Below are 56,697 nucleotides of genomic sequence, written 5' to 3' on the forward strand. Positions count from 1 at the left end.
CTGGCCAGGCATGGTGGCTCACGCCTGTAATCCCAGCACTTTGGGAGGCCAAGGCAGGCGGATCACGAGGTCAGGAGATCGAGACCATCCTGGCTAACACGGTAAAACCCCATCTCTACTAAAAAAATACAAAAAATTAGCCGGGCATGGTGGCGGGCGCCTGTAGTCCCAGCTACTCAGGAGGCTGAGGCAGGAGAATGGCGTGAACCCGGGAGGTGGAGATTGCAGTGAGCCGAGATTGGCCACTGCACTCCAGCCTGGGTGACAGAGCAAGACTCTGTCTCAAAAAAAAAAAAAAAAAAAGAATGATCCTGTCTCTTGTGAGACAGCCCCTGGCAGTTATGAAAGCACGTGTGGTTTTATCAAAGGCATTTGAACCACAGTGACTCCAGCTTGAATAGGGGCTGGGTAGAATGAGGCTGAGACCTACTAGGCTGCATTCCCAGATGGCTAAGGCATTCTAAGATTCTAAGTCACAGGATGAGATAGGAGGTTGGCACAAGATGTGGGTCACAAAGACCTTGCTGGCTGGGCACGTTGGTTCATGCCTGTAATCCCAGCACTTTGGGAGGCCAAGGCAGGCAGATCACCTGAGGTCAGGAGTTTGAGACCAGCTTGGCCAACATGGTGAAACCCTGTCTCTACTGAAAATACAAAAAGTAGCCAGGCGTGGTGGCACACACCTGTAATCCCAGCTACTTGGGAGGCAGGAGAATCGCTTGAACCCAGTAGGCAGAGGTTGCAGTGAGCCGAGATGGCACCACTGCACTCCAGCCTGGGCGACAGAGCGGGACTCCATCTCAGAAAAAAAAAAAAAAGACCTTGCTGATAAAACAGGTTGCGGTAAAGAAGCCCGCCAAAACCCACCAAAACCAAGATGGCCACGAGAGTGACCTCTGGTGGTCCTCACTGCTATACTCCCACCAGCGCCATGACAGTTTACAAATACCACGGCAACGTCAGGAAGTTACCCTATATGGTCTAAACAGGGGAGGCACGAATAATCTACCCCTTGTTTAGCATAGCATCAAGAAATAACGATAAAAATGGGCAACCAGCAGTGCTCGGGGCTGCTCTGTCTATAGAGTAGCTATTCTTTTATTTCTTTATTTTCCTAATAAACTTGCTTTCACTTTGCAGACTCGCCCCGAATTCCTTCTTACACGAGATCCAAGAATACTCTCTTGAGGTTTGGATCAAGACCCCTTTCTGGTAACAGTTTGACCCAGGAGCATGGAACCACCTGAAGGACCCTTGGAAATGTAGCCCTGATGGGTGACCCACAGGACTGAGTCTCACTGGAGAAAACAAAACTGTGTAGAGACCACAAGAGCCACCCAAGCGCCTGCAGTAAACCAATTTTAGAAACAGACATAGAGAAGGGCCCAAGAGAAGTGGGATCAAACCAGGTCTCTGGGCATTTCTGCCCCTTCCAGATGCCATAGAAAAAAATGCCATTGTCTGTATGTGTGTGGGGAGTGTGGGTGGAGTGAAGTCTGGAGCTGCCAGGCGGCCAATGTCTGGCAAGGTTGTACAGGTGATTTGTGGAGCCAGTGGGTGGGAGCCCAACACTCTGGGCCCGTGGAGAGCAGCTTTTATTAGAAATCTTCCATTTTTCTGGCATTTCCCTAATGTAGCCAAGCCACTCTTGGCACACACACACACACTTCTAGATGTCCCCAGAGTGGATTTGATTTGAGGTAGGATAGTGGAGTGTTGGAGAAAGGGCACAGGGCTGGTAGACACAAACGTGGGCTCGAATAAGTCAGCCCCCGTCTCTGGGCCTCGGTTTCCTCATCAGCAAAGCACAGAGGGTGACTCATGAGCTCTTAGACCCCGCTGAGCCACAGGATCTCAGATCCTATGATTCTCCGATTGGCTCTTAAGGGGCAAGGGAACTGTCAGCCCTGGAAGGAGGAGTCGCTCTCAGACCCCAGCTGAGGCAGCTGAGGGGACGCCCAGCTGAAGCTGTCGGAGCCCCATCCGCTTCTGGGGCCCCCAAGTTGCCGACTCTCAGGTGCCCGCGCCCCAGTGAGCGAGTGTCGGGAGCCGACGCAGAAGGCGCCCTCCTACGGCGAGCGGCGGGCAGGGGCCGGCGGGGCACAGTGCTCGGGGCGCCCGGGGACTGGACGTGGCGCCTAACGAGGCGTGGCCGGGGTTGGGCGGGGGCTGCCGCCGGGCGCCGGGTCCCCGCCGTGGGGCGACTCGTCCTTCCTGAACGTGCCACGCTCCGCGGTCGCTCGGCCACAAACAAGGAAGCTTGAGGGACGCCCGGCGGGCACCGGGGCCCGTGCGAGGCCGGGGCTCCGCGGGGAGGGCGGCCGAGGCAGCCTCGTGGGCCGGGAGGGGACGCGAGGGCGGTATTATTGCTCTGCTCGCTCAGCGGCCCGGCCCCCGCCCCCGACGTCTGAATAGCTGCTGTGTCTCGGCGGATCCGATTGTTTCACTCTGAGACTGGCTGGCTCTGTGGAATTTCCAGACGCCCCTGTGGGACAGGTCCCGGGGGCGGGGGAGGAATCTGTTTTCAGGAAAAGCCAGGCACCAATCCTCGTTGCCTCTCTTCCTTTGATCCTCTTAGGCCGTCCTGGCCTGCGGGTTTGGCAGAGACAATGCCCCATCTTACAGATAGCGAAACTGAGGGGAGATACGTCCAGCAGAAAGGAGAGGAGAATTCCCATCTGCTCGCAGTCCGGGCCTGGAAAGCCCTCCGTTGCTGGGCTCAGAATGTGACGGGCCTGTCGCCCTCTTTCTCTGGCTGCAGCCTCTGCTAAGGGGATGGCAGGTGTCAAGGATCTCCAGACCACGGGGGAGGGAGACCCTGGATCCTGTTCTGGGCTCCCCTGGCTTCCTTTTGCGAGGTGACTCCACCCTCCCCTTCCTGCCTTTTTCCCCTACCCCTCAGGGCACAGGCCTGGGTGAAAAAATAAAAATAAAAAAAAAAAAAAACGAGGGCTCTAGTCCTGGCAGGGCCACAGCTTCCAGTGAGATCTCCATTTCCTCGCTGCACCCCATCGGGACTGGAGGCTAAGGACCAGCACTCCTGTTTACTCATTAATAAAGCTAACTAAGGCCGGACGCAGTGGCCCGCGCCTATAATCCCAGCACTTTGGGAAACTGAGGTGGGTGGATCACCTGAGGTCAGGAGTTCAAGACCAGCCTGGCCAACATGGTGAACCCCGTCTTTACTGAAAATACAAAAATTAGCTGGGCATGGTGGCGCACGCCTGTAGTTACCACTACTTGGGAGGCTGAGGCAGGAGGATCGCTTGAACCTGGGAGGCAAAAGTTGCAGTGAGCCAAGAAGGCCACTGCCTCCAGCCTGGGTGATAGAGCGAAACTCCCTCTCAAAAAAATAAATAAATAATAAAGAAATCTAACTAAAGGCCACTGAGTGTTCCAATTTGTGTACCTTGGGCAAGCCCCTTCCCCATTCTGGGCCTCAGTTTCCTCATCTATATCACGAATATTCTGGGATTCTCATTCAAATACATCCTCTGCAGGCAACAGCCTCCCATAGGGAGTTAACTTTTTTCTTTTGCTGTATTACTCACCTCCCCAGCACCTGTGTACATAGTAGGTACACAATAAAAGGTTAACAAAGTATAATAGGGCCCGGCACGGTGGCTCACACTTGTAATCCCAGCACTTTGGGAGGCCGAGGTGGGTGGATCACCTGAGGTAAGGAGTTCAAGACCAGCTTGGCCAACACAGTCAAACCCCATCTCTACTAAAAATAAAAAAAAATTAGCCAGGCATGGTGGCATGTGCCTCTACAGTCCCAGCTACTTAGGAGGCTGAGGCAGGAGAATTGCTTGAACCCAGAGGGCGGAGGTTGCAGTGAGATGAGATCACACCACTGCATTCCAGCCTGGGTGACAGAATGAGACTCTGTCTCAAAATAATAATAATAATAAGTAATGGTATCTTTGCCTGTCCCCTCTCTGTCAACAAATTCCTAATGATGACCAAAAACAAGGAGAGAAAAATAAGGGGTTTATCAGCCGTATTATCTCTGCATCACCACAGTGACTAGAGTTGACTCCCACTTCCTGAAGCTGGTGGGGCAGCAGAAATTTTTCCACTCCGAAGCTAGTTTTGGGCCCGGCGCAGTGGCTTATGCCTATAATCCTGGTACTTTGAGAATCCAAGGCAGGAGCATTGTTTGAATCCAGGAATTTGAGACCAGCCTGGGCAACATAGTGAGACCTGTCTCTAAGAAATAAAAATAAAAAATTAGCTGGGCACGGTGGTGCCTGCCTGTGGTACCAGCTACTGGGGAGGCTGAGGTGGAAGAATCGCTTGAGCCTGCGAGATCAAGGCTGCAGTGAGTTGTGATCATGCCATCGCACTTAGCCTGGGTGACAAGAGTGAGACCCTGACTCAGAAAAAAAGTCCGGGCGTGGTGGCTCATGCCTGTAATCCCAGCACTTTGGGAGGCCGAGGTGGGTGGATCACCTGAGGTCAGGAGTTTGAGACCAGCCTGGCCAACATGGTGAAACCCCATCTCTGCTAAAAATACAAAAATCAGCTGGGTGTGGTGGCACACGCCTGTAATCCCAGCTACTCAGGAGGCTGAGGCAGGAGAATCACTTGAACCCGGGAAGCAGAGGTTGCAGTGAGCCAAGATTGTGCCACTACAGTCCAGCCTGGGTGACAGAGCAAGACTCCATCTCAAAAAAAAAAAAAAAAAAAAGAAAGGAAAGATGCTAGGTTTGAATTTGATCTCTGCTCCTTCTTTACAGCTTCTGGCCTCATAGCCACTTTGACCCCTTGATTCTGACATGTCCTGTGGCTCATGGGTATGTCAGAAATAATGGCACCCATTTTACAGGTGCAAAACCAAAGGAATAAAGTGAAGTGGCCAACGGCACACCACAAAATACAAGATGGTAAGATGGTAGACACAGACTGCTTTCTTCATTGGTTCAATGAAGATGGTGATAATAGCAATAGAGCCTGTTTTACAGGATTGCAGGAGGCTCAGCTGCAACAGAGGGAACGCTGTTTAGACGCTGGGAACTGCTAGTTATTGGTGGAGCAGAAGCCGCAGTAACACAGATGCCTGGCGAGCGGCTGGGAGTAGCCTTCCTTCCAAAGGTGTTTGCCTCCAGTTCATAAACAGGGCTGGGCTTAGGCACTGGACGCACAAGGATGAACAAGACACGGTCCCTGCCTTGGAGGAATTGACACTGTGGGGGTAGGGCACAGACGAATACACAAGTAGCACAACACATCCAAGCAGTTTTTATAAGATATACAGCCAGTGTTGTGGGAGCTCAGGCGGCCTCCTGGGTGTATTGGGTTGGTTTGTTTGTGTTTTGTTTTAACATCTCTGCCATCTTTGGCAGCTCCCGTAAGAGAAACATAGACAGTTTGGGACCTGCCACACTTTAGCCAGCTTGGATGCCACACCTGAGGGAGAGACTGATTGGGTGACGCCTCCCCTTTTTCCTTGAGTCTCTGGGTGACCCTGTGTGACTAGAGCTGGGCAGCAGTGCATGCAATTCCCAAAGGCCTCAGAAACAAGCCTGCTGGCTTTCCTGTGGGTCAATCAGTCCAGGGAGATCACGGCAGGTGGTCATGTTTGTGGTGTTTGTTTTTTTGTTGTTGTTGTTGTTTGTTTTTTGTGGGTTTTGTTTTTTTTTTTTTTTTTTTTTGAGATGGAGTTTCACTCTTGTTGCCCAGGCTGGAGGGCAATGGTGCGATCTCGGCTCACTGCAACGTCTGCCTCCCAGGTTCAAATTATTCTCCTGCCTCAGCCTCCCGAGTAGCTGGGATTACAGGTGCCTGCCACCACACCCGGCTAATTTTTTTGTATTTTTAGTAGAGATTGGGTTTCACCATGTTGGCCAGGCTGGTCTCAAACTCCAGACCTCAGGTGATCCACCCGCCTCAGCCTCCCAAAGTGCAAGGATTACAGGAGTGAGCCACCATGCCCTGTGGTGTTTTTTTACACCTTGGATTTGAATAATGTGCTAAATGTTTTTAGTTTTTTTTTTTTTCAAGTAAATTTTTTTTTTTTTTTTTTTTTTTGAGACAGAGTCTTGCTCTGTTGCTCAGGCTGGAATGCAGTGGTGTGATCTTGGCTCACTGCAACCTCTGCCTCCCAGGTTCAAACAGTTCTCCTGCCTCAGCCTCCTGAGTATCTGGGATTATAGGCGCCTGCCACCATGCCTGGCTAATTATTTTCTTTTTCTCACTCTGTTGCCCAGGCTGGAGTGCAATGGCGCGATCTCAGCTCACTGCAACCTCTGCCTCCCGGGTTCAAGCGATTCTCCTGCCTCAGCCTCCCAAGTAGCTGGGATTACAGGTGCCTGCCACCACATCTGGCTAATTTTTGTGTTTTAGTAGAGCGAGGTTTCACCATGTTGGCCAGGCTAGTCACTAACTCCTGACCTCAGGTGATCCACCCACCTCGTCCTCCCAAAGTGCTGGGATTACAGGCATGAGCCACCATGCCCGGCCAAATAAATGTGCCTTTATTTATAATTGCAAATGGGTCAAAGATTCAGCATGTCGTACAAAATTCAAAAGGTACAAAAAAGAACACAGTAAAAAGTAAGTCTTCCTCCCTCTTCTGCTCTCAGCTTCCCAATTCTCCTCCTCAGAGGTAAACACTCTTATTAGTTTCTTCTCTATCCTTCCAGAAATCAAATATTCTCTTTCAGGAATTTTTTAAAAAGCATTGTTTATCAAGATGTGGTCTACAGACCCCCTCAGTCAGAATCGCCCACATCACAAACATTCAAGTTGGAGAACACTGCTTTGAAGAATTTGCCAGCTATCATCCTGTGATGGGAAGGATATTTCCAGATGGCCTTATTTCCTCGCATGATCTCGGCTCACTGCAATCTCTGCCTCCCAGGTTCCAGTGATTCTCCTGCCTCACCCTCCAGAGTAGCTGGGATTACAGGCACGTGCCACCACACCTGGCCAATTTTTGTATTTTTAGTAGAGACGGGGTTTCACCATGTTGGTCAGGCTGGTCTTGAGGTCCTGATCTCGTGATCCACCCACCTTGGCCTCTCAAAGTGCTGGGATTACAGGCTTGAGCCACCGCGCCTGGCCCAGATGACCTTATTTCTAAGAGAGGAGACTAAGGCTGAACCTGGTCAAATTCATGCCAGGTCTAGAAATAGTTTTCAACACTTTCTGCCACACTAGTGTTTTGCAGACCCTGTGTGTACGTGTGCATGTGTGTGTGCGTGTGTGTGCGTCCTTAGGAGCAAATCCTTTCTCCAAATAAAATAATACCTAGAAACACACACACACACACACATCCACACACACACAGGCAAAATAAAAGCAGAACTCCTCGTGTTGAAGTGGGGGTGGGGTGAACAGGGACCTCACTGAGCCTTCCTTGCCTTATTGTAGGCCCTGTGGCACCTCCTTGGGACCCAAGAGTGGAAAGACCACAGTCTCATCTTAGGTGACATCCTAGAAGTGACAGGAATTTGGTATTCAGATGGTCAAATCCAAGGCAGGAGAAGAGGAATTGGAAATCCCACCTCAACTCCATTGCTGGGAACCGTGGATGTCCCCATTGTCCCCAGTGCCTGCTCCTCTCAGTCAGCCCCCCTCTGCATTCCTCAAGCTCATGCTAAGCTGATGAATGGAGAAAGCTGGAGCCCAAGTGTCCCCAAGAAAAGAGGTGGCCTCAGCCAGGCGTGGTGGCTCACACCTGTAATCCCAGCACTTTGGGAGGCCGAGGTGGGCAGATCACTTGAGGTCAGGAGTTCAAGACCGGCCTGGCTAACGTGGTGAAACCCCGTCTCTACTAAAAATATATATATTTAAAAAAAAAATTAGCATGGTGGCGCACACCTGTAATCCCAGCTACTCAGGAGGCTGAGGCAGGAGAATCACTTGAACCTGGGAGATGGAGGTTGCAGTGAGCCGAGATCGCGCTAGTGCACTCCAGCCTGGGTGATACGGCAAGACTCTGTCAAAAAAAAAAAAAAAAAAAAAGAGCTGGCCTCGTTTGATCATTCACATTCCTGACCACTTTAAGTGTATTTATCAAGACTTCTAATGTGCCCAGCACTATAAACTCCAAGAAATCTAAAACTATTCCTCACTCACCAGTTACTCTCAGTTTAGCTGGAGAGAGAAGATATAAAAAGAAGTGATAATGGCCAGGCGCGGTGGCTCACGCCTGTAATCCCAGCACTTTGAGAGGCCAAGGCAGGAGGATCTCTTGAGCCCAGAAGTTTGAGACCAGCTCTGGCAACCTAGTGAGACCCCATCTCTGAAAAAAGTAAAAGAATTAGCCTGGTATGGTAGTGCATGCCCGTGGTTCCAGCTACTTGGAAGGCTGAGATGGGAAGACTGCTGCAGCCCAGGCGGTCGAGGCTGCAGTGAGCTGAGATGGCGCCATTGCACTCCAGCCTGGGCAACAAGAGAAAACTCCATCTCAAAAATAAATAAATAAATGAAAAGAAAGTGAAGTGATAGCGACATTAAGCAGGGCTGTGCTGACTGCCAAGTGAGGGGCACAGGCAAGTGGTCAGATGGGCAGGCAGGTGTCTCCAGGGATGTGAGGAAGTGGGAGATCAGTTTAGGGGGAAAGGCCAGAGCTAGGCAGAAAGAAATTGCAGGCAACACTGCCTTCCAGGGGAAGCCTGGCCACTTTGAGATGCAGTCAGAGCTGAAGAAGCAGCAAATTGGGCCCTGAAGCCCTGAACTTTTTTTTTTTTTTTTTTAAGACAGGGTCTTACTCTGTTGTGTAGTGACAGGATCACAGCTCACTGCAACCTCAAATGGATGGACTCAAGTGATCTTTCTACCTTAGCCTCCTGAGTAGCTGGGATTACAAGTGCATGCCACCACGCCTGACTAATTTTTGTATTTTTTTGTAGAAATGGGGTATTGCTGTATTGCCCAGGCTGGTCTTGAACTCTTGGGCTCAAGTAATTCACCTGCCTTGGCCTCCCAAAGTGCTAGGATTACAGGCATGAGCCACCACACCCAGTCGGGCCCTGAACTCTAATCCTAGCTTAACTGGCTTGAGGGACTTGGGTTGGAGTTGAGAAAGGTTTTTTTTTTGAGACTGAGTTTCGCTCTTGTTGCCCAGCTGGAGTGCAATGGCGCAATCTCAGCTCACTGTAAACTCCACCCCCCAGGCTCAAGTGATTCTCCTGCCTCAGCCTCCCGAGTAGCTGGGATTACAAGCGTGCCACCATATCCGGCTAATTTTTGTATTTTTGGTAGAGACAGGCTTTCACCACGCTGGCCAGGCTGGTCACAAACTCCTGACCTCAGGTGATCCAGCCACCTCGGCCTCCCAAAGTCCTGGGATTACAGGCGTGAGCCACCGCGTCCGGCCAAAGTTAAGAAAGATTTTAACAGCAGACTTCCATCCTTCAAACCCGCTTCACCATAAATCACAACTCTATCCTTTAAGTGGCTCCACCTGGCTCACGCCACTGCAGCTGCACGCTGGCCTCCTAACTGCTGTTTGAACACATCAAGATCGCTGTCACCTGAGTACTTGCTGGTCTCTCTGCTGGAAGGCTCTTCCCCCAAGCACCTGTATGGCTGGATCCCTCATTTCTTTCCTTCACTGGGCTCAACACCTGATCAGGGAGGCATCCTCCAACTGCCCTTTGTTAAACAGCACCCTTCCCGCTCTCAACACGCCTTCCCTTCTTTATGTTCTTCATAGCATCTATCATCATATGGCATTCTATATATTTACCTGTTGGCTGCCGCTCCCATTAAGTGTGAGTTCCATGTGGGCAACACTGTTCGTGCCCCTGGTGCCTAGAACATCACCAGACACATAGTAGGTATTACAACATAAGCATTCATTGAATAAGTCAGTACACGAGTAACTCCCTCTCCATTTTTTTTTTTTTCTTTCTCACCCCCGTGATTGCCTGGAGAGAGTGACTCCCTCTCAATGATTCTCACAGAATCCTCTCTAGAATGGAGGCGGGTGCTCACCGTGGCCTGGAACTTTGATCTCATGGACAGCAGAGGTCCTGGTGCAACTTTACCATGCCACAAGCAGTTGTAGCAGTGCAACTGTAAATCTCACCAGAAGGTGACAGTTGCCAAGGTGACAGCTTCTCACGGTACGTGATAAGGAACCGGGTGGAGAGGAGACCTAGCCTTGGAAAGGGAGTACCATAGGAGTTGGTGGGAGCAGGTGAAAGGCTTGGTTCCTTGCTCCCTGCCTGGTGCCTGGTCACTGCAGACACTGAGTCAGGGACCAAGGGGAGGAGGGAGGCAGTCGTCATCATGACAAGAGCGTCAGTGAAACTGCTGGCCTGGTGTCCCCTCCTGGGCCTGGGCTCCGTGTACTTTACCTGTCCTTGGTACCCCAGATGAGTCAGCAAGATCCAGCCTCTGAGGTTCATTGCAGCACTTCCCCTGGAGGCAGATTAGAGGATGTTGCATGACATTAAGTAATACATCTGGAGCAGGCGCGGTGGCTCACGCCTATAATCCCAGCACTTTGGGAGGTGGAGGCGGGCAGATCACCTGAGGTCAGGAGTTTGAGACCAGCCTGGCCAACATGCTGAAACTCTGTCTCTACTAAAAATACAAAAATTAGCCAGGCGTGGTGGTGCACGCCTGTAATCCCAGCTACTCAGGAGGCTGAGGCAGGAGAATCTCTTGCACCTGGGAGGCGAAGTTTGCAGTGAGCCGAGATTGCGCCACAACACTCCAGCCTGGGCGACGTGGCCAGGCTCTGTCTCAAAAAAAAAAAAAAAAAAAAAAAAAAATAAATAAATAAATAAATAAATAATACATCTGGTAGGGAAGGAGGCTGGGAAAGCCAGCCTGCAGCCTGGGGATAAGGGTCATCTGAACTGAACTTGTCTCTGTATGGAACCCTACAGTCCAGGAAACAGGTGGGGCTGGGAAATCAGGGAGAGGTTGGGCTTCTCTAGCCTCAGCTGAAAATCAACATTTTAGCCAGGCGCGGTGGCTCACGCCTGTAATCCCAGCACTTTGGGAGGCCAAGGTGGGCGGATCACAAGGTCAGGAGATTGAGACCATCCTGGCTAACATGGTGAAACTCCATCTCTACTAAAAATACAAAAAATACAAAAAATTAGCCTGGCCTGGTGGCGGGTGCCTGTAGACCCAGCTACTCGGGAGGCTGAGGCAGGAGAATGGCGTGAACCCAGGAGGTGGAGCTGGCAGTGAGCTGAGATGGCGCCACTGCACTCCAGCCTGGCCGACAGAGCAAGACTCCGTCTCAAAAAAAAAAAAGAAAATCAGCATTGTATCTACAAGCAGGTGAAAAAAGTTTCACAGCAGCAAATCCTCACAGAAAATGAATGTAGGCGTGCCTTGCAATAAAGGGGGTAATTCTTCATTTGAAAGAGGAATGCTCCTTGGAGACACAGGTGAGTTTCCCTTGTGAAGTGGAAATCATTGCCTTTATAAATATTCAGTTTCCTCATAACTTGAAATGTTACACTTTCTGATTTATAAAACTACCTTCAAATACAGGAATACTTTCGGACATATAAAAACAAATTTTTTTTTTTTTTTTTTTTTTTTTTGAGTCTCACTCTGTTGCTCAGGCTGGAATGCAGTGGCACAATCTTGGCTCACTGCAACTTCCACCTCCCCAGGTTCAAGCAATTCTCCTGCTTCAGCCTCCCAAGTAGCTGGGATTATAGGCGTGACCACCACACCCTGCTAATTTTTGTATTTTTAGTAGAGATGAGATTTTACCATGTTGGTCAGGCTGGTCTGGAACTCCTGACCTCAGGTGATCCACCCACCTCAGCCTCCCAAAGTGCTGGGATTACAGGCATGAGTCACCGAACCCGGCTGATAATCTCATCAGATTATCAGAGGAACCTATGAGGTATCTATCATTATACCCCCTCCCCAGACTTTTTTTTTTTTTTTTTTAGAGACGGTCTTGCTCTGTTGTCCAGGCTGGAGCTTTTTGTTTATTTTAGAGACAGGGTCTTGCTCTGTTGCCTGGGCCGGAGTGCAGTGGTGCAACCTTCGCTCATTGAAGCCTAGACCTCAAGAGATCCTCCTGCCTCAGCCTCCTGGGACTACAGGCGTGCACCACCACACCTGGCTAATTTTTTAAATTTTTGGTAGAGATGGGGTCTCACCACGTTGCCCAGGCTGGTCTCAAACTCCTGGGCTCAAGCAATTCTCCTGCCTCGGCCTCCCAAAGTGCTGGGATGACAGGCGTGAGCCACCTCACCTGGCCAATTATCTCCATTTTGCGAGTGAGGAAACAGGTTTAGAGCGGATAAGTCACATAGTTCAGGTAGGCTTTCAGGCTTGAAGCTCTTCCCAGCACATCACACCTGTACCCATGTGAATCCAACACAGCTCTTGGGAGGCTGGTACAGAGCAACAGACTATGATCCCATGTGAGAGATCAGAAAACTGAGCCCCAGGGAGGAGAAGGGCTCCAAATAGATTCCCTGACTGAGTCTAGGCTCTAGAGTCAGACACACCCAGGTTCAAGTCCTAGGTCTACTACTCACCAATTCTCCTTGGCAGGTACTTGACCTCTTGGTGCCTCGGTTTGTACATCTATAAAATGGGGATGATAATAACTAGGTCATGGGAGGTGGGAGGGTGAACTGAAGTGATGTATGTTATTGTTGAGAGTGCTGCCTGACACGCAGCTGCTATTTGTATGCCTGTCATTCTTGTTATTTTCAGAGTATTTCACACTTCTATGAAATATCCACAGAGGCGTGTAATGGAGAGTCTCCTCTGGGGGCAGGCAAGATGTCAGCCATCCCTCATCCTAGCCCTTCCCTCCCCTCACCACCCTCAACCCTTCTTGAAGGTCACACTAGGCTGGTTCTCTCCCAGCCCCCAAGAAACTCCCTGCCACTGCCTGGCCCCACCTTGAAGCTGCCCGGTGGCCCTGGCAGATGAATGGCATCTCCTGGGGCCGCACCCGGCATGTGGTCATCCTGCCTCTGCCTGCGGCAGGGCCTGGAGCCCGGATGTGCCTGGCAGGCTGCCAGGGCTTCTTTGGTAGGACGCCCCGCCACTCCCTCTGGGCCCCTCTATTCTGGGAGCTGTAATTTAGACAGCCTTCCCCGCCCCAATTGCTATCTGTGGCAGCAGTTCCTGTTCCCCAGGGCCCTGCCCACCCCTCCTCGCCTGCCTTTTCATAAACAGCTCCCGGGCTGCCCTGTTATCTTGGGCACTGTGGCTCTGGGGAGGAGGCCCTGCCACCCTGAAGATACAAAGAATCCCTCCATCCCAGGGAGAAGCTGACCCAATGCAGACAGAGGTGGGATAAAGCCCTCACTCACCAAAGCCCAATATAGCAGCCCTCAGAACCTGACCCTGAAGTCTGCTGGATGGGGTGGGGTGCAGAGAAGAGGATAGGCTGTCATTATTTCCCCAACACCCTGGGGACTGGGTCAGCCGAGGCTGTGGTCTCCCTAAAGGCCCCTGCCTCAGCCATGCATGTTCAGCCACAGCCCACAGCATGTGTGTGTGTGTCTGTGTGTTGAGGGTATCAATAATAGCAACAAAAGTGATGTTTCTAAAATGCAAATGTGCCAATGTTTCTAAAATGCAAATGTGCCTGGGGAGGCTGAGGGGAGAGCATCTCTTGGGACCAGGAGTTCAAGACCAGCCTGGACAACATAGCAAGGCTCCATCTCCACAAAAAAAAAATTAAAAATTAGCTGGGTATGGTGACCAATTAGACCTAGCTACTTGGGAGGCTGAGGTGAGAGGACTGCTTGAGCCAGGGAGGTCAAGGCTGCAGTGAGCTGAGATTGTGCCACTGCACTCCAGCTTGGGCAACAGAGCCAGACCCTGTCTCAAAAATAAAACATAGGCCATGTGAGCGGTGGCTCACACCTGTAATCCTAGCACTTTGGGAGGCTGAGGTGGGTGGATCACTTGAGGTCAGGAGTTCAAGAGCAGCCTGGGCAACATGGTGAAACCCCATCTCTACTTAAAATACAAACAAATTAGCCCGGCGTGGTGGTGGGCACCTGTAATCTCAGCTACTTGGGAGGCGGAGGCAAGAGGATCACTTGAACCCAGGAGGCGGAGGCTGCAGTAAGCTGAGATCCTGCTACTACTGCACTCCAGCTTGGGCGACAGAGGGAGACTCCGACTCAAAAAAATAAAAATAAAAATAAAATAAAATGCAAATGAGATTGTGTCACTCCCTGACTCCAAACCTTCAGTGTTTCCCCACAGGCCTTATGGATGAAGCTCAAAAGACCCTCCAAGCTCTGCCTTTTCTACCATTTCTCTCACCTCAGTGCCTTGGCACGAGCTCCCCTGGCCCCTGCCTGGACATTATTCTCCTCTTCACCTAACTCCTGTTCATCCTGCAGGTCTCAGCTTATAAGTTATTGCTCATGGAACCCTCCTGTGACATCACAGACACTCCCTCCCTGGTCCTCCCTTTGGACTGGGATGGGTGTCCCTCCTGATTTCACCAGAAGCACCACGCCCTTGCCTGTGCACTCACTGGTCTACTTGCTGCCAGCTATAAGTGCTCCCAGGGCCGAAGCTTCCTCTTATTGTTATTTTTCAGTCCCTAGCCCGGTCCTGGCACACAGTAGGTTTTCCAAATATATTTGTTGGAAGAATGTGCAAATGAATACATGAATGACTCCTCTGGCCCTCCAGGATGTGTGGGTGTCTTGGGGGGTATTTGACTACTTTGTGCCTTCCATTTTCTTTTTTGTTTGTTTGTTTTTTGAGGCAGAGTCTCCCTCTGTCACTCAGGCTGGAGTACAGTGATGCAATCTCGGCTCACTGCAACCTCTGCCTCCTGGGTTCAAGTGATTCTCCTGACTCAGCCTCCCGAGTAGCTGGGACTACAGACACGCGCCACCACGCCCGGCTAATTTTTGTATTTTTAGTAGAGACGGGGTCTCACCATGTTGGCCAGGCTGGTCTTGACCTCAAGTGATCTGCCTGCCTCGGCCTCCCAAAGTGCTGGGATTACAGGCGTGAGCCACAGAACCCGGCCATGACTTCCATTTTCTTTCTTTTTTTTTTTTTGAGATGGAGTCTTGCTTTGTCACCCAGGTTGGAGTGCAGTGGCGTGTTCTTGGCTCACTGCAACCTCCATCTCCTGGGTTCATGCAATTCTCCTGCCTCAGCCTCCCGAGTAGCTGGGATTACAGGCATGCACCACCACGCCTGGCTAATTTTTGTATTTTTAGTAGAGACAGGGTTTCACCGTATTGGTCAGGCTTGTCTTGAACTCCTGACCTCAAGTGATCCACCACCTCAGCCTCCCAAAGTGCTGGGATTACAGGTGTGAGCCACCATGCCCGGCCATGCCTTCCATTTTCTAGGAAAGCCCAGATGTCCCTTCATCCTCTAAGTATAACTTCAGGCTTGCTGCACTGTCTGTCCACCTTGATCTGGTCAATATGGTTGCTATGGCCATGGGTTTGCTTGCGGGGAGCCCCAGCAGGCTCTGAGGATGCGCTATAGGACAAAGCAGGCATCCTTGGGTTGAGGGGGAGAAGGGCATAGGAGGAGGGCGTCCTCAGGCCGTGGGTCACTTATGAGCAACAAGTCTGTTACCAGGAGGAAAGACAAGCCAAATGGACAGGTCAGGTCCTTATTTTGGCATTTTCTGCTGTTCTATGGAGACACACTTTGTATTTTGCTTGCTCCAAAGAGGGAAACCAGAAATAACAACCTACAACTACAGCCACTAAGCTGGAGTTAGATTGTTTACCAGTTATCCCAATAACTATTGGAAGACCTCTGAAATGTCAATATTCCTGCATGCAAATTGCAATTCCTGTGGTGCCAGCTACTCAGGAGGCTGAGGCAGGAGAATCACTTGAACTTGGGAGGCAGAGGTTGCAGTGAGCCAAAATTGCACCACTGCACTCCAGCCTGGGCAACTAAGATTCCATCTCAAAAAATAAAAATAAAAATAAATAAATAATTAACTCAGCATGGTGGCGTGTGCCTGTAGTCCCAGATACTTGGGGAGCTGAGGCAGGAGAGGTTGGCTTAAGCCTGGGAGGTGGAGGGTGCAGTGAGCCAAGATTCAGCCACTGCACTTCAGCCTGGGTGACAAAGTAAGACCCTGTCTCAAAAAAACAATAAATAAATAAATAAATAAAGCCTCCCTCATGTCTACCCCATTTCCCTGCTTTAATTTTCTCCAAAGCACTTACTGCTCTTTAATACACTGGGGTTTTTGTGGGTTTTTTTTTTTTCCCCAAGATAGAGTCTTGCTCTGTCGCCCAGGCTGGAGTGAAGTGGCGTGATCTTGGCTCACTACAACCTCCGCCTCCCAGGTTGAAGCAATTCTCCTACCTCAGCCTCCCGAGTAGCTGGGATTACAGATGCCTGCCACAACGCCCGGCTAACTTTTGTATGCTAATTTCCTTATTTTTAGTAGAGATGGGGTTTCACCATGTTGGCCAGGCTGGTCTTAAACTCCCAACCTGATCTTCCTGCCTCAGCCTCCCAAAGTGTTGGGATTACAGGCGTGAGCCACTGTGCCTGGCCAAGGGTTTTGTTTTTTTGAGATGGAGTTTTGCTCTTGTTGCCCCAGCTGGAGTGCAATGGCACAATCTTGGCTCACCGCAATCTCTGCCTCCCGGGTTCAAGTAATTCTCCTGCCTCAGTTTCCCAGTTTACAGGCATGCACCACCATGCCTGGCTAATTTTGTATTTTTAGTAGAGACGGGGCTTCTCCACGTTGGGTCAGGTTGGTCTCAAACTCCTGACCTCAGGTGATCTGCCCACCTCGGCCTCCCAAAGTGCTGGGATCACAGGTGTGAGCCACCGCACCCAGCCAGGTTTTTTTTTAAACTTAATTCTTGTGTTTACTGTCTGCGTCCTCCATAGAATGTAAGAGCCTTGTCAGTTTTGTTCACTGATATATCCCTGATTTAGCTTTTTTTTTTTCTTTTTTTTCTTTTTTTTTTGAGACAGAGTTTTGCTCTTGTCGCCCAGGCTGGAGTGCAGTGGCATGATCTCCACCTCCTGGGTTCAAGTGATTCTCCTGCCTCAGCCTCCTGGATAGCCTGCCACCACACCGAGCTAAATTTTGTATTTTCAGTAAAGATGAGGTTTCATCATGTTGGCCAGGCTGGTCTCAACCTCCTGACCTCAGGTGATCCACTCGCCTCAGCCTCCCAAAGTGCTGGGGTTACAGGCGTGAGCCACTGTGCCCGGCCTGCCCTCCTAATTTTTAAAAAAATTTTTTACAGAGATGGAGGTTCTCACTATGTTGCCCAAGCTGGTCTCAAGCTCCTGGGCTTAAGTGATCCTCTAGCCTCAGTCTCTCAAACTGTTGGGATTTGGGAACTCACAGGCATGAGCCACCACACCTGGCTAGTTTTCTATTTCTGTGTAATGAATTGCCCTCATAACTTAGCAGCCTACAACACTAAGCATTTATTGTCTCCCAGTTTCTACAAGCGGGGTCCTCATGAGGTTGCAGTCATCTCAAGGCCTAACCAGGGCTGAAGGGTTGACCTGGCTGTGTCCAGGCTCACATGTTGACCTGACCAGGGCTGGAGCCTGACCAGGCTGTGTCCAGGGTCACCCATGTGGTGCTTGGCAGGCCCAAGTTCCTCACTGGCTATTGGCAGGGGCTTTGGCTCCTTCCCATGTGGGCCTCTCTATAGGGCTGCTTACACCGTGGCAGCTTATTTCCCCCAGAGCGGGCAAGCAAAGAGGGAGGGCAAGAGAGTGAGACAGCATCCAAGGTAGGAGCCGCAGTCTCTCATAACCTAATGTTGGAAGTAATGGTCCTTTGCTTCCTGGTCCTGCTGACAGGGGACTACCCAAGGGTGCAGACATCAGGAGGTGGGCAACATCAGGCCATCTTGGAAGCTGGTCACCACAGTCCCCAACACATACCTGGCACATAGAAGATTCTCAAGAAATATTGCTGGGCACAATGGCTCACGCCTGTAATCCCAGCACTTTGGGAGGCCGAGGCGGGCGGATCACTTGGGGTCAGAAGTTTGAGACCAGCCTGGCCAACATGGTGAAACCCCATCTCTACTAAAAATACAAAAAATTAGCCAGGCATGGTGGCAGGTGCCTGTAATCCTAGCTACTCAGGAGGCTGAGGCAGGAGAATCATTTGAACCCGGGAGGCAGAGGTTGCAGTGAGCCGAGATCGCGCCATTGCACTCCAGCCTGGGTGACAGAGCAAGACTCTGTCTCAAAAACAAAACAAAAACAAAAACAAGAAATAGCGGTAGAATGAAAGAATGAAGACAAGAATGATTTTGACACAGTGAATAGTCGGGTCCATCCCTGAAGGATCTTAAACACATTCAGGTTTCTTCACACCCCCCACTGACCCCCACAATGCTCTCTTATCATTCACCTCCATCTCTTCCCAGCCATGTGACTGGGGCAAGTTCCAAACCTCACAGGCCTGTTATAGAGATTAAAAGACGTGAGGGGGCTGGGCGTGGTGGCTCAGGGCTGTAATCCCAGCACTTTAGGAGGTCGAGGCGGGCACATCACCTGAGTTCAGGAGTTCAAGACCAGTCTGACCAACATGGTGAAACCCCGTCTCCACTAAAAATACAAAAATAGCCGGGCATGGTGGTGCATGCCTGTAATCGTCAGCTACTTCAGAGGCTGAGGCGGGAGAATAGCTTGAACCCGGGAGGTGGAGATTGCAGTGAGCTGAGATTGTGCCATTGCACTCCAGCCTGGGCAACAAGGGCAAAACTCCATCTCAAAAAATATATATATATATAAAAGACACGAGAGCCCAGGCTTGGTGGTTCACGCAGGTAATCCCAGCACTTTGGGAGGCCAAGACAGGTGAATTACTTGAGGCCAGGAGTTAGAGACCAGCCTGGCTAACATGGGGAAACCCGTCTCTCCTAAAAATTCAAAAAAATTAGCTGGGCATGGTGGCGCTCACCTGTAGTCCTAGCTACTCAGAGGCTGAAATGGGAGAGTTGCTTCAACCCAGGAGGCAGAGGTTGCAGTGAACCACCATCACACCACTGCACTCCAACCTGGGCGACAGAGCGAGACTCTGTCTCAAAAGAAAAACAAACAAACAAAAAGCACACAAAACATTTAGAAACTTGAGAGCAAGTTAGTACTAGTATGGACACTTTTAATTTAAAAAAAAAGAAATAGAAAAAATAAGACATGAAAGTGTAAGGATCATAGGATCTGACACACACAAGCCTTCAATATGTAGCCATCACGGGCCAGGCACGGTGGCTCATGCCTATAATCCGAGCACTTTGGGAGGCCAAGGCAGGCAGATCACTTGAGGTCAGGAGTTCAAAACCAGCCTGGCCAAAATGGTGAAACCTCGTCTCTACTAAAAATACAAAAACTAGCCAGGCGTGGTGGGATGCACCTGTAGTCCCAGCTACTCAGAAAGCTGAGACAAGAGAATCCCTTGACCCAGAAGGGAGGTTGCAGTGAGCCGAGATCATGCCACTGCACTCCAGCCTGGGTAACACAGCAAGACTCCAGCTCAAAAAAAAAAAAGAAAAGAAAAAAAAAAAAAATATATATATATATATGTAGCCATCATGGGCAGTGCTATGTGTCACTAACACTGCAGAGAAAGAGAAAGATCGAGGGATTGAAAGAGCCTTTGCAAAATTATGACTGAAACAGTAAAAGAGATCTAAATTACTCAACTCTACCTTGCTCCTTTTTTTTTTTTTTTTTTTTTTTTTTTTTTGAGATGGAGTTTCGCTCTTGTTTTGTCCAGATTGGAGTGCAATGGTGCGATCTCGGCTAATTTTGTATTTTTAGTAGAGATGGGGTTTCTCCATGTTGGTCAGGCTGGTCTCAAACTCCCCACCTCAGGTGATCCACCTGCCTCGGCCTCCCAAAGTGCTGGGATTAGAGGCATGAGCCACTGCACCCGGCCAACTCCATCTTGCTTCTAACCTCCAAGCTGTCCTTGTTCATTCCTGGGCATAGGCTGAACTAACTTTGGGAGAAACTCAGTTTATAGTTTATAGTTGAAAACAAAGATGATAACAGCCCTTTCCCAAAGCAGATCTCCTTCTTGCTTGGGGACTAGATTGCCTTTGTAGGACTAACATTAGCCACAAGATTAGAAATTATGGTTTAGGAGTCATGCCGCTGGAGGCTACAAAGTTTGGACCCTCCCTAAACTGCTCCTAAGATCAGTGCTTGAGATACTTCACAGACCCTGCACTTGAAGGATCAGCTGGCACCACCCAGGTCGATAAAGGAGCTCATCTGATCTTGTGGCCCCCATCGGGGAACTGACTAAGAGCAAGAAGATAGCTTCGACTGCCTATGATTTCATCCCTGACCAGTCAGCACTCCTGGCTCACTGGCTTCCCCCCTCCCCACCCCCCCAAAAATTGTCCTTAAAAACTCTGCTCCCCAAATGCTCAAGGAGACTGATTTGAGTAATAATGAAACTCCGGTCTCCCGCATAACTGTCTCTGTGTGGATTACTCTTTCCTTATTGCAATTTCCCTGTTTTGAGGAATCGGCTCTGTCTAGGCAATGGGCAAGGTGAACCCATTAGACGGTTACAGGATCTCCCTGGATTCAGAAGCAGTTGTGAATCTGGGGGTGTTGGAGTCAGTGCATGTGCATGTGTGTGTGTGTGTGTGCATTTCTATGTGTTTGATCTTCTGAGAGGAGCTGTCACAGGTCAGCAGTGCCGTGGATGGGTCATGAGGTGCAGACACCTAGGTTATCACTTGGGCCAGAGATAGTCACATGCTGGGGCCTCAGTCACCCAAACAGGCAGGAGATACTGATGAGTACATGGGCTGCCATCTGTTTACACTGCATAGCATTCGTTATACCAGCAGTTCTTAACCTTTTTGCAATGAAGGGAGGTCAGGGGACAGGGTGTCATGGAACCCTCTGGAAGTTTGCAAGTTCAATGCTCTGCCAAGCAATTAAAAAAGAAAAAAAGAAAGTTTGCAAGAAAAATGCACATACGTACATAAACACTAAAATATATATATAATCAGCTGGGCGTGGTGGCTCATGCCTGTAATCCCAGCACTTTGGGAGGCCTAGGCAGGTGAATCAAGAGGTCAGGAGTTCAAGACCAGCCTGGACAAGGTGGTAAAACCCATCTCTACTAAAAATACAAAAATTAGCTGGGCTACTTTTTACAGGTAGGCGCCTGTAATCCCAGCTACTTGGGAGCCTGAGGCAGAATTGCTTGAAACCGGGAGGCAGAGGTTGCAGTGAGCCGAGATTGTGCCACTGCACTGCAGCTGGGGCGATAGACTGGGACTCTGTCTCAAAATTAATCATAATAATAAAATATAGCTATAATAATATAAATAATATAAATATAATATATAAAAATAATATAAATATAATATAATAAAATAATAAAATAAAAATAATAAAACATAAACAAACATATATATTTTATAGTTTATATTTATATATATAGTTTATATAAATATAGTATATATATTTTATAGCTTGAGGTCAGGAGTTCAAGACAAGCCTGGCCAACATGGCGAAACCCCGTCTCTACTAATATATATAATCATTTCAGACCATTACCAGACCTTAGATTCAAAATGCCAAACTGAGACTTTGGTCTCCTTGAAGGCAATGACTGGAGCTTATATCTCCTAAACAAATTAGTGAATGAATGAATGAATGAAAAAAAAGAATCAAACAACTGCCAGAAAGCCCAGAATCTGAGAATCTTTGCTGGTTGGCACATCCCCTTCAGAAAACCAGCTGGCTTCACAAGACTCCAAGTGTTGCCTTAGCCATCTTCCTAACTGTATGACCTCGGACTTGTCACCCCATCTCCCTCAGTCTCATTTTCCTTATCAGAAAAACAGTGTGAATGACAAAGGGTGTTTTGTGGGCTACACAACCCATTGAAAACATAAAGGTCTCCACTGGGAGCGGCGGCTCATGCCTATAATCCCAGCATTTTGGGAGGCTGAGGTGGGCAGATCAGTTGAGGTCAGGAGTTCGAGACCAGCCATGGCCAACATGGTGAAACCCTGTCTCTACTAAAAATACAAAAAAAAAAAAAAAAAAAAATAGTCAGATGTGGTGTCACGCACCTGTAGTCCCAGCTACTTAGGAGGCTGAGGCAGGAGAATAGCTTGAGCCCAGGAGGCAGAACTTGCAGTGAGCGGAGATCATGCCACTATACTCCAGCCTGGGCAACAGAACAAGACTCCCATCTTAAAAAAAAAAAAATCCAAAAAAAAGGTCTCTTATTTTGGAAGAAGCTTCTGAAGTTAGGCAGATGGAATTGAGTGATTAGATCAACCACTCCTCTGGCCTCTAGCCCCATCAACACAGACCTGCCTTAGGGCTGGGAAGATTGCTGGTGGGGGAGCTTGCTCCAGGGAAGGAATGGAAATGCTGGAGGCTAAGCCTGTCATTTGTTAGCATATTCATAGTCAGATGGCCAAATTAGGACACAACCAAGGTTGGGCCAGCTTGCTTTGGTCTGGTTCCAGGTCTAAGACAACAGCCTATACAAGTTGACTAGATTGAGAATCCTGCAGACATTCAAGCAACAAATATTTATCTGTGCAGCTACTATGGGCCAAGGCCTGTGCTAGGCACTGGGGATTCTATAGGAACAAAGCTACTGCGATCCCTGTCCTCTCAAAGCTGACAGGAGGAAGACATTAATTAATCACCCAGGAGAAGTGTAAAGGTGCTGTGGAGCTGTGTAATGTGGGAGCTCCTGATCTTGGGGTGGGGAGCGACGGGGAGAGTAGGACAAGCTTCCTTGTAGCTCAGCCCTGAGCTCGGTGAGGAGCCATGGATGGGTTGGGAAGTACCCTGGGCAGAGGCTATAGCAAGTGCAAAGGGCCTGTGGTTTTCTTCTGAAACTAGGAAAGAGGCTGGGCATGGTGGCTCACGCCTTTAATCCCAGCACTTTGGGAGGCCAAGGTGGGTGGATCACTTGAGGTCAGGAGTTTGAGACCTGCCTGGCCAACATGATAAAACCCTGTCTCTACTAAAAATACAGAAATTAGCCGGGCGTGCTCATGGGCACCTGTAATCCCAGCTACTCGAGAGGCTGAGGCAGGAGAATCACTTGAACTTGGGAGGCGGAGGTTGCAGTGAGCCGAGATCACGCCACTGCACTCCAGCCTGGGCAATAGACTCAGTCTCCAAAGAAAAATAAAATTGGAAAGAAGGCGTGTGTGGTTAAAGGGCAGAGTGAGGGGGACTGGGACACAGACATGGTTAGAGAATTAACACGAGGCAGGCAGAGACCAAGTTACCTTGTTCTCTTTAATGTGACATTTGCAAAGACAGAAGAAATCAGAGAGGCAGATTTCAAGTCTCTGAATAGTTGTTATACAGAAGAAGGCTGTCTCAGAGACGAAATGAGGGGAACTCCTCCAGCAAGTGGGACTGGAGTCAGATAGGAAGGACTTTCCAGCAGAGAGGGGTGTCTGTGAGACTGCTTTCTCTCCTTCACCTGTTGTGGGTATCTGCTGGGTGACAGAAAGTGGGTTCGTTTGTCTGTTCACTCACTTCTCTGTCCTGTTCCCCCTGCCATGTTCCCCCCGTTATTGCTGCTAAGTGAGAAGGACAGTGGACAGCTCTGTCAGGGTGAGTCTGTTGTAGGGAGAGGGGCCTGGGACTGGGGAAGGCAGGGAAGGAGGGATGTAGATGGGGTATCATCTTTGAGCTGCCAAGGGCAGGTGGAGGGGTGAGAGGAGGGGACCGCCCACAGCAACCAATAACAAGAAGTGGATGGGACAATCCAGGTGTGGTGGCTCATGCCTGTAATCCCAGCACTTTGGGAGGGCAAGGCAGGCGGATCACCTAAGGTCAAGAGTTAGAGACCAGCCTGGCCAACATGGTGAAACCCCGTCTCTACTAAAAATACAAAAATTAGCTGGGCATGATGGTGGGCGCCTGTAATCCCAGCTACTGGGGAAGGTGAGGCATGAGAATTGCTTGAACCCAGGAGGCGGAGATTGCAGTGAGCCAAGATTGTGCCACTGCACTCCAGCCTGGGCGACAGAGTGAGATTCTGTCTCAAAAAAAAAGAAGAAAAAAAAGATAAGACAGGACAGAATTCCCCTGGTGGGCACAGCAGATCTGCCAGTTGTTCTTCCCTGACGCTTGTTTGGAAAGGGCTGTTTGCTTGCCAGGTCTCTTCTCTAGACTATAAGCTTCTGAGGCCAGGCAAGGTGGCTCACACCTGTAATCTCAGCACTTTCGGAGGCCAAGGTAGGAGGATCACTTGAGCCTGGGAGTTCAAGATCATCCTGGGCAACATGGCGAAACCCCATCTCTACAAAAAATACAAAAAAAATTTTATCAGACATAGTGACGCACATCTGTAGTCCCAGCTACTCGGGAGGCCGAGGTATGAGAATAGCTTGAGTCTTTCGAGGCTGCAGTGAGCCATGGCTGCACGTGCCTCTGAACTCCAGCCTGGGCAACAGAGTGAGATCCTGTCAAAAAAAAAAGAAAAAAAAAAGGCTCCTAGAGGGCAGGATCTCTGTCTTGTTCAATATCGTATCTCCCAGGGCCGGATGCAGTTAATTTCATTATATTCATTGAATGAATGAGAGCACAAACAAATGAATGCCATGTTGCAGGGATGCCTGAGAGAGCAGGAGAATATAGACTGTCCACCACTACCTGCGGGATCTGGCTCCAAAGATCTGAGCCTTGGCTGGGTGGATGGCTCACACCTGTAATTCCAGCACTTTGGGAGGCCGAGGTGTGTGGATCACTTGAGGTCAGGAGTTCAAGACAAGCCTGGCCAACATGGCAAAACCCCGTCTCTACTAAAAATAAAAAAATTAGCCAGGCGTGGTGGCAGGCGCCGGTAATCCCAGCTACTCAGGAGACTGAGGCAGGAGAAATCACTTGAACCCAGGAGGCAAAGGTTGCAGTGAGCCAAGATTGCCCCACTGCACTCCAGCCTGAGGGACAAGAGCGAGACTCCATCTCAAAAAAAAAAGAAAAAAGAAAAAAGATCTAAGCCTTGATCTATATCATTGCCAGAATCTTCCCAGGATGGGGTGGGGTGGGGTAGCCCATTTAGAGCAATTAAAGGTCAATTCAAAACTCAGGTTTAGCAGGCTGGCCAGAGCCACAGGGTGATATGTGAGCCAGTTACTAGACTTTGGAGGACCAATTCACAGCCCAGGGTTGGAAAATAAAACTAAGCCTTACTCTAGGGGGATGTGGGTGGGAGGCAGGTTTGGGGAATGCCCGAGTGTCACAGGGAAAGCAGACAGGTTTCTGAGCGTTTGAGTGAACTCAAGGACTCAGGCCAGAATATATCAAAAGTGTTTATTACCGAGCCGTCCTTGGGCTGGGGATCCAGGTGACCAGGCAGGCTGCTGCCTGTGCAGAGAAGGGAGCAGAGATGTTTCTGCCCCCAGCTCCTCCTGTACTTCCTGAAATCCCTCTAGCCCCATCCCTGCTCTAGCCTTGCCCTTTGGACCTCTTCCCAGGCTCTGAGGAGAGGGAACACTGGGGCTAGCTCTGGTTTGGAAATGAGGGTTCTTGGAGGCAGTTTCGCTTCTACTACGCTGTGGAGCAGGGGGAGCCAAACAAGACTCCCTCTCTAGTCTCTTTAAATAACGGAGGATCCTCAAAACCAGTAAGATCCTGACAAGCTTCTGCCCAAGTAGGGAGATGAGGTCCAGAGGGGGGCAACTTGTCTATGGCTGGGTGGCAGTGGCTCACACCTGTAATCCTAGCACTCTGGGAGGCCGAGTCAGGCGGATCACCTGAGTTCAGGGGTTCAAGAGCAGCCTGGCCAACACGGTGAAACTTCGTCTCTACTAAAATATATATATAAAGTATATATATATATAAAGTATATATATATATAAATATATATATATATACAAAAATTAGCTGGGTGTGGTGGTGCACCCCTGTAATCCCAGCTACTCAGGAGGCTGAGACATGAGAATGGCTTGAACCTGGGAGGCGGAGGTTGCAGTGAGCCAGGATCACGCCACTGCACTCCAGCCTGGGTGACAGAGTGAGACTGTCTAAATAAATAAATAAAACAAAGGAGAGCAACTTGTTTCAAGTCACACAAGTTCAAACTCAGCTACCCTGATTGCAAGTCAGACTGTTCTCTAAGCCAAAACTCAAGGAATTCTCAACCTTAGTAGGTCAAAAGGTGCGATCCCTAAAGAAAATACTTAATTTAAGAACACAAGCCTTTCTCCTCCTTCCTTTCCCCTAGGGCATCACCTTGCCTAGCAGGAGGCAGGAACACTTTCTCTAGAGCAGGTCTTATGATGTTTTGCTTAAGAATGCAGTTTCTTAGCTGAATGCCTGGGTTCAAGTCTGGCTTCAGCCACCTCTTGGCTCTGTGACCTTGGGCAAGTTACATACATCCTGTTCCTCCTGTTTCTCATCTGTAAAATGGGAGAATGAGTAGATTACAGGGCTGATGTGAGAATGAAGTAAGTGGAGCCTCTTAGTGCTGAGCATGCAGTATGTGCTTTTCACTGTCTTGGAAGGGAACTGTGAAGCCAAGAAAGGGGTCTAGTCAGCCCTGGTCACTAACCCCCAGCACAAGGCTTTAGTCGCAGAATGCCCTGCAGCACATCTTGCAGAACTGCCAGCACGAGGACACCCTCGGTGGCCTCTTCCTCCTGAGCCCACCCTCATCAGTCCTCAGATCACTGAGGGCCCTGTCCTTCTGCTTTTGGGGGGCAGATAGAGCAGTGCAGACCTGCACCATCCAGCCTGACCACCACTTGCTACACGGAGCCCTTGGGCAAGATGCTTTCTTTGTTTTTTGTTTGTTTGTTTTTGACTTTCAGCTTTTATTTTAGATTCCAGGGATACACATGCAGATTATAAAGGTATATAGGGAGCCAAGATCACCCCACTGCACTCCAGCCTGGGAACAGAGCGAGACTCCGTCTCAAAAACAACAACAACAACAACAACAACAAACAACAACACAAAGCTATATTGTGTTATGCTGAGGTCTGGATTATGACTAAACCTGCCACTCAGGAAGTGAGCACACAGTACCCAATACATGGGTTTTCAACCTTGGCCCCTCCTCCCCGCTCCCCACAAGGCGCTTTCCTAATGTCCCAGAGCTTCTGCTTTTTTCATGTGTGAAAATGGGAATGCTGGCCGGGCGCGGCGGCTCACGCCTGTAATCCCAGCAGTTTGGGAGGCCGAGGCGGGCGAATCACGAGGTCAGGAGACCGAGACCATCCTGGCTAATACGGTGAAACCCCGTCTCTACTAAAAAATACAAAAAATTAGCCAGGTGTAGTGGCGGCCGCCTGTAGTCCCAGCTACTTGGGAGGCTGAGGCAGGAGAATGGCGTGAACCCGGGAGGCGGAGCTTGCACTGAGCCGAGATCGCGCCACTGCACTCCAGCCTGGACGACTGAGCGAGACTCCGTCTCAAAAAAAAAAAAAAAAAAAAAAAAAAAAAGAAAAGAAAAAAGAAAATGGGAATGCTGCCCTTAAACCCCATTTCCAGGGTGGTGGGGGGATCATGTGCCTGGCACCTAGTTGATTCTCAAAACTCGTTCATCCTTCCCAGGTGGAGTATGCGGGTTGAACTCATGCCCATCTGCCCCTCCCTCTCACCTTTGCATCTCCCACGACCAGGAAGGAGGCCAATTGGAGAGCACGAGGCCACATTCTTGGACTCTTGGCCTCTTTGTCTCTAACACTGAAACCCTGGGCAAGCGACACACCCTCTTTGTGAAGACCAGGTGGATTGAGCTGTCCCTGGCAGCCTGAGTCAGGGTTCACCAGGAACTCAAGTGAGCCCTATTGAAACCACCTTTGCAAAAATCATAACTGAGAAAATTATGATAGTAAAAGATATCAGACCTAACTGACCCCTTTTTGTTTCTAACCTCTAAACTGTCCTTGTACATTCCTAAGCGTAGGCTGAACTAGCTTTGGAAAGAAATTTAGTGTATAGTTTATATAATAGCCTTTCCCGAAAGGCTAAACTGTTCTGGTAAAACTAATGAAAGTCCGCCAACCACCAAGTCAAGACGAAAGGGGCTGGAGTTCTAAATATTACCAGCCATTATTTCAGAGGTTATAAGATTTGCAACTTCCCTAAATTACTCTTGAAGGTAACATCACTATTGTGAACCTAAGATCGGCCTTTTGAGATGTCTTTTCAGGTTTTTGCATTTCTAACAACCAGGGGGCCCCACCTGGACCTGCCAACCAGTTCTGTGGCCCCCCCACCCAGGAACTGACTCAGCAGAGGAGAACAGCTTCCACTCCCTATGATTTCAGCCCTGAGCCAACCAATCAGCACTCCCGATTCACTGGCCCCTACCCACCAAATTATCCTTAAAAACTCGGATCCCCGAGTTTTTGGGGAGACAGATTTGAGTAATAATAAGAGTTTTGAGGGAGACTGATTTGAGTAATAATAAAACTCCAGTCTCCAGCACAGCTGGCTCTGCATGAATTACTCTTTCTGTATTACAATTACCCTGTCTTGATAAATCGGCTATCCTAGGCAGCAGACAAGGCGAACCCCTTGGGCGGTTACACTGTCACCTAAGATGACTCCTGTTCACAAGCTCTCTGCCAGGTTGGCTGACTTGAGTCCTAAGGTGAAACTCACACGAGGAGAAGAGGATCTACAGCCCATGTGCTGGGCAGAGGTCTTAACCGAATGGGGGATGGGTTTCCCATTCCCTTTCTATCCCCATGTTTAGGTACATGACTGATCATCCAACTCACTGGTACAAGGAAAAGGGAAAGTAAAGAAAGCTGAAAGAGAGGTAGGATTGTGTCCTGATGCTTTTGGCATTTAGGAGTTTTTCTGTTTTTTTTTTTCACCCTGAGACGGAGTCTTGCTCTGTTGCCCAGACTGGAGTGCAGTGGCATGATCTCTGCTCACTGCAACCTCCGCCTCCCAGGTTCAAGCAATTCTCCTGCCTCAGCCTCCCAAATAGCTGGGATTATAGGTGCATGACACCATGCCCAGCTAATTTTTGTATTTTTAGTAGAGACGAGGTTTCACCATGTTGGCCAGTCTGGTCTTGAACTCCTGACCTCAAGATCCGCCCACCTTGGCCTCCCAAAGTGCTGGGATTACAGGCGTGAGCCACCATGCCCAGCTGGCTTTTAGGAGTTTCTACAGCTTTTTCACAAAGGCGGTTTGTAGGTAGCACCCACGAGCTCTGGCACTCCCACCACCTGACTGAAGGCAGAACTCCGCAGTAAAAACTTGAAGCCACCAGTGGCCAAAGGAAGTTATCTGCCTACCCTCCCTAACCCCATCAGTGAATTAGGAAACCAGGTTGAAACTGCTGCTAATTGCCTCAAAAGGTTAGGATTTGAATCAGTTGCCTCCAGGGCACTTGTGTGACCTTGAACAAATCCTTTTATCTCTGAGTCTCAATTTCTTTATAAAATGGGGATGGATAAACTGGGCGCAGTGGCTCACGCCTGTAATCCCAGCACTTTGGGAGGCCGAGGTGGGTGGATCACCTGAGGCTGGGAGTTTGAGAACACCCTGACCAACATGTACTAAAAATACAAAATTAACCAGGTGTGGTGGCACATGCCTGTAATCCCAGCTATTCGGGAGGCCGAGGCAGGAGAATCATTTGAACCCAGGAGGCAGAGGTTGTGGTGAGCCGGAGATCGTGCCATTGCACTCCAGCCTGGGCAACAAGAGCGAAACTCTGTCTCAAAAAAAAAAAAAAAAAAAAAAAGCGGGGGGGATGGATAGGCTGGGCACCGTGGCTCACACCTGTAATCCCAACATCCCAACATTTTGGTAGGCCAAGGAGTGTTGATCACCTGAGGTCAGAAGTTCAAGACCAGCCTGGCCAACATGGTAAAACCCCGTCTCTACTAAAAACACAAAAATTAGCTGGGCATGGGGCATGTGCCCGTAATCCCAGCTACTTGGGAGGCTGAGGCAGGAGAATCGCTTGAACCCAAGAGGCGGAGGTTGCAGTGAGCCGAGATCACGCCACTGCACTCCAGCCTGAGAGACACAGCGAGACTCTGTCTCAAAAATAAATAAAATAAAATAACATGGGGATAACACTGGAACAAACTGTTATTGTGAAGACAAAGTGAAGGAACACAAATGGAGCACTAACCTAGAGCTAAACACAGCAGGGGACTTGTTTTTCAATTTTTTTTTTTTTTTTTTTAGATGGAGTGTTGCTCTATTGTCCAGGCTGGAGTGCAGTAGCATGATCTTGGCTCACTGCAACCTCTGCCTCCCGGGTTCAAGTGATTCTCCTGCCTCAGCCTCCCGAGTAGCTGGGATTACCAGTGCATGCCACCACGCGTGGCTATTTTTTTTTATTTTTTATTTTTAGTAGCGATGGGGTTTCACCATGTTGGCCAGGCTGGTCTCAAACTCCTGACCTCTAATGATCCACCTGCCTCAGCCTCCCAAAGTGCTGAGATTACAGGCATGAGCCACTGCACCTGGCCTCACTCAACAAACATCTGTAAGGCCCACTCTGCACCAGCCAGGCTGTCTATGTTAGGGGATGGGGGTACATCAATAAGACAAACATGGTCCTCATGTTGCTTACAGGAGAGGAGGGATGACAGACAATGAGAGGGACAGTATGGGGTGATGAATAAGGCAACCAGGTTGATACCCCAGCCCTACCAGCTGGGTGACCCCAGACAAGCTCACTCTTTTTTGTTGTTGTTGTTTTATTTTGTTTTGTTTTGAGACAGGGTCTCACTGTTTCGCCTAGGCTAGAGTGTGGTGGTGTGATCACAGTTTACTGCAGCCTTCACCTCCCAGGCTCAAGCAATCCTCCCACCTCAGCCTCCCAAGTAGAGCTGGGACTACAGGTGCATGCCACAATGCCTAGCTAATTTCTTAATTTTTTGTAGAGATGGGGTCTCCCTATGTTGTCCAGGCTGGTCCCGAACTCCGGGGCTCAAGCGATCCTCCCACCTTGGCCTCCCAAAGTGCATTCACCCCACCTACACACCCCTTTGTGACCCAATGGAGTCAGATATGTCCGGATTTGAACGGCTAGGCAAATAATTTCTTGAGTGTTGTGAACATTCAGCCATAAATGCAGCGACCTAGCCCGAATGCCCGGTTCATAGTATGTTCTCAGTAAATACTAGTTTCACGTCTTTCCTCTTGAAACACAATCTTCTCTCCTTCTCTTCACTAGCAGGCTTTGAGGGCCAAAAGGAAGAGATTAGGGTGGGGGAGAAACAGACTCTTAAGAAGCAGGGAGAAAGTGCGTTTTTTATTTATAGGGCTATCTACAAAAGGGGCAAACTGTCTGTCACCACCCGCTCCACCAACTTTACGGGCGGGGGTGGGGGTGCGGAGTCACTCCTCCCGCCATCCCCCGCAATCCTCAGTAACCTATAATCTGGGGAAAGGGTCCCGAGGGCCGGGTCGGGACGCTGCGACTCCGCTGGGTCATCCCGTGCCTCCCACTGGGTTTAGGACGCGAGAGCGGAATGGGCAGGAGGTGGAGGTGCACTTCTGCAAATCTCAGGAACCGGAGCTCTGGAGGCGGCGGATGAGAAAGTCCACAGCCCTAGCAATTTTGGGTGTGTAGGCAGGGATTTAGCGTATGTCCACAGCCGCTCTAGTGAGGGTGCCCCCACCCACGCTCCTCGGAAGGGCAGCGTTCCATCCCCACCCTGCTACCCTTTCCCCGAGAGCCTAATCCCACCTTGGCTGGAGCTCCGGGAGCCTCCGGGGCAGGAGGGAGGCGTGGCCTCGGGCGGCCCGCCCCTTTGATGTGCGCCGGCGCCGCTGTGATTGGACAGTCGCTTGTGACGTGTGGGGACTGCGGTGGGCTCCGCTGCTGCAGCAGCCGCAGCGCCGGCTGCGGCTCCGGCTCCGGCTCCGGCTCCCGGGCATTTAAAGGGGACGCGGCGGCTGCCCGGGGGGGATGGGGGGCAAGTGGAGGGGACGGCTCAGACGCACATCATCCTCAGTCCCTCGGGACTGGAGGGACTCGTGAGCCAGAGCCCAGAAATCCGGGGGTGGATAAGACACCGCGTCCCCTCCAATTCCCGTAAGCACCCCTTGCTCCATCCTGCGCCCCAATACCTCAGCTAGCCCCCTTTCCCACTTCTTACACTCCAAACTCAGCCGGGACAGACCTCTGCCGCCGCCGCCCCCACGTGAGTCCTGGGCTCCGGGAGATAGGGGAGGGCTGGGGTCCCGGCGCGGGGTGGGGGCTGTGGAGTTTGAAGGCGCTCCTTCACGCGCGTGGCACTGGGGGAGTTCTGGAGCTCAGGAGTGAGTCCCCTTCTCTCTCCTACCCAGGAACATAGTGCTGGGGTATCCCTCCGTCCCCGACTCTGGCAAAGCCAAGGAATTGGTGTCCCCTTGCTCCCTGCCACCCACAATACCCCTCCCCGAGCCGCGCACCCCCCGCCCGCATTGGAGCCCAGCGCCCGCCAGCTGGGGGTGCGCCAGAGTGCTGGCTTCCTAGTCACCTCTAAAAATATCTCTCCCCCAATCCTACCGGCAGCTGCCCCTGCCTCTGCCCCTGCCCCTAGGATCCCCTCCCAGCTTGTCCTTTCAGCCAGGGAGTGCCCAGAGGTGACTGCTAGACCCAGACGCCTCACTGGCACCAGGGCGCAGGGCCACCACCGCCAGCTGGTCAGGACCGCAAGCTCCCAGCCCACGGGAGTCTCCAGGGCCAAGGGGGGAGCTCCAGCTGCAATTTTCCCAAGAGGCGCCAGAGACTCCTGAGTTCTAATCGCAGTTCCGATGCTGTGTGACCCCCAGGATGTTAGCTTGACCTCTCTGGGCCTCTGTTTTTCCTATCTGCTGCTCAGGCGTGGTGAGCAAGGAAGATGGTCATGTTTGGGAGCACTGTCTGGGAGAGGGAGGGAATTCTAGCTTAGTTGTTGGATCTGATTTCTAGTGATTGATACAAGGAGACTTGTTTTTGGACAGAGAGGGCTTGTTACTGTGGTCTTTCTGGAGTCCTTGCCTGCCCATCCTCATTCTGCATATTTCCTTTGGAAAACTATCCCAAAACTTTTCTAGGAACTCCATCTGCCCAGTAAGGGGAATTTCAAACTTAGGGCCTATATCAGAGAGGGGCCTGTTTCCCTCCCACCCCCTTCCCACAGATTTAATCTAAGAGCATTTGTGTGAAAGGCGGGAGAAGCAGGCAGGGATCTGTGACCCGGTGCAGAATTAAGGAGGCAGGCACTGCTTTTAGGTGGGACTAGAATATGGACTCCCTGCAACCCCCCAGAAGCCCTTCTCCCTGCTCTGGCCTGTGAGAGAAGCTCAGATCCTGTCCCCTACTCTGAGGGACTCTGTTTCGTGACCACAAAAGGATTTGATGACTCAGAACAAAGGTGTCAGAGGTGACAGACCTTTTGGAGCATCACAGGAGCCAAATTCCAACTGGGGAAGGGGTTCCTCTGACTCCTGTGGGGTGGGAACAAGGTGTCACGGCACGGCCTTCTCAGTTTTCTGGGGAAGAAACCCAAGATGCCTTTCTGCCTTGGATACTAAAAGAAACAAGGGCAACTCACCAAACAATAAGTGTTTAACTGAATCCCCTAGATACTATTATTAGCAGAAAAATGTAACTGTATTTTAAGATGAGAAATGAGGAGTTGTGTGTGTGTGTGTTGAGGATGGGGTTACTCCCTCTGTCACCCAGGCTGGAGTGCAGTGGTACCATTACAGCTCCCTGCAACCTGTCCCCTGGGTTCAAGTGATCCTCGTGCCTCAGCCTCCCAAGTAACTGGGACTATGGGCACAAGCTACCATAACCAGCTAACTTTTTTTTTTTTTTTGAGACGGAGTCTCACTCTGTCGCCCAGGCTGGAGTGCAGCCACGCGATCTCTGCTCACTGCAAGCTCCGCCTCCCGGGTTCACGCCATTCTCCTGCCTCAGCCTCCCGAGTTGCTGGGACTACAAGTGCCCACCAACATGCCCGGCTAATTTTTTTTGTATTTTCTGTAGAGACGGGGTTTCATCATGTTAGCCAGGATGGTCTCGATCTCCTGACCTCGTGACTCGCCTGCCTCGGCCTCCCAAAGTGCTGGGATTACAAGCATGAGCCACCACACCCGGCCTTAATTTTTGTTTTTAAAGAGACAGGGTTTTGCCATGTCACCCAGTCTGGTCTCAAACTCCTGGATTTAAGTGATCTGCCTGCCTTGCCTCCCAAAGTGTTGGGATTACAGGCTTAAGCCACCCTGCCTGGCTGAAAAAATGAGACGCTTTGACCATAATTAATGATCAATAGAATAGAAAAAAGGAAGGAAGGAAGGAAGGAGGAAGGAAGGAGGAAGGAAGGAAGGAGGAAGGGAGGAAGGAAGGAAGGAGGAAGGGAGGAAGGAAGGAAGGAGGAAGGAAGGAAGGAAGGAAGGAAGGGCAGGCAAAGTAATGAGACCGTTCTCTATGGGATGAAAGCTGGTCTCTGGGTAGCTGTTGGTGACCCCTTGGAATCTTTGTATCTACCCTTTGCTTCTCCAGGTGCTGCATGTTTGCTTTTACAAGGGGAGTGGCATCCCTGACCTTTCTCTTATAAATCGCCTGGCTGAGGTTGGACATGTGATATCAGCTGGGAATCTGGAAGGTTGGAAGTCCCTCCAGATAGGGACTGGAGACAGCTCCAACCTATGCCATTTCCTTGTCCCTCATGCAACCCTCCCCTTCTCTCCCACCTCCTCCTTGACCTGTCTTCTCTCCCATCCCTCACCCTCTCTTTGCCCACTGCTTCATTCAGCTTTGACCACCTCTCCTAATTCCTAGATTAGAAGTTCTTGGAAAAAACTGAGAGCCGCATTCTATCCCTGCAGAAGGATTTAACACGTGTGGTCTGGTTGTTGTGAGGGAAGGAGTACTGCAAGATGGATAGTGCTAGAGCCTGTGCCCTGCTCCTGGGATGTCCCCGTCTCTGTCCTGGGGCAATTGCTTCTCCCTCCTGAATAGTCAAGGGAGAGTGTCACCTTGACAGAGGGGTTTACAGTGTCACCATTGTCACCACCAGAGGGCAGCAGCCAGCCAGACCTCTGCTTCTCTCAAGGTCTTGTCTCCTGGCTCTCTTTATCTTTCCAAATCTTGTCCCAGCTGCCTCTGGTCTCATTCAACCCCAGGAGCACAGGTGGGAGAGTAGAGAGGCACTGGAAGCTGTAGGTGGTGTCCTTTGCCACTGTCTTGGTGAAGTCCCCAAGAGGTTACACCCAGTCCCCAAAGCCACACCAAAGTCTTGCCGAGATTTCAACCTGACTCTCCTGTCTGACGGCCGGACCCCTGAGGGCAACAGGGAGGCCATTCCCAGATCATCTGTGAGACCTGGCTGGGGGTCCCAGACCCCAGCTATGGTATAGTAAGCTTTGGTCATCTCCTTCCTTTTTGAGGGCATGAGGAAGGCAAAGCTGCAATCAAGTGTTCATGAAGCAGTCTATGCCCCATGTAAACAGCGTGGCTGGTTAGTTAACCTCTCTGAGCCCTTCTCATTGGCTGAATTCATGACTGATGAGTAGTGAGAGAATATGAGTGAAGGTGATTTGTAAACTATGATGTGTCAATCACATTTAAGGGACAATGATGATACTAGAGAAAAAACACTGGACTCAGGCTCAGATGTGGGTTTGAGATCTGTCTGCCATTTACAGTGGGTGACTTTTGGGAAAGTCAGTTAACTTCTCTGGGTCTCCAATACCATCTGAAACCTCTCTAGAGTTGTAGGTACTGGGCCTATTTGAGGGGTTGTTTTTGCTAAGTCCCTGGGAGTGCCTCCTGTAGTTCAGCAGAAGGACCAGGGCCAGGTGGGTATTCCTGGTGGAAGCAAAAGCAACTGACTGGGCACCCTCAAATGAACTTTTGCGGTTGTCAGGAACGTGTGACGACGGCTGGAGCCCAACAGAGTCCCTACAGGTGGTGCTCACGGTAATGCACCGACAATGAGTGGCTGTTTTCCAGTTTCTGGCCTCCGCTGCCTATCTAAGGTAAGTGGGTCCCTCCAGGAGTCTCCTAGGATGAGGCCTCAGCCCCCAGTTTTCCATCACCTTTCCATAGGGCCTTGGGAGAGGCCCTATCCAGCCCATTTTAGGTTTACCCTCACCTCTACTGGGGCCTCATTAATTCCTAGAAGCTTCCATCCCAGGTGTGGGGTCCTGATGCTTTATATCTGCAATTTGAAGGATCCTGGGCCACTGAAATGCCCACTGGATGTTGATAAGACCAGAGGGTGACTCTAGGGATGAGGTGGAAGGGACAGCTTGGTTAGGGAGGCAGATAGCCAATCGAAATCCCAGCTCTGAAATGAGGAGCTTGGGTTTCTGTTTCACAAGGTGTGCCAGGCCATAAGCACACCAGGAATATGAGAGGGGCTTAGGAAGAAACCAGAAAGAGGAACAATCCCATCTCAATTAACTGGGGTGGGAGCTGGGCGGGAGAAAAGCAGTGTGTGGGTATCTGGAAGCTGCACGTCACCTGCTCACTGCCCCTCTGCGCCTCTCACACACTGGCAGGCAAAGGTGACGGGAACTTGCTGCCGAGGGCTCTTGCTGCCTCCATTGCTTGCCTTTCCTTGTGCCCAGACATGTCCCCTGTTGTCCTCTGTCCTCTCCCATGCTGCCTACCACCCTCCCCTCCAACATGAATCTGGCCCAAGGTCTCCACTTCCTGGAACTCCCTTATACCTACCCCTACTCTGTCTTCCTGTCCAGCAGTCTGTCTCCAAGATCCCCTAGCATGACCTCCTCTCAGCCTTCTCCTCCACACCCCCCAAGTCCCTACGACCTGGCCTCTGCCACTCCTCTGCCTTTTCAGCCACTGCTGCTCTCTTCTCTTCTCCCTTACCTGTCTCCCAGGTGTGTCGTGGCCTGGTGCGGGAGGCTCTTACCTCCCCAAGCCCCACTGCTTCTCCTGCTGCCCGCTTGCTTCGGACTCTGGCAGAAACCCCACCTGCTGACAAGTTCCTCCTGGGGAATTGGCAAGTGATTAGTGATGAGCTGTCAGCACAGGGCCCTAAAACTCCCTGGAGAAGCTGTGCCCCATCCCTAGGCCCCTGTCCAGTGCCATTGGGCTGGAAGCAGCTCCCAGAGAGCCATAGATTCCCCATGGCCCAAAAGGAGAATGAGGAAACTGGTCCAGTTGGGTGAATGGGTGGTTTCCCTTGACTCTGCCTCAGGGAATGAGGGAGCGGAGAGTTCCCACCACCCTCTCTTGATCCACACCAACAACAGGGGCCACTGGAAGTCTCCAAAACAGTCCAGTCCAGAAACCTCCCCAAAGTGGTGATCCTTGGAAGCTGCTGTTCCCTTCTTTTGACCTTGTTAAGCCCCATTGGCCCCTGATGAGAGTAGCGGAAACAGGTGCCGAGAAGCCCTCTGGGCATAAACCCCACTGCAGTTAACTAAGAGGTGCCACTGGAGTAGTCAGGGAAGGCTGGGGATAGAGGTGGTGGCATTGGGTACTCCTCCCAGCTTAACCAGACTTGGGTCCTCCTCAGGTCTTGGATGTGCCAGCGCCTCTGGCCGTGGCCCGCTAACCAGCCTCTCCCGGGCGGGCTCCTGCCGCTCCCCCTCTCGCTTGCCCCCTCCTCCTCCTCCTCCTGCTGCTCTCCCCCCTGCTCCCAGGACGGCGGGATGGCCGCGCAGGGCGCGCCGCGCTTCCTCCTGACCTTCGACTTCGACGAGACTATCGTGGACGAAAACAGCGACGATTCGATCGTGCGCGCTGCGCCGGGCCAGCGGCTCCCGGAGAGCCTGCGAGCCACCTACCGCGAGGGCTTCTACAACGAGTACATGCAGCGCGTCTTCAAGTACCTGGGCGAACAGGGCGTGCGGCCGCGGGACCTGCGCGCCATCTACGAAGCCATCCCTTTGTCGCCAGGCATGGGCGACCTGCTGCAGTTTGTGGCAAAACAGGGCGCCTGCTTCGAGGTGATTCTCATCTCCGATGCCAACACCTTTGGCGTGGAGAGCGCGCTGCGCGCCGCCGGCCACCACAGCCTGTTCCGCCGCATCCTCAGCAACCCGTCGGGGCCGGATGCGCGGGGACTGCTGGCTCTGCGGCCGTTCCACACACACAGCTGCGCGCGCTGCCCCGCCAACATGTGCAAGCACAAGGTGCTCAGCGACTACCTGCGCGAGCGGGCCCACGACGGCGTGCACTTCGAGCGCCTCTTCTACGTAGGCGACGGCGCCAACGACTTCTGCCCTATGGGGCTGCTGGCGGGCGGCGACGTGGCCTTCCCGCGCCGCGGCTACCCCATGCACCGCCTTATTCAGGAGGCCCAGAAGGCCGAGCCCAGCTCGTTCCGCGCCAGCGTGGTGCCCTGGGAAACGGCTGCAGACGTGCGCCTCCACCTGCAACAGGTGCTGAAGTCGTGCTGAGTCTGGCCGCCTGCAGGGGGGTACCCGGGCCAACGGTGGAGGGGGCGGGGAAGGGAGATTCCGGAAAGACAGTTAGCTTTACCACTCCCTTTTCCCTTTGGCTTTGCTATGTCCCTCTGGGAATTTCTGGAATCTCGTATTTGGGGGCTTGGGGAAGGGGCCTCAGAGCCGTCCCTATCTATGCAGTTAACCCACCTCGGCTGCCTCCCCCACTCCACTGCACGGTTGAGTTCTGGAGTCTGACCCATCGCGGGGTGGCGCGCAAACCTTGGAAGGCAGCACTATTTCCTGGTCCTCCCAACTGGGAGGAAGGGGCTGCCCGGCAGGTGAGAGAAGGAACATCTCCCGCCGCTGTAACTGTTGCCTCGGGCTGCGTGACCGCCACCCCCCTCCAGTCTACTGCGGAGGGAACCCAGGATCCTGAAATTCTCCTGGCCGCAAGAACTCCCCACAGAGGCAGAAGAGGGTCTCCACCTATGGCCCCAGGCCTTTGCGATCTTGCTTCACCCACCGCGACCCCACACTATTTCTATGCTGTCTACACTCTCTTGCCTCCCGACCCCCGCACTCCCTTCTAGCACCCCCAAAGGAAAAGCCAGAGGGAACAATCGCCTCCTGGTGGTGGTACGAGGTAGCGCACCGTCCGGCTCGGGTCCGGACAGCCAGTAACCTCGCAGCGAGTGACGGTGTCTCCTTGCACCCCAGCCTCGTCTACGCAGCAAGAGACCAGGGACTTCACCAAAGTCACCCTCGCAGGCTGGGCCCTCCACGCATTCCCCCCCACCCCCACCCCATGGAACAGAAAGCCATGATGTTTTTAAGCAGAACCAGCGAAACCCAAGCCCCTCCTTCCTCTGGTGTTTTACAACTATAAAGGAAGTGAAGGGGGAAGAAATGACTGAGATCTCTCGCGCGACAGTCTCAGAGTTGACAGTGAGGTGCTCTCGGAGAGCCCCGCTTAAGTCACGAAGATTGTTCCCACTCTTGGGCAAGTGCCCAGCCACATATGAACACATCACACACACAGCAAGCAATGGGCAAAAGAACAAGTTGCAGTCAATAGCTGCAGAGGGGTGTCTGGGGTCCAATGTGGGCTGCACTTTGTGGGTACTGAGGAAATGGGAAGATGCTGCTTCTGGGACAGCTGGTGGGTTGGAGTTTGGGGGCTGTAATTAGCAGCAGCCTTAGAACTGGGATGCCTTTCAATCCCTCCTGGCCCCTTATCTCCGTGGGGCAGTCACAGGACGTCATCCGTTTTATTCAAAGTTGGGACTTGTAGCAGGAGACTCTGCCCTGCATGGAGTAGGGGTCCTCTGTTGACAAACTTCTTGGTTTCCAGCCCTTCCCCATCTGCAGCAGGCCTCTGGATAAATTCTCTCTCCCCAGGACCCCTTCCCCCCACGATGGGAGGAGGGACAGAACACAGCTCACAGCCCAAGAGGTGGGCAGACCCCGTCCAGCCGTGACTGGAGCTGGTTTTGGCCCGGGGCTCATGAAACCCACTCAGTGCAGACATCAGCTGCCCAGAGAGCCCTGGGCTGTTAGCAGCTGGGCTCCACATAGTTCCCGGGGAAGAATCCAGTCCCCTCTGAGCTGACGCCCTCGCACCAGCCATCGGAGTAGCGGCGAGTGACACAGATGACAGTGCCCTCAGAGAAGGAGAGCTCATTGTCCTTCTGGCCGGTGTATGGGTACAGTGTCACCACTGCAGGGCAAGAGAAGAGGGTGCCGTGAGATATGCCTCTTGCCCTCTCTCCCTCACCCCCACCGCCATGGGGATGCAGGGTCTCAAGTACTAGACTCTAGGGACCATCTTGGGGGGGCTTCTTGCAAGCCTTCAGGACCCCTCCCCAGCTTAGTTAATATTCAATACCAGGCCAGCTGCCCTCTCCCCAGTTCTGTCAGTTCATCAGAAAAATTGTGTGGGGGGCCCGGGGGATAGATTCACACCTTTGCAGAGGGAGGAGAATGGGGGTCAGGGCAACAGAGGAAGTGGGATCCGGTGCCCCTTAGTCCCAGAAGTCAGGTACCTTTCTCCAAGTATGAGGCAGGCACCCAGCTGGGCTCATCAGGCCCAAATCCTGGTGGGGGTGGAGGCAGCCCCAATTCATCTCCATCCAGGGGTGGAGGAGGAGGTAGGTCCAGTGGCAGGGGCAGCTCTTCGTCTTGGGGGAAAAGCAGAAAGGCTGTAAGTGTGGCACAGGAAACTCCTTCAGTGTGTCAGGGAACTGCTCAAGAGCTGGGCCCCAGAATCCACCCATCTCAGCCAGGCGCGTTGGGAGGTCAAGGCGGGCAGATCACCTGAGGTCAGGAGTTTGAGACCAGCCTGGCCAACATGGTGAAAGCCCATCTGTACTAAAAATACAAAAATTAGCCGGGCATGGTGGCACACACCTGTAATTCCAGCTACTCAGGAGACTGAGGCAGGAGAATGGCTTAACGCAGGAGGTGGAGGTTGCAGTGAGCTGAGATCTTGCCAACACACTCCATCCAGCCTGGATGACAGAGTGAGACTCCATCTCAAAAGAAAAAAAGAATGCACCCATCTCATGAAATCTTCCTCCAGCCCTCTCCTGTTCTGGTCTTCATACAGTGCTGCTAGCACATAGTAAGTGCTCAGTAAACCCTGAAAGATCCAGCAGTAGAGGACAGTCAGACTCTGTCTCTTATTAGCTGGGTGGCTCTTGGGCAAGTCACTGAACCTCAGCGTCAGTGGCTTCATCTATTAACGGAGAGTGGTAAAGACCCTCTCAGGATTAAGTTTATTTTATTTTATTTATTTTTTTGAGACGGAGTCTCGCTGTGTCGCCCAGGCTGGAGTGCAGTGGCATGATCTAGGCTCACTGCAAACTCCACCTCCCGGGTTCATGCCATTCTCCTGCCTCAGCCTCCCAAGTAGCTGGGACTACAGGTGCCCGCCACCACGCCTGGCTAATTTTTTTTGTATTTTTAGTAGAGACAGGGTTTCGCCGTGTCAGCCAGGATGGTCTCGATCTCCTGACCTTGTGATCCGCCCACCTCGGCCTCCCAAAGTGCTGGGATTACAGGTGTGAGCCACCTCACCCGGCCTTTATTTTATTTTTTTGAGAGGGAATCTCCCTCTGTCACCCAGGCTGGAGTGCAGTGGGGTGATCTCAGCTCACTGCAGCCTCTGCCTCCTGGGTTCAAGTGATCCTTGTGCCTCAGCCTCCTGAGTAGCTGGAATTGCAGGCACCTGCCACCACACCAGGCTAATTTTTGTATTTTTAGCCATGTTGGCCAGGTTGGTCTGGAACTCCTGACCTCAAGTGATCTGCCCTCCACAGCCCCCCAAAGTGCTGAGATTACGGCCGTGAGCCACCCCGCCTGGCCCTTAGGATTAAGTTTATTATCATGATGATGATGATTATTATTATTATTTTATTTTATTTTGAGAAGGAGTTTCGCTCTTGTTGCCCAGGCTGGAGTGCAATGGCATGATCTCGGCTCACTGCAAACTCCGCCTCCCAGGTTCAAGCGATTCTCCTGCCTCAGCCTCCCGAGTAGCTGGGATTACAGGCTTGCACCACCACACCCAGCCAATTTTGTATTTTTAGTAGAGACCGGGTTTCTCCATTTTGGTCAGGCTGGTCTCGAACTCCCAACCTCAGGTGATCCGCCCACCTCAGCCTCCCAAAGTACTGGGATTACAGGGGTGAGCCACCGCGCCCGGCCAGGATTAAGTTTAAATGAGAAAATGGATGAGAAGCTTCGAACACAGGGTCTGGTATACAGCAGGCGCTGAGTTATGTTAGTTCACTTCCTCTGCCTCCTTTCGTTCCTGTGCTGCGCTCCTTGGAGGAGGCGTTCACTGAGGCTGGCCGGGGCAGATCCAAGAGAGGTGGGCTGGGGAGTGGCAGGAGGCGGAAGAGCGACCCCAAGGTTGGGAAGAAGAGGGTGGACCTCCTTACCCGGTGGGGGTGGCGACAACTCCTCCAGCGTGGGAGGCCACTGGAACACCTCGACAGCTGCTGGTGGAGGAGGTGGGTCCAAGGAGCTGGGGAGAGGTGGGGCTGGAGGTGCTGCCTGCCCCTTCAGCGTGGGGGCCCCACCGACACCTTCGGCGCTGCTGAACACCAGAGAGCCCGGTTGGCGGACACGCCTTCCCTAATGCAGCATCCCCAACTGGCCCCACCCCTCCAATCCTGAACCCAGCCCTGCACGTGTGACCCAGGAGTAACTGGGTCCTTTCAAGCCCAGGAGTCACTATGACCATTGGCATGTGGCTCCTCTCAAAAGCCACTTCCCACCCCTCACCCACCCACGTGGGCTTGTAGGTCTCACCCAGCTGAGGCCAGGGAAGAGGCAGAGGAGGCAGCGGAGAGTCTGCCGTCGGGCACCACTGGCAGGTGCACTGGCTCGGGAATCCGGGGTGGTCTCCTGGCGGGGGGTGGGGGGCGGGGAGTGGGTATTAGGAGGAAGGAGGAAGGCTTCTGGCCAGCAGGGGTTTGGTGCGAGCAGGAAGGGCAGGTGGCCAAGGGGGAGGTTTGGCGCCAGGCATCCAGCATGACGGCCTGAGCACCCAGGGGCGCCAGGGGTGGGTGGCAAGGCTGGGGGAGGAGAGTTTCAGGGTCGCGGGGGACAGGGCTAGGCTAGTTGGCGTCTCGGCAAGGCCTCACCCCAAGGTGGCGGAGGCAGGTGTGGCAGGGGCCTTGATGCTCTTTCGAGACAGGGTGCCTGTCCTTGACAGCTGCGTGCTGAGGTCCTGCGAGGGAGCGGGAGGTAGGGCTGACATTTGGGGTGAGGGGCCGCCCCCCACCCTCATCCCCAAGAGGAAATGGAGGAGGGGCGGACGGGAACTGGGAGGGAGAGCCCTGCATGGCCAGTTCCCACTTCCACTTCTCAGGCCCCTCTCCTACACTTCCCCCACCCCACCCCCTTGTCATTGCCTGGGTTCTGGGACTCAGTTCTACCAAAGCCGACAGCCACTTCCTCTGCACAGCCACAGCGGGTTGAGTGGGCCCAGCACCCCTGTCCCTCCCCCAGACCATCTCAGAGCCCAGGAAGCTGGGGTCCTGGCTTGGTGGTCCCTAACTTTGATTGGGCTGAGGAGGGGGAGGGGAAAGGAGAGGACACATCACACTTAGAAGTGTCCCACCTTTCATTTTCGAAGATTTGTGGAATTGGCTTTGGGGAGTTAGGGCAGAGAGGAGCAGGACCCAGGCCACTTAGAGGGGATGCACAAATGACAGGGCGCACGCCCACGTGAAAGAGGGAACTGCTGTTACCAATGGGACTTCCCCAAGGGGTGGGTACAGTGTTACCTCATAGGCTTCACCAGGGGCAAGACAAAAGAGATTTGAGCTGAAGCACAAAGAATATAAGTTGGGCCAGGAGCGGTGGCTCACACCTGTAATCCCAGCACTTTGGGTGGCTGAGGCGAGCGGATCACCTGAGTTCAGGAGTTCGAGACCAGCCTGGCCACCATGGAGAAACCCCATCTCTACTAAAAATACAAAAAAAAAAAAAAAAAAAATAGCCGGGCATGGTGGCGGGCACCTGTAATCCCAGCTACTCGGGAGACTCAGGCAGGAGAATCACTTGAACCTGGGAGGCGGAGGTTGCAGTGAGCCAAGATCGCAACATTGCACTCCAACCTGGACAACAAGAGCAAAACTCCATCTCAAAAAACAAAAAAAAATATAAGTTATACAACAGAGAACTACTGGTGGGGAGGAGGCCCGGTTGTTGAAGGAGAGAGTGTTGTTTCCCCTTTAAGGGGGGGCTGATAAGTTAAGGATATCAAGGGGCTCATTTTGATACAGAAATGTTAAGGTGTGGAGACAGGAATTGAAGTCGGGATGGGTGTGAGTGCGCGCCCTCTCCGACCTCGCAGAAGGACATGGGCTGAGAAGACGCCAGCGCCATGCTCCCCTCTCTTCACTAAGTCCCCTTTGTGTGGCTGTATCCCCGCTTCTTCTCACCAACAGCACCTCTGGGGTGACTGCTCAGTGCAGTGACCTCAAACCCCCAGACAGAGGAAGTTGCTGTTCTCATGTGGCTGGGAGCCATTCTCATGCACACCCTGACATCCTCCCGTCCCCCCCTTCCCCTTCCCACACGCCCGGTGCCCACAGGGGTGGGGCGGGGGGGCGAGGGGTGCTCAGGATCTCACACTCAGCAGATCCTCCGAGGACGGTACAGACCAGTTTTGGAGGGAGGGATTACAAAATCTAGGGAGAGGGAGAAGAGCTCAGAGTGGTGGTTTCAGGGAGCAGGGAAAGAAAGGAGTGGCAAGTGGGGACAAAACGTGCAGGAGAACTGGGGGTCTGGAGGGAAAGGGGCCACAAGGCATGAGAGGGTGGGTTGGAGGGAAAGAGGAGGGCCCCTCTCTCTACCTTGATCCCATGGCCGATGTCGTCCAGGCAGCCAAAGTTGAGGGGTCTCCTGCAGTAGGGCGTGAGAGGGGGTAGGTTCTCTGGGGCGATGACCTTCTGGCCGGGGGGCAGCCGCTGGACAGTGGCTAAGGTGCCGATCTCCCTTCGGGCCACCTTCTCCATATGCATGTTCACCATCTGCATGACAGGGTTCAAGGTGACAGAGAGGGGTGGTCTGTGTCCAGCGCCCTTCCCCCTAAGGAGGAAGAAGATAAAGACTTTGGGCTGGGGATAGGGACCATGGGAGGCAGCCAGGTCCAGAAAAAGAGGGCCCTCCCCCCCGCCCCCGCCCCCCACCCCCCACCCCCCACCAGGCTACATAGCAATTGGGAAAAGTAGCAGGAAAGGATGGAGCCACTTTGGAGCAACTTCCTGGTGGAAAGAGAGTAAGGGTTATTATTAGCAGAGCAGGAACAGGAGGAAAAGAGAAAACAACATCCCTGGGGATGCCGGGAAGAAACAAGCACCCGGCTGGCTTGGGAGCAGAGCGGGAGAATATGGAGGTGGCAGAGAAGGGTGGCTGGATCAGCTCTCCCCTTTGGGGGACAAATAAGTGAATTGACTTCCTCTCAGAATGTTCCATGGAGAAAGCCTACAGTTCGAAAGGGTGGGAACTCTGGTCTGCGGCGGGGGAGGAAAAGACACACTCCACCCACTGAACATGTGGGTGATGTACAGGCCAGGCCAAATGTGTGGCTGGGTCTGTGCATGTGCTTTATGGGGCAATTCCTCGGTCAAGGATCCAGGAAGGAAGGAGGAGGGTGTGTGCGCTAGAACACTGTGGCGGGGTGGAGGGTATATACTGTATGGTGGTGGCAGTGCTTCCAGGGCTGAAGATGACCTTGTCAAGCTAGCACCCTGGGTCTGGGATATTTATGAGGGCACTGCTTGTATTTAGATGCAAACAGGGTTCATTTGCTTCTTTCCTGTATAGGGCGCCGCTGTGATTGGTAGATAACACTTTCTCATGTCCAGGATAGAATTCCGAGAAAGAAAAAGTTCTGCCTTCGGGGAATTTGTAGCATAGCCACAGAGATAAGGAGGTCCCAAAAGCTCGGGAAGTGCCAACCTTCTGCTGTAGAGTTGGGCATTTGGACATGGAGGAAAGCAGGAAGGAACTTTTGATGTAGAAAATGTCTGAGTCGGGCTGAAGAGTTGAGGCCTGACACAAGATGCCTTCCCACGCCCCACGCCCTTACCTGGCCCAGCGTGCTTACACGGGCTTCCACCTGCCGCAGGGCGGCCCCCTGCAGGTCCAACATGCGCAGAGTGTGCCCGGCCAGGTTGCCCACCTGGTAGGCCACGCTGGCCAGTGCCTGGGTAGTGAAGGTCATGGTCTCCTCCAGCGCCTTCCGCTTGTCTGTGGCCTGAAATACACACAGCCCTGGCCTAAGGGCCAGCATCTTCCACTGGGTCCTTGGCTGGCTGGGGTGGGATGGGAGAGGATATAGGGAAAGTGGGGGCTGGATTGGGAGAGAGCAGCAACCCTTAGATGTTTGAGGTGGCTCCCAGCAGAATGATGTTGTAGCAAGAGGAACTTGCTACAACATCACTTTAAATTCACTTTAAAAAAGTGAATCTGCAGCCTTGGGGAATGGATGCAAAGGGAGGGAAAGATACCCATTCTCAAATAGTCAAGCTGAGGACTGAGTACAGATGATGGTACCACCCTCCTGAAGACTTCAGTAACAGGCTGCCCTTTTAGGGGTTGGAGTGGGGGTGAATAGTAGAAAGGAAAGAGGAAGCCAACACTGGCTAGAGCAGATGTTCTATTTTTTTTTTTTTTTCTGAGATGGAGTTTCGCTCTTGTTGCCCAGGCTGGAGTGTAGTGGCGCGATCTCGGCTCACCACAACCTCCGCGTTCCGAGTTCAAGCGATTCTCCTGCCTCAGCCTCCCAAGTAGTTGGGATTACAGGCATGCACCACCACGCCCGGCTTATTTTGTAATTTTTTTTTTAGTAGAGACAGGGTTTCTCCACGTTGGTCAGGCTGGTCTCAAACTCCCGACTTCAGGTGATTTGCCCGCCTCGGCCTCCCAAACTGCTGGGATTACAGGCATGAGCCACCGTGCCCAGCCGACATTTTTAAACACAACAAACCATGTCAGGCACGGTGGCTTACGCCTGTAATCCCACTACTTTGGGAGGCCCAGGCAGGCAAATCACTTGAGGTCGGGAGTTCGAGACCAGCCTGGCTACAATGGCAAAACCTCGTCTCTACTAAAAATACAAAAATTAGCCAGGCATGGTGGTGCCTGCCTGTAATCCCAGCTACTCAGGAGGCTGAGGCATGAGAATCACTTGAACCCGGGAGGCGGAGGTTGCAGTGAGCCAAAATCACATCACTGCACTCCAGCCTGCGTGACAGAGTGAGACCCTATCTCAAAAACAAACCAAAAAAAAGCTTTCCATGTGACTCTTTGTTTAGCTCCAGTCTGCAGATTGGTGTTTGGGAACTCAAGTAAGGAAACTGAGGCCCAGAACAGAAGGACTTTATTCATTCATTCCCTCTAATAGCTTTCCAATACCCTGAGGATAAAATTCAAGCTTCTAACCGTGGCTTACGTACAGCCCCTCCAGGTCTGGCTCCTGCCTTTCTCTTCGCCTTCATCCCCTTTAATCCATCTTCGCCACTCCCCCTCTCACACACTCCCCTCCAGCCACGTTGGCCATTGGGTTTCTGTTCCTGAACAAGCTGAACTGTTTCTGCCTCGGGGCCTTGGCACGTGCTGTACTTATTTTCAGAATCCTTATTAGCAGGCCTCAGCTTCTCAGAGACGCCTTCCTTCACCACACTAAGATTTCCCCAGCCCACACCTTCACTGCCTCTTTATCATATTTACCTTGTTCTCTTTTCTTCATGGCATTTAGCACTATCAAACATTATCTATGTATTTTTTTCATTATCTACCCCCCGTTGCCTTAAATGGAAGTGTCCTGAGAGCAGGGAGCTTGTCTGTTTCATCCTGTATCCCGTCATGGAATCACACCCAACACGCAAAAGATTCTTCATAAATATGCACTCGTGAGTTAATTAGCAGGTCGAATGGGAACCCAAAAATTCTCTGGGCACATTCCCACTGTATTCTAGGCACTGTGCCAGGCACTGGCCAGGGTCACACTGCCAGTCAGTGCAGGAGGAGTAAGCAGGCAGTGGCTGAAGGCAAGAAGTCTTTTTTGTTTGTTTTTTGAGACGGAGTTTCACTCTTGTTGCCCAGGCTGGAGTGCAATGGCACAATCTCAGCTCACCCCAACCTCCGCCTCCTGGGTTCAAGCGATTCTCCTGCCTCAGCCTTCCGAGTAGCTGGAATTACAGGCATGCACCACCACGCCCAGGTAATTTTTTGTATTTTTAGTAGAGATGTAGTTTCTCCATGTTGGTCAGGCTGATCTCGAACTCCCAACCTCAGGTGATCTGCCTGCCTTGGCCTCCCAAAGTGCTAGGATTACAGGCGTGAGCCACTGCGCCCGGCCAAGAAATTTTTTTTGTTGGTCCCAGATCAGGCAGTGGGGGCTAGGGCAAAACTTCTCTGGTCTTTTGGTTCCCCAGGCAGCTTCCTCATCTCTGGTCGGGTCATGGAGTTGCCATACTCTAGCCTGTACCTTTCTAAGCCAGGTAGGGGGCAAGTCCAGGGTGAATCTGGGGTAGGGCCAGTGGGCCAACAGGCAAGGCTGCATACCGGAGTCCCCTTGCTTGAGCCCTCGGGTGCCCCTCAGGGCCTGTCAATGGAGAACAGACCTACAAACTCTCAGAGCAAGGTCTGAGAGACACCTGGGAGCCTCTAATGGAGCCTGAGCCAGAACCTTCTGGGAAGTCCATGCGATGGCTCTCTCCTCCTTGTCTTTCTTTTCCCACAGCAGGAAAGAGATGCTCATTTGCATGTCATTTACATCTCATTAACATATGCAACAAAACTTACATCTCCTCAGCATATGTCACCAAGAATCTTGAATAGGCAAAGAAATCAACCCAGGATATTAACACCAGACAGGATAGCAGGTCTTGATTTAGTTCAGGACCTTTACTAAATGAGGAAACAGGCCCAGAACTGAGCAGTGACTGCTCCTTCATCTCCACCCAGATTTCTTAGCTTGCCTGCCTTCTTCTGTACAGTTTCCTCCCCAAACTAACATGTGGAATTGTTGGCCCAAACAGGAAAAGTGTCTGCTTGGGCCCAGCTCTGGGCATCTGGACCCTGAACACCTACTGACCCCTGGCTTTGCTCTTAGCCCAAAGTTAGGTCTGCAGGGACAAGCGTCTGAGATCCATCTCTGCGGCTGAGTGCTTGTTCATCATGCAAATTACCCTGTCTGTAAACTCAGTCAACCCTGGCTGAGAACTCTGCAGGTGACCCTGGTCTGCCTTCCCTAATTCCCCATGGGTTTCCTAGCGTCTGGGTGGTGTGGGGAGAGAGGGGCTGCAGATGGGGATGGAGGGTAGGGGAATCACACCTTAGGTAAGAGCAGTTCTGAGATCCAGAACCTTCCTAGGCATTTGCCTAGACAAAGATCCTCACAAAGGCCAGGAAAGGTAACAGGTTGTGTGTTCCAGTAGTTAGTACTCTGCCCGAAGGAAGCAGGAGTCCAAGGATTCCAACTTGGGTCAGGGCTTCTCATGCCCCACATATTTTTGCAAGGACAGCTTCTCCTCCCTAGAAATGATTCTTATTATCCATCCTTCCAATGAATGGTAATGATGGTTATGGTAAGAGCTGCCATTTATCCTGCACTTCTGAAGGGGCTGGCACTAGGCTAAATGCTTTGATACATTTTTATATTGAACCCATGGAGCCACCCCTGAAGGCAGGCATGAGAATCAGAGGAGAAACTTGCCATAGATCCTGTAGTTGGTAGGTGGCAGAGCTTGAAATTGGACTTAGGTCTTTGCGACCCCAAATTGTGTGTGCACACTGTGTGTGCAAATGAAAGCCCTGTGGAAGCTCTTTGAGGTGTGCAGAAGTTAAGGAAGGAATGGAAAGGACTGCTTGGATCCTTGTCCATAGAGGGAACACGCCTTTCCATGCTAGGAGAATGAGCTGGTTTGCAAGCCTCATTCTGTCTCATCTGCAGGTGGTCACTCAACATCTACACAGACCGAAATGATACCCAGAGCAGCATTTTCAGTTAGTGGCATAGGGAGTGGGCTCTGGAATCAGATTTCTGTGTTTGAATTCGGGCTCTGACACTAGCTAGGAGACTTCTGGGAAAGTGACTTAACCTTTCCAAACCTCAGCTTCCTCATTGTGAAGTGGGAATGGGACTCGCCTTACTGGACTTCAGATGAGGATGAAGGGAGGCCATGCTGGTAACATGCCTGGCCCAAAAGAAGGCTCCAGAGCATTTTAACTGCTGTCATTACTGACTCTCTTTAATCTGCCATTTCCCATGAGCACTTGTTACTCATTTATTTCTTTTTTCAACATTCTTACTACACTACGAGGTCCCTGTGCCTGTTCTCATAGTTTGGTTAGTACAGGTTAGAAAAATAAAGTTTTGCCCAAGGGGTAACAAGGTTAGCCTGCAGCTCTTCAGGGAGCAGAGGAAACCGGGGACAGAGAGTGCTAATAAGCTGTCATAAAGTCACATAGCGTGTAGGGAGGCAGAAAGATGGAGAGGAAAGAGCTTGGCATCAGGATTCAGGAAAGCCCAAATGTGGTGGCTTATGCCTGTAATCCCAGCACTTTGGGAGGCCAAGGTGGGCAGATCACTTGAGGCCAGGAGTTCAAGACCAGCCTGGGCTACATATCGAGACCCTGTCTTTACAAAAAAAATTTAAAAATTAGCCAGGCATGGTGGCATGTACCTGTAGCCCCAGCTACTCAGAAGGCTGAGGTGGGAGGATTGCTTGAACCTAGGAGTTCAAGGCTGCAGTGAAGCTATGTGAGCTATGATCATGCCACAGCACTCCAGCCTGGGTGACAGAGGAGACCCTGTCAAAAAAAAAAAAAAAAAGGCTGGCCGGGCACAGTGGCTCACTCTTGTAATCCCAGAACTTTGGGAGGCCGAGGCGGGTGAATCACCTGAGGTGTCAGGAGTTCAAGACCAGCCTGACCAACATGGCAAAACCCTGTCTCTACTAAAAATATAAAATTAGTCGGGCATGGTGGTGCATGCCTGTAATTCCAGCTACTCAGGAGGCTGAGGCAGGAGAATTTCTTGAACCCAGAAGGCAGAGGTTGTAGTGAGCCGAGATCGAGCCATTGCACTCCAGCCTGGGCAACAAGAGCAGAAAAAAAAAGGAATGCCTGGCTCTGCTGTTTGGAGCTGTGTGGCCTTAGACAAGTCACCTCACCTCCCTGAGCTACTGTTTCCACATGTGTAAAATAGGAATTATAATACATGTCTCACGAGGTAGTTGTACAGATTAATGAAATAACAGAAGTGATTTCCTTCATGGCTAAGTTGCCTTGCCTCTCCTCCCTGAATCCAGGAATCTATGTTCTCAGCCCCAGGACAACCACACAATTTAAAACCTGTTCTACAATGCCACCTCCCTATCTTTTGCTAGTAGCCTGCTCCCAGCAGTCATGTGGGCCATCCCCCTGCCTCTGCATGAGATCCCCTCTCTTTAGCCCAGCCTACTCTGCCTTACCCCCACTCTCCCTTTCCCAAAATCAGGGAAAGAACCCCTTTCCCTTGTCCATCTCAGGTTCACTGTGCTGTTTGGGAAGTTCTTCTGAAGCCTCACCCAGAGCCGGCCTGGAAATAGAATGATCGCCAGCATCTGTGTGAGGACGGAGGCTTTGGGTCTCTGGATTGACCTGGGGGGACTCAGAAGGATGAACCTGCGGTGACACCTGAGAACAGGATGGAATCGCACTGTCTGTCCCGGACATCTCTGAGGCTCTGAGAGACAGAAGGGGCACAGCGGGCGCTTGGGTAGAATGGGGTCAGGGTTAAGTATTGGGGTCTGGGATGAAGCTGAAGCCTGGAGTGCGAGGATTTCTCAGCCAAGGCCCAGGACAAGCACTGTCAGGATGGCTCCCGGGGCCCCACTTGGGACTGGGCTCAGGGTCCCCCCTCCAGGGGCTGGGGTGTCAGGCTTCCGCCCGCTCTACCTACCTGCACGTAGTTGTCCTCGCAGTAGTCGGCGACCCGCAGCAGGGCACTGTGGTTGCCCCTCAGAGCCTCCCGGCCCGTGGGTATCTCAAACTCCTGCAGCTGCTGTAGCTCCGCCATCACCCCCAGCCTCTGTCTGGCTCCCCAGGGAGCCCGCTCGTTTTGAGTCTCACCCTGCCCTTGATTGGTTGCTCTGCCTTCCCTCCCTCTTATTGCTTTTGGTTTCCTCTGCGTGAGACCCAAACCTGCTTGCAAAGGGCAGGCATGCTCATTCCGGGACAAGAGGAAGTCAGTCCTGTTCCCCGAGCCTGTGCCTCTCTGTCCCCTGCCCAGAGGAAGGGGGAAGCCAGGGGCCCATTTGGGGGCCCAGCCCCCAATCCCACCCAGCAGAGGAAGCCAAGGTCGGGGCAGCTGTGATTGCTCCCTGGTCCTGGAGAGGAAACTGGTCGGTGGGGGGATGGGGTCGGAGACTGGGGAGGAAGGGGGCTGGCCTGCTATGGGGGGCGGAGGTGGATTTTCCACTCATGGAAGGCGGGAGGAAAGGGCAGAGGGTGGGGGCTTCCTTGGGAAGCTCAGGGATGAGTCACCAAGGGACAGGGGAGTGGAGGGTGGATAGGATATGGAGATCCGTCATACCAGAGAGGACTGTGAGGCAGCAGCACAGCAAAAATAGAAAACAGCCGATGCGGCAGCAAGAGGGGTCAGGGTTGGACACCGGGAAGACATGACTAGAGAGGTTCCCAGAGGGGTGTTAGCAAGCCTGCGAAGGGTGGCGTGTGATGAGGGTCTGCCCTACACACTCTGTGCTGATGAAGGCAGGACAAGATGAAATTGACCAAGTGTAATGTGAGGGACTCAGATTAGACAACAGGAAGGACTTGGATTTGAGAAGCACCAGATTCAAATTTCAGATCAACTTGCGGTTTTAAGAAGCAGCGGTGGACAGAGCACTGAGCCTGCCTAGGAGGTATGGGCTGTGGTTCACGCATTAACAGGACAGTTGTACCAGACAACCTCCAGGATCCTGTCCTGATTTCAAATTCTTAGAGCTCCCAGCTGAGAGTTGGACTGGGTCCTGGAGCAGGGAAGTTAGGATGGACGGTGGGCCTCCTCTCTGCCCCTCCCTCCACCAAGCCTGTCATCCTAGAGACAGGAGAATAAGAGGACCTCCCATTGACCATATTGGTCCTTTAACTTTTGCTCCTCCAGCGGGTTCCTTGTCATTGGATGGGTGTCAACCAGAGCAGGAGCTCAATGTCTGTTAAATGGCATAGCCCTTGGGTAGTCCTGGGGGGCAGCAAGAAAAAAACCAGGATGTGGGCCCTGTGCTCAGGAACCCACATTCAGGGCTCAGAGGGAGGCATGGCAGCAAAGAAGCTTGAACAGAGGCATTAGAGGTGGCCACGCCCCAAGTACTAAGTGGCGCAGCATGGTGAGCAAGTACATTTTTATTGAATGAGTGGATGAAGAGTGAGCTAGGAGAACTTCGTAAGGTGAAACTGTGGGGATCCAATGGGCACACAAGGCATCTTGGTTAAGGAGATTAGGGGCCGGTCTAGGACTTGCCTCAGGAGGAAGGACAGCCTCAGAGCAAGCTCAGAGGTGGGAAGGGAAGGAGGAGAAAGCAGGCGAAGAGGGGTAAGTGGGGCTGCAGGGTGGAGGTGGGGAAATAGAAGCGCTGCAGGCTCTAAGCTAATGAGGTCATCAAAAGAGTGAGGCTAACGCAGGGCAAGGTGGTGAAAAGGTGGCTTCTGTTTTCGAGTTTGTTTTTGTGGGGAGAATGTCTGTCTCTCTACTCTGCTGTAGTGAGGGCTTGAAGGCTCAGGCGGGTGATGGGCTTAGAACTTTGAGCCTATGATCAGCTTAGGCATCAGAGATTTTGGTTTCCAGGCCATCTGCTTTATCTGAAGATTTTCAGCTGATGAAGAACTAGGAGGCTCAAACACTATCTTACCTGAGTCCAGGACAAGTGACTTGGAGAGTGTGCTCTTCTGTGGCAGGTGAGAGGGGCTGAGGTTGCACTGGGCTGGGATCTACTCTTAGTATCATTGGGGCTAGGCACCAGGAAGGCCTTCCTGATAACCCTGCAGTGATAATAATAACAATAGCATTATTAGTGATAATAATAAGTGTATTAAGTGTTCATTATGTGCCAGGTAGTATAATATTTTATAGACATTATTTTCTTAGTACCCACAATAATTGCATGTGGTAGGTTTTTTAAATACCCATTTGCAGCTGGGGAAACTAATACTCAAAGAGGTTGAGTGACTTCCCTAAGACCACACTAAGGAAGCAGTAAGGAAGCAGCAGGGCTGGGATCAGAGTTGGAGTCTGGTAAGCTCCAGACCCCCTTGTCTCTCTTTTTTTTTTTTTTTTTTTTTTTTTTGAGATGGAGTCTCACTCTTGTCACCTAAGCTGGAGTGCAGTGGTGCGATCTCGGCTCGCTGCAACCTCCGTTTTCTGGGTTCAAGTGATTCTCCTGCCTCAGCCTCCTGAGTAGCTGGGATTACAGGTGCCCGCCATCACGCCTGCCTAATTTTTGTATTTTTAGTAGAGATGGGGTTTCACCATGTTGGCAAGGCTGATCTCGAACCCTCGACCTCAGGTGATCTGCCTGTCTCAGCCTCCCAAAGTGCTGGGATTACAGGCATGAGCCACAGCGCCTGGGATCTTTTTTTATTTTTTGAAACAGTTGCGCTCTGTTACCCAGGCTGGAGTGCAGTGGCATGATCTCAGCTCACTGCAACCTTCGCCTCCCGGGTTCAAGTGATTCTCATATCTCAGCCCCCCGAGTAGCTGGGATTATAGGCACTCACCACCACCCTGGCTAATTTTTCTATCTTTTGTACTGACGAGGTTTCACCATGTTGGCCAGGCCGATCTTGAATTACTGGGCTCAAGCGATCCTCCCACCTTGGCCTCCCAAAGTGCTGGGATTATAGGGGTGAGCCACTGCACCCAGCCAAGACCCCCTTCTCTTGACCATTATTGTATACTCTCCCTTGCTGGACCTGGAGAGAAAGAGGAAAACGCTGAGTCACTATATGAAACAATAACATTGCTTCCCAGATCTTCCTCTCTGAAAGAAACTCCTTTTTCTTTCTTCTCTGTTTCCTCTGTAGACAGACAGACAGATGCCTCTATAGACAGACAATCCAAATTTCCTCCATAGACAGACAATCCAAAGGCAAAAATGGTGCCTCCCCCATCAGACTGGGAGCTTCCTCCCCTCCTGAGCCCAGACTCTTGAAGAGACAGGGCATACAAGGATGGAGTGAATACCTGTTGAATGATGAGGGGCCTGAACTGAGGGATATGGCAGGGAAGATGCTAGAAGTCGAGGTGTGGAGGGAGCTGGAAGAGCTGATGAGATTTATGATCCTGGCTGCTGAATCCTTTCCAGGATCAGGTCTGTCTAGGGCAGGATGGCCCAGGATCTCAGCGAGAAGGACCTGTTGAAGATGGAGGTGGAGCAGCTGAAGAAAGAAGTGAAAAACACAAGAATTCCGGTGAGCCTCCTCGCCCCGTCCCTGCTCTTCCCTTCCTGTTCCTGATGAGCCCTGGGAAGGAGGAAGTGACCGGAAAGGGTGGTGGGACTGTTCCAGGCCCGCAGAAGCAGCAGGAGGTACCTCTGGGATAGGGTAGGATGCAGAGAAAGGCTGAGGTTGACCCTGTGAAGATGCCAGCCTCCCTGAGCACAGGAGAGAGCTTCAGGGCCTTGGAGAGCTCAGCGTGTCCAGCCCTGTGTCTGGGCTGGCTCTGGCCAAGCAGCCCAAGAAGGTCAGGGTCAGTGTTGTGGGTCAGATCGAGGAACTCATACCCCCGAACACCTGTCTGTCCTCTGTGTCTTTCTCTTTGGCCTCTGTCTCTGCCCTGCCCAGAAGCCTGTTTTTCCGGCACTGACCAAATCATGGATCTAGAGAAAGTAACAAGGACCTAAAACATTTTTTGTGTTCTCGCAGATTTCCAAAGCGGGAAAGGAAATCAAGGAGTATGTGGAAGCCCAAGCAGGAAACGACCCTTTTCTCAAAGGCATCCCTGAGGACAAGAATCCCTTCAAGGAGAAAGGCGGCTGTCTGATAAGCTGATGGCACGGAGCCCCGCCCTGAGTGTCTGTCCCTCTTCAGCCAAGCCCAAGTCTCCTAGACCCCCAGGGAGCCAGTGAACTGTCACCTCTTCATCACAGAATGAGTAAAGATCCTTGAACAAATGCATCGTGAACCCATTCCCCACTCCCACCTTCAACTCTTTTTTTTTTCCCATTATTTCCTCCACCTGCTGGATCTCTGCTGACCTTGCTGGGAACACTCTGAAGACAGTGTGGCTGGCCCAGCGGTTGGCCCCATGCGTGGTGGGGTGTAAGGAGCCTGCAATACCCCGAGACCCCAGAGGGCAGTCCTTAGGAAGCACTTATACCACCTGGGAACCCCTCCGTCTTTTCCCTCCACTCTCATCCTAGGAATAAAGGATTTCCATGCCAGAGTAGTTTGGGCTGGGGGCCAGGGTTGGGGGGGTCCTGTCCCTCCATATCATGTCCTACCCTGTGGTCCTGTTCCTAGTCATTTAGATCACCCCAGATGGCCTGATGACAACAAGAGTTTGTGAAGTTATGATTTCATGATTTCTTTAATATTGTCGAGTAGTCTGTTAGTGCTGGGCACTATGGATGGAAGAGTGTGCAAGACAAACATGGCTCCTATTTTCATGGAATTTAGTGGAGAAGACATGAAACAATTCACAATTAAGTCCATAAATGCTACAATGGGGAGAGTCAAGGGCAGTGTAGGAACACACAGCTGAGAGACATTCAGGGCAATGAACAACGTCAATGTAAATGCCGTCGAGGGGTGCAGAATGGGGGCTGGAAAAGCATGAGGCTAGAGAGGGAGATTGGGGTCAAGTCTTGAAGGACCTTTCAGTGAACTCAGTTAGGAACTTTCTTCTTCATCCTAAGGGCAATAGGAAGCCTAGGACAGTATTTAAGCAGA

General features: G+C 51.7%; 3 protein-coding genes and 1 long non-coding RNA gene across 24 annotated transcripts; 2 read left to right on the forward strand and 2 right to left on the reverse strand.

The window, feature by feature from the left end:
• Window positions 1–31,137: 31,137 nt before the first annotated feature.
• LOC134738684 (uncharacterized) lies at window positions 31,138–31,803 on the reverse strand. The gene is made up of 2 exons (XR_010124606.1): window positions 31,595–31,803; window positions 31,138–31,456 (listed from the first exon to the last, which is right to left on the reverse strand). It is a non-coding gene; the product is annotated as an uncharacterized LOC134738684 (long non-coding RNA).
• Window positions 31,690–39,148, forward strand: PHOSPHO1 (phosphoethanolamine/phosphocholine phosphatase 1). Of its 14 annotated transcripts, none has more exons than XM_054460024.2 (5): window positions 31,700–32,051; window positions 35,748–35,859; window positions 36,727–36,848; window positions 37,368–38,235; window positions 38,440–39,148. In XM_054460024.2, exons 2-5 carry the CDS (start codon window positions 35,815–35,817, stop codon window positions 38,494–38,496), a joined length of 1,092 nt encoding a protein of 363 aa, XP_054315999.1. In that variant the 5' UTR covers window positions 31,700–32,051; window positions 35,748–35,814; the 3' UTR covers window positions 38,497–39,148. The 14 variants fall into 14 exon arrangements, with proteins under 14 accessions (XP_054316002.1, XP_054316008.1, XP_054316003.1 ...); XM_054460025.2 differs by having other exon boundaries at window positions 31,720–31,942; XM_054460026.2 differs by having other exon boundaries at window positions 31,729–31,942; window positions 38,832–39,148.
• A 136-nt stretch (window positions 39,149–39,284) lies between these two features.
• ABI3 (ABI family member 3) lies at window positions 39,285–51,946 on the reverse strand. Of its 4 annotated transcripts, none has more exons than XM_054460019.2 (8): window positions 51,710–51,946; window positions 45,848–46,015; window positions 44,610–44,786; window positions 42,891–42,976; window positions 42,556–42,651; window positions 42,183–42,337; window positions 40,284–40,439; window positions 39,285–39,958 (listed from the first exon to the last, which is right to left on the reverse strand). In XM_054460019.2, exons 1-8 carry the CDS (start codon window positions 51,824–51,826, stop codon window positions 39,795–39,797), a joined length of 1,119 nt encoding a protein of 372 aa, XP_054315994.1. In that variant the 5' UTR covers window positions 51,827–51,946; the 3' UTR covers window positions 39,285–39,794. The 4 variants fall into 4 exon arrangements, with proteins under 4 accessions (XP_054315994.1, XP_054315996.1, XP_054315997.1 ...); XM_054460021.2 differs by having other exon boundaries at window positions 40,284–40,418; window positions 42,183–42,340; XM_054460022.2 differs by having other exon boundaries at window positions 39,285–39,546; window positions 42,183–42,340.
• Window positions 51,947–51,976: 30 nt separating this feature from the next.
• On the forward strand, window positions 51,977–56,322 carry GNGT2 (G protein subunit gamma transducin 2). Of its 5 annotated transcripts, none has more exons than XM_054460039.1 (5): window positions 52,035–52,107; window positions 52,618–52,673; window positions 53,597–53,706; window positions 55,113–55,218; window positions 55,672–56,322. In XM_054460039.1, exons 4-5 carry the CDS (start codon window positions 55,135–55,137, stop codon window positions 55,795–55,797), a joined length of 210 nt encoding a protein of 69 aa, XP_054316014.1. In that variant the 5' UTR covers window positions 52,035–52,107; window positions 52,618–52,673; window positions 53,597–53,706; window positions 55,113–55,134; the 3' UTR covers window positions 55,798–56,322. The 5 variants fall into 5 exon arrangements, with proteins under 5 accessions (XP_054316012.1, XP_054316014.1, XP_054316010.1 ...); XM_054460036.1 differs by having other exon boundaries at window positions 52,070–52,151; XM_054460037.1 differs by lacking the exon at window positions 52,618–52,673 and having other exon boundaries at window positions 51,977–52,107.
• Window positions 56,323–56,697: the final 375 nt, after the last annotated feature.

Source organism: Pongo pygmaeus, chromosome 19 (genome assembly GCF_028885625.2).
Source record: "Pongo pygmaeus isolate AG05252 chromosome 19, NHGRI_mPonPyg2-v2.0_pri, whole genome shotgun sequence".
In the NCBI taxonomy this organism is placed as follows: domain Eukaryota; kingdom Metazoa; phylum Chordata; class Mammalia; order Primates; family Hominidae; genus Pongo; species Pongo pygmaeus.

Bases quoted from the DNA above. Each gene is read 5' to 3' on its own strand.
- GNGT2 (XM_054460037.1), top strand. From the start codon at position 55,135: ATGGCCCAGGATCTCAGCGAGAAGGACCTGTTGAAGATGGAGGTGGAG. The intron at 55,219-55,671 runs GTGAGCCTCCTC...GTGTTCTCGCAG, and splicing joins TGAAAAACACAAGAATTCCG to ATTTCCAAAGCGGGAAAGGA.
- ABI3 (XM_054460018.2), bottom strand. From the start codon at position 51,826: ATGGCGGAGCTACAGCAGCTGCAGGAGTTTGAGATACCCACGGGCCGG. The intron at 46,016-51,709 runs GTAGGTAGAGCG...TGTGTATTTCAG, and splicing joins GCGAGGACAACTACGTGCAG to GCCACAGACAAGCGGAAGGC. The intron at 40,440-42,182 runs GTAAGGAGGTCC...CCACACTTACAG, and splicing joins GTTGTCGCCACCCCCACCGG to CCTTTCTGCTTTTCCCCCAA.
- PHOSPHO1 (XM_054460024.2), top strand. From the start codon at position 35,815: ATGAGTGGCTGTTTTCCAGTTTCTGGCCTCCGCTGCCTATCTAAG. The intron at 35,860-36,726 runs GTAAGTGGGTCC...CCTGTCTCCCAG, and splicing joins GCCTCCGCTGCCTATCTAAG to GTGTGTCGTGGCCTGGTGCG. The intron at 36,849-37,367 runs GCAAGTGATTAG...GGTCCTCCTCAG, and splicing joins AAGTTCCTCCTGGGGAATTG to GTCTTGGATGTGCCAGCGCC.